The 72,089-nt window shown below is 33.8% G+C and overlaps 1 protein-coding gene across 1 annotated transcript; it reads left to right on the forward strand.

The window, feature by feature from the left end:
- Positions 1-10,173: 10,173 nt before the first annotated feature.
- On the forward strand, positions 10,174-12,219 carry LOC143052084 (uncharacterized). The gene is made up of 3 exons (XM_076225049.1): positions 10,174-10,254; positions 11,224-11,937; positions 12,205-12,219. Exons 1-3 carry the CDS (start codon positions 10,237-10,239, stop codon positions 12,217-12,219), a joined length of 747 nt encoding a protein of 248 aa, XP_076081164.1. The 5' UTR covers positions 10,174-10,236.
- The last annotated feature ends 59,870 nt before the right edge of the window (positions 12,220-72,089 follow it).

A 72,089-nucleotide genomic window follows, 5' to 3' on the forward strand; every position in this document is an offset into this window, starting at 1 on the left:
TGTGATGTTAATTCCTTGAAAAACAAACAGGGCTTCCCTATTTATCTAATATTTCATTCACTTTCTATGACCTTTTATACTATGATATATTAGGGCTTCCTTGTTCTATTTATTAATTGAGTGGTGTTGTTTTTGCTCTTCGTTTTAAGCTCACTTGGCCCGAAGGGCCAATGAGATTATGCCATCACTTGGCGTCCGTCGTCGTCTGTCGTCGTAAACTATTTCAAGAATATTCTCCTCTGAAACTACTAGGCCAAATACTTCCAAAGAAGTAGGTCCGGTAAGACCTCTTTTTTGGCCCCAAAATATAGCAGTTTTACAAAGTTGTTAAACAGTAAACTTTTAGTTATTTATTGGACAGTAGACAATACAGTGAACATATATCGTGTACTAGCACCATTTAGTCATGCTAAATCACTGAAATCTTCAAAATTCTAGCATTTTAGTTAAATTTTAGACTGTTTTCGTGTAAAACGAAAGTGGCCGCATTCGTGTTCATCCTTAATATTAAAATGTAAGTTGTATTTTATGATAATACATAACATATATAAAGGTTGAGGATGAACACGGATGCGGCCACTTTCATTTTTTACAAAAAAACATCTGAAAAGTGGCATTTTTCGGCATATTTTGTAGATTTTTCATATTTGATGTTGAATCGGATCGTTTTAATGACAAAATCAGTTAAAAAATTTTAACTAATAGAATCATATGGAATAGACTCTTGAGTGTTTAAAAAGTGGTCGGAATCTTGCGTCAGATGAACCTGAAATTTGAGGCCAAAATCGGTCCATACCGGACCTACGCCTTTTAACTGAATGTTCCTTAGGGTATCTAGTTTATAAACTGTATCCGAAGTTTTGATCTATCAATAAACATGGTCGCCATTGCTAAAAATAGAACATAGTTGTCAAATGCAGTTTTTGGCTTATATCTTAAAAACGAAAGCATTTAGAGCAAATCTGACAGGGGATAAAAATGTTCATTGGGTCAAGATCTATCAGCCCTGAAATTTTCATAGTTGGGTTGCTGCCACTTTATTGGTAATTTAAAGGAAATTTTGCATTTTTATACGTCGTATATTGCTATCACGTTGGCGTCGTCGTCGTCGTCGTCCGAATACTTTTAGATTTCGTACTCTAACTTTAGTAAAAGTGAATAGAAATCTATGAAATTTTAACACAGGGTTTATGACCACAAAAGGAAGGTTGGGATTGATTTTGGGAGTTTTGGTCCCAAAATTTTAGGAATTAGGGGCCAAAAAGGGCCCAAATAAGCATTTTCTTGGTTTTCGCACTATAACTTTAGTTTAAGTTAATAGAAATCTATGAAATTTTGACACAAGGTTTATGACCACAAATGGAATTTTTGGTATTGATTTTGGGAGTTTAGGTCCGAACAGTTTAGGAATTGGGGGCCAAAAAGGGATCCAAATAAGCATTTTTCTTAGTTTTCGCACCATAACTTTAGTATAAGTGAATAGAAATCTATGATCCAAACAGTTTAGGAATAAAGGGCCCAAAGGGTCCAAATTTAAACTTTGTTTGATTTCATCAAAAATTGAATAATTGGAGTTATTTGATATGCCGAATCTAACTGTATGTAGATTCTTTATTTTTGGTCCCGTTTTCAAATTGGTCTACATTAAGGTCCATAGGGTCCAAAATTAAACTTAGTTTGATTTTAACAAAAATTGAATCCTTGAGGTTCTTTGATATGCTGAATCTAAAAATGTACTTAGATTTTTTATTATTGGCCCAGTTTTCAAGTTGGTCAAAATCGGGGTCCAAAATTAACTTTTGTTTTATTTCATCAAAAATTTAATAATTGGGGCTATTTGATATGCTGAATATAACTGTGTATGTAGATTTTTTATTTTTGGTCCCGTTTTCAAATTGGTCTACATTAAAGTCCAAAGGGTCCAAAATTAAACTTAGTTTGATTTTAACAAAAATTGAATCCGTGAGGTTCTTTGATATGCTGAATCTAAAAATGTACTTAGATTTTTTATTATTGGCCCAGTTTTCAAGTTGGTCCAAATCGGGGTCCAAAATTAAACTTTGTTTGATTTCATCAAAAATTGATTAATTGGGGTTCTTTGATATGCATAATCTAACTGTGTATGTATATTCTTAATTTTTGGTCCCGTTTTAAAATTGGTCGACATTAAAGTCCAAAGGGTCAAAAATTAAACTAAGTTTGATTTTAACAAAAATTGAATTATTGGGCCTCTTTGATATGCAGAATCTAAACATGTACTTAGATTTTTGATTATGGGCCCAGTTTTCAAGTTGGTCCAAATCAGGATCCAAAATTATTATATTAATTATTGTGCAATAGCAAGAAATTTTCAATTGCACAGTATTCAGCAATAGCAAGAAATCTTCAATTGTACAGTATTGTGCAATAGCAAATATTTTCAATAACACAGTATTGCACATTAGCAAGAAATATCTAATTACATAATATTGTGCAATAGCAAGAAATTCCAATTGGATTTCAATTGGAGTTATCTTTCTTTGTCCAGAATAGTAGTTGAATCAACTTTCAATCATTGTTTTATACAATATACAGTGTATATTCACTTTTACTACCAACTGATAGATTAAAACAATCTTTCCCATTCAGTGATAACAAGCACTTTTTTTACATTTTAATATTTTATGATGTATTTAAATGAGTAGTTATCGTTGCAAACTTCATTAGCAATTTGAATTGAGATTAGTTTTGAAAGGGGGATGTGAAAAAAAAATTGGGGCGTCAATTTTTTTCATTTCAGATTTCATAAATAAAAAGAAAATTTCTTCAAACATTTTTTTGAGAGGATTAATTTTCAACAGCATAGTGAATTGCTCAAAGGCAACAAATTTTGTTAAGTTCATTAGACCACATTCATTCTGTGTCAGAAACCTATGCTGTGTCAAGTATTTAATCACAATCCAAATTTAGAGCTGAATCCAGCTTGAATGTTGTGTCCATACTCGCCCCAACCGTTCAGGGTTCAATCTCTGCGGTCGTATAAAGCTGCGCCCTGCGGAGCATCTGGTTGGTAATTATCTTGAATAATATTATATATAAAGATAAACTGTAAACAGCAAAAATGATCAGCAAAGTAAGATCTACAAATAAGTAAATATGACCAAAATTATCAATTGACCCCTTAAGGGGTTATTGTCCTTTAATGACAATTTTTCACAATTTGTTCATCATATTTGCTGACTTTAAAAAATCTTCTCCTCTAAAACTTCTCAACCAAATTCAACCAAACTTCAACTGGATGATCAGTAGGGTGTATTAAATAAAGTTTGTGTTTTATTTTTTATTTCGTCAAAACACATGACCGTCATGGCTAAAACTAGAACACAGGGTAAAATGCAGTTTTTTGCTTTTATCTCAAAAACTGCAGCATTTAGAGCAAATAAGACAAGAAGTTAAAGTATTTATCAGGTCAAGGTCTACCTGTCCTACAAATTTCAGTTGTAATGGTTTAAATGAAAGCTTGTCAGATTTGTGATTCAGAACACTAATAATAAACACATCTTACATCTATTTTGTTAAGAATAAACTGCATTTAAGACCCATTTTGGGGGTATTTGTCTGCGTACAGTGTCAGAAAAACACATTTCAAATGATTTTTTTGCGATTTTCTGATCGGCTTGATATCTGCAAAAGGGACTTTTTAAGAACGTTATATATTACTTTAACGAAAAATCGTAGCTTCTATATCATTGTATGTAACATATTATTTACAAACTAAATCGAATCTGCGTACAGGAGGTTCATGTCTTTCCTGTTACCGCTACTTAAATCAGCCGTTAAATTATTCTCCCTATGAATATTGAATCAGTCAGTGTTGATCTCAAAAGTACAAAGTAATCTTTACATTTAAAACGCCTCGTTTCTTGAACGACAGAGTAGAGAAAAGAAATTTCAAGACATTTAGTGAAAAAAATATAGCGTACTTTTTTTCATGTCTATGCTGTTACCACCAATTTTTATTAGATACACCAACAGTATACTTGTAAAAAGTGCAATAACGAGTTGGAAACCAAATTCACAATAGAAAAACTTAATCACTTCACCAAAGGGAGTAGTTATTTCACAACAGCAATCAAAAACGAAGAAATTTGTCTATCATGTTACTATGGTTGCTATGGTTACAGTAACAGGATAGACAATTGTAGACTAAAACGTCGTTAATTTTTTTATCTTAACATATAGGTGCAAAACGAATGAAATATTTCGTTGTTTGAAGTCATCTTAAGGTTATAACGTCTTAATATTCCCAATTAAGCATTCGCAGGTGCAATACTGATATCGGTAACAGGATAGACAAAAAGGTAACAGGATAGACTTTTATATAGTGATATATCATAAACGTACGTTCCTGTTACCAATGAAATATAGAGAAAAGTAAGCTAACTTATGATGGATTTACTTGATGTTGGGTTTATTTGAAAGGGTGAAAAAATGCCGAACAATATAAATTGCTATCTTAGACTTGCATTACTGGTGGTAATTTTTACAACCTTTGAAAACCAATTTTTAGAGGCATTTTTCAGTACAACCTGGAAAATTGGCAAATAATCTATCATATTACAGAATGAATATATATAGAAGTTTATTCTCTTGAAAACCATCTAATTGTCTACGTAAAACAAGCTTAACATTTTATCTAAACCTTTTCTTAATAACCCAAAATTTCTTTTGAAAATGGTAACAGGATAGACAAAATAATGTACCACCGATCAAAAAATGTTTCAATATATTCTTGTATGACATCATTAAGATTGCATCTTTTAATATGTTGTTCTTAAAGTACTGTTTGTTTTGATTTGCTTATGTAGAGGGTTGTTTGAATAAGTAACTTTTAATATTTTTTTCAATTTCAAAATTCGACATTTTTTGAAAATGACCCATATATATACTACAATGTACTACATTCAAGTCAAATGTTGTTGTTAAAATCTATTTTTTCACTCTTTTGGTCTTTCGGAAAATGTAGTTTGTGCTGTATTTAGACCCCTCTACAACCAAATTTGTTACTTGCACACATATAAAAATTAGAGTTTTTATATCAATAATTATAACATCTTGGATGTCAATGAAAGGCGTAGAAGAAAAAAATACAATAGCCTTTCAAGACGTCATAGATATTGTACTAATATAAACAGGTAAACCTACAGAAATGTAGTTTTTAATCAGGAATATGTTAGGGCTAAGCTTTTAGATACGCTTCTCTTTTTTTTGCATATTTAGACAGAAACATAAATTCAAGACTAAAAAAATAAACACTGATGTCTTCCATAGGTATTAGTTCTAACCTTTACACTCAAATTTCCAGACATATTGACATCATGAAAAAAAATTCCAGCATCTTCTTAGCAGTAAAATGATTTTAAATGCTAGAATTCCAGAAAATTTTGGCAATGGTGAAAATATTTCCATGGAACTTTTATTTCACAAATGATGTCTCTCATAAGGCTTATTTCTGGAATAGCATTGTTTTCTCAATAACAATACAATCACTAATCTGTCATTAATCAATCACTAATCCATCAGTAATCGGTCTTAAATCGATCAGTAATCAAATCGATCAAACTCCTGAGAGAGTTTGATCGATTACTGATCGATGACTTCAAGTCATCAATCGAGTACTGATCGAATCTGATTGATTAGTGTTCGATTACCGATCTGATCGATTAGTTAAGTCTGGATAATGATAAAATAAAATAGCTAAATCATCATGAAGAAAAAAAAAACGTCAAATATGTACATGCATTTTACAATTTGGTATAATTTAGGCACAACCGATTGCCAAGTTTAACAAAGAGCCAAAATTATTGATCTACAATTGAACTATAAAAAACAAACCAAAAATTGTTTTGTTTTTCCTGTATATATGTACATGTCTGTTTCCCTGTTTTCCATTCTCTACAAACCAATGTCTTCTCTTATTTTTCTTTTTGTTGCAATAAAGTCTACTAAAAAAAAAGAACTTAAGAAATCAAATGAAATAAGTTATATTTATTTCTAAAAAACTTAAAAACTGCCATATAGGCTTTAAAAGTCGATCCAAAAATTATAAATTTGTCCAACAGAGTATTTAATGACAATGAACTGAAATTGCTTAAAAGGGGTTTAAAATTTACACCAACTCCCTCTGTGGATCATGATGAACTTAAAGCAGACATGTTGAAATTTTGTCGAAGATTGAGACTCACTGAATATTTCGCGGATAAAGAAGTTGAGGAGGACGACTCGTTAGTAAGAAACAAATCTACCTTTATTCCAAATACCGGAAGAAACAAGTGTTTAGATGACTATATCGAAAATTTGTCCAACTACCCACTTACACCAATTAAAGTCAACCACAACTTAACTAAAGGCGAAAAGTCAGCACTCCAAAATCTAAGAAACGATAAAAGCATAGTAATTAAGCAGGCCGATAAAGGTGGGGCAATAGTAATAATGGATTCAGACTACTATAGAATTAAAGTTGAAGAACAACTCAATGATTCGACATTTTACTCAGAAATTCCTGATAATATAGATCATCTAGTCAAGAGAAGAATGAATACCGTACTGAACAAATACACAACGGCCACTACGGAAAAAGAGTATGATTACTTGAAAAATTTCGAAAGGAAAACGAGTAACTTTTATGGCCTTCCAAAAATCCATAAATCAAAGGAGATCCAATCGGCTATTAATTCTCAGCAAAACGAATACATAAAAGTGCAAAAACCGACGGATCTTAAACTTAGACCCATCATTGCAGGTCCAGCAAGTCCCACTCACAGATTAAGCAACTTTTTAGACATAATTTTGAAACCATTGTGTAAATATGTACCGAGCTATATAAGAGACGATATAGATTTTCTCTCACACCTGCCAAAAAATTTCGAAAGGAAAACGAGTAACTTTTATGGCCTTCCAAAAATCCATAAATCAAAGGAGATCCAATCGGCTATTAATTCTCAGCAAAACGAATACATAAAAGTGCAAAAACCGAAGCACCGGTTCACGCTCGTTTAGTAAGCTTCGATGTCACAAGCCTATATACGAACATTCCACACGATTTAGGAATAGAGGCAATACAATATTGGGTTGCAAAACATCGAGATGCAATACCAAATCGATTCACTGTTGACTTTATACTCGATTCTACTAAACTAATTCTTGAAAACAATTCTTTCTATTTCAATGGCAAGAAGTATTTGCAACATCGGGGGACAGCAATGGGAACAAAATTTGCACCAACCTATGCAACATTAGTCATGGGCTTCCTTGAACAAAGACTGTATCAAGAAGTTGAAAATAATTTTGGAGTTGAATTTGCAAGAGAATTCGAATTATCATGGAAAAGATACCTTGATGATTGCTTCATTATCTGGAACAAATCCGACGAAGAACTCCAACTATTTTCGGACATACTAAATAACCTTCATACCTCCATAAAATTTACGAAGGATGAAAATTTTAACCAATTACCGTTTCTAGACATTCTTGTTATTAAAGATGGCACTGAAATTAAAACCGATATTTTTTACAAAGGTACTGATACTCATCAGTATTTAGATTTTAATTCATGCCACCCATCTCATACCAAAAGGAATATCCCCTATTGTTTAGCAAGAAAAATATGTACAGTAGTCGAGGATGAACATTTGAGAGAAGACCGTCTAGAGGAACTACAATCATTTTTGATCAAGCAAAACTATCCAGAGACTTTAATAGAAAGGGGAATTCAAATGGCAAAACAGATCCCAACCAACCAACTACGCTCCACCTGCGAGGAGCAGAGTAATAACAACTATACAATACCGTTCGTTATTACACATAATCCCCGGAACTTTAAAATTATTCCCGTTGCAAAGGCAAATTTACCTATTCTTGATCAGGATGAAAAGATGCGCCGTTTAATTAATACAGAAACACTTCTACAAAGTAAACGGCAACCACAAAACCTTAAACGACTATTGACCCGAGCACGATTCGACCAACAAAGAACATTCAGTGTGTCAAAATGTCGAGATAGTCGTTGTGGAGCATGTCCGTATATCCATGTCGGCAAGGGAATGGACATACCTAATGGTCTATCACTTTTTACCAACGAAGACATTACCTGTAAATCCTAGAACTTAATTTATTGCATTAAATGTAATGGTTGCCAGGAAATTTATATCGGCCAAACAGGGAACAGTGTAACAGAAAGAGTGCGCATTCATAGACAACATATAAGGCAGCCACAATACAGAAAAATCCCCCTAAGCAAACATTTAGACGAATGTGGAGGGGGATTTTTTTAAAATATTCCCATTTTATAAAATGAATATGGGTTGTGACATTACACGAAAAGTAAAGGAAAAACATTTTATTTCAAAATTTAAATCACGATTGAATGCAAACTATGCATTTTCTATTGTGTAATAATGACGCTCCATACTTCTATATATAGACTAAGTGTAATACGATTTATCTCCCTTTATATACTCAACGACAACTATGACGTTACATACCTACCGTTACATAGTTACGTTAATCATGTATAGTTTCACCTGAAGATTGTTATTTAAACATGAAAGTACTAGTGAATTAAAACTTTTCATACCGGAAATGTTGGATTTTTTAGTAATCTATATATATTTCTATACACAAGAACATTTATTATAGTGATCTATATATAACAGTTTAGTTCTAAATACTTTAATTCGGAAACTGTTTAACCATGTATTTTCATCTGGTAAATATCCAATGCAGTGGTCATCAGTTTATTTATCTGCTGTTTTTAAGTCTGGTTATCCAAGTTAAACAGATAATTGTGGTGGCATTGCCATTAACTCTTGTGTTGGTAAATTGTTTAACTCTGTTTTGAATAACAGACTAGATAATGTTTTGGTAAAAGAATCAGTGATTTATCCATGTCAAATTGGATTTTCCAAAAAATGTAGACCATCTGATCATGTTTTTGTTTTAAAAACCATTATTGATAGATATATTTGTAAAAAGGGGGTAAACTATTTGCCTGTTTTGTAGATTTTAAACAGGCTTTTGATAAAGTGATCCATGAGGGTATGAGATATAAGCTTTTCTCTAATTCTATGGAAGTTTATCCCTTTCTGAACCCATTGTATAAAAAAAATAACGTGTGGTTGCTGGTGATCTCAAAAGATCATTAGATGATTTTAAGGGTCATGACGACCTTTTTAGCTAACTCGATGAATCAAAATATGATAACCGATGTTAATGAAATTGACAACTTCGTGCAATGTGAAAGGCACTCGAAGGGGATTTTCGGTTAACAAAAAAAGAAAATGTCTTTTTAATCATTAGAGAAACAGATTTTTACATAGTTAGTCGTGAATTATCGAATTTATCCAATCTTGATAATTTAAGTACCTCGATTGAAATACCAATTAATAGTTGAATTCATCTCTTGTTTTACAAGACTTTGCTCAATCAGTGATCTTGCGTTGATTGCTTGTTGTTTTATTTCACATGGAACTTCACCACTATCTTCAAGATGAACTGTCTTCCAAATATCCCCATTGCGATCTTTGATCTCATTGAATAGATTATTCAATTGAAGGGTTGTTGTTGGACATCCGATGTCATTGTATTCTTTAATTGACTTGTGAATTTTGTTTCCAGTGTTTTTCAATTGCCTGCAAAGTCTGATGGCAATACTTTGCCTCCCTGAAATAACAAAACAAGTACATGAGTATAAAAAAGCAAAAAATAATAAATTAATTAATTAAAAACATGAAATAAAAAGGGGATATTTATAATTATTATACCTTACATATAATACAATCAATTCTATTGGATAACACCTTATCACGTGATATGGAATAATTCATATAATTTTTAACCGGATTTTTGGGACAAAAATGTCGGTTATCGATTTGGGGATGAAACTTAGTACACATGTTCCTTATGATATAATCTTTCTAATTTTATTATATTATATGCCAAATTAGAGATTTTACCCCATTTTCACGGTCCACTGAACATAGAAAATGATAATGCAGATGGGGCGTCCGTGTACTTGGGACACATTCTTGTTCAACTTGTAAAAAACAGATTTATTTGACATATCCCCAAAAAGATAAAAAGGGGAGATACCAGATCAACATGAAGTTACACAAAATTTTTATTTTTCAGAGTGATGTAACAAAGACAAGAGGATTGAAGAATTTGAGTGAATGCAGTAGCATACTTTCTGAAAGTAGCATGGAATTTTTATCACAGGTATTATTTTGTATTTTCTTTTCTTTTCATAGTAAAACTAATGCTTGCTGCTTTACATTTGTAAGAATTCTATCCAAATTGATAGGAATTTTTCACATGTTTCAGCTATCAGACAGATTGTGAACTGTTATATCTTGTTAATCAACAGAGTTTATTGAATTATATAAGTTAACTTTTAATTTCCATAGACAAATGAACATAAAAGCATCAGATAAATGTTTCTCTATCAATATTATAAAATTTTATTTATTAAACGTTACAGCCCAACCCCACAAACTAGGATTTGCTTTTTTTTCAGAAAAGGGGAGGGGGAGGGGTTGAAGGGGTATATATTAATCATCCTGTCTTCTCCATTCGTTGGTCACAAATTATCTTCTAAACTCAACTGCTCTTAAAATGTAAAAGGTTTTCAATGCAACTTCACACAGTGTTAAACAGTGTTTCTACTTATATGAGGATGCACATGAAGAACTATATTACCATTAAGGGGAGATGATTGGAATTAACAGTTTGGTATTTTTTAGTGAAATATTAAGGTCATCAATGTTGGGCCAAATGCACAAATTATTTTGTCCGGTTCCAGTCAAAATCATTTAGGAATCTATACTTAGTAACAATTTAAATGTGAACAAGTACATAACATCAATTAGCCAAAATTATAGCAAAATTCTTGTTTGAATAAGAAATTTCTATGCAATAGGGAGAAACATGACTCCTAAGTTACATATAATTTCTCAAAGTCTTGGTACTTATTACATTTACTAGGCATTAAACAAGAAAATGGTAAAAAGATATAAAATAAAATGTACATAAAATTAGGTACTCAAAGGTTAACCATGCAGTGAAACAAAACTATGAAAATAACATGTTTTTTTTCAATTTAATAAGCATCAATCAAACCAAGTAAAAATTGCTTATGCTCCATCTTTAACTAACTTACTAAGTTTGTAAAATGAATATTTTTTTTAGGAATCATCCAGCAGTTTCCAGCTTATAAATGATTTCCACCATGTAAATGAATTTTTACAAGCAGTTGGGATGAGGTGTTTTTCAGAAGAAGAAAAGAGTTCCTGGAATATGTATTCAAAAAGTTCCAAATCTGTTTATTGCAATAGATTACTTGAGATAATGAAGAAAATTATTACAACTGTTTTTCCTCAAGATATAGAAGATGTCCTTCATTCAGTGACAAATTTATTGAGTTCTAATGACCAGGAACAGAAACCCCCAGTAATACCAACGGGTTCATTTGGCCCTTTAGTTGATTCGTTTAAAAAAGCTGAATCTTGGCGTCACAAAAGACAAATACTTTCATTCTTAACACAGACCATGTCATATAATCAAGTTTTTGAGATGCTTCCCGACGTCTCTGAGAATAAATACTATGCAGCAAAGAGCCATGCTACGATTGTTGGGCCAGGTCTACCACTAACTACATCTTCAACTAGGCAACGAATGGATCCTGTAAAGTTAGACAATTTCCTTGATTTTATCACTTCTTCACATGTTGTTCGTGATTTGCCATATGGAGAGAGAAAGATAAAAATGTCAGATGGATCTGTACATGAAATGCCAAATGTAGTACGTTGTATGGGTTCCAGTGATGTGATTCAACAGTATAAAGTCTATTGCTCTGAGAACAACTTATGTCCCTCAGGTAAAAAATTTAGAAAAACTTTATTGGTAATATTTGGTCAACTATAATAAGTCTATGGATCTCTATGAAATTGTACTACAATGCTCCATATAAAAAAAAGTTCTCATTAGATCTGTAGTTATGCGTTCGAAAACTTCATATAACACTTCGCGACCGAGTGTCGAAATATTCCTCTTAAAATTGTGGGATAATGTTTTCAACATATCCATGTATTTTTGGGCAATGTTCTCCGTGCTGTGACATTAGCATTTGTAATGAATTTTTATTGTGCGATACAACAATATTCTTTTCAGTATCATCAACAATGAAATCGTTAATTAAAATAAAAAAAGTGTATTGTCAGCCATGTTAGAGAGTTACTCGAGATCGAAAAATGCGTGCAAATGGAAAGCGCGCCTTTCATAATTTAGAATAGTATGATGTCATGGACCCGACTCGAAAGTTGCCAAAAAAAAACAACATCCAAACTATGCCTAAGTCTCCGGGTTTTTTTGTTCTCTAAACCAAGTATTGGTATCCACGGGGGAAATTTCCGCTGGTCTGTTTCCCACTGCCGTTCTTTTGCCGTTTAATTTGGTTCATTAAATCGTATTTCCTTGACAGAATCCAAACTAACTAGGGGAATGAAACTGTCTTCATTATCAATATCTGTGTCCCTGTTTGACCTCTCATCAGCTGTTATTTAACGATCGTCTACCACGGGATCTAGTGCTTAACAAGAATTTATTTAGTTCCCGATGCACTTTTACTGTTTTCTCTCAAAATCTCTTTTCATTTTGCACACCTTATCTAATTGATCAAGAGAAAAGATTTGCGTTTTGTTGCCATTGTCCGATACAGAAGCTGGAAATAATAGATACACCCTGAGCCTCGTTTTTAACTGATAAGAGAGATTTATTTTTTGACGGGTCTTGAAAACAGAAATTGTGAAACTCGTCTTTTATTGATTTTATACAGTATGACATGTCTATATATTCCTTGTATTTTATTTATCCCTCTTTGCCAAAATCTTTATCTCTAATTTTGTACGAAGATGCAGCGAGAGAAACACAGAAGCTACAATGTAGTAACCATGGAATACTTCAAAAAGAATGAAAAAAATTGTTATGTGGTATGAACTTTCTCATTATTGAAGACTGTACGGTGACCTATAGTTGTTTATTTGTCATTTTGGTCTCTAGTGGATAGTTGTCTCATTGGCAATCATACATATCTTCTTTTTTATAAGTAATATTTGGCCAAAAAAAAGAAATACCTCATGTATTTAATAGATCAGGAGTTTGTTCAGATGAGCTTCTAAATGTCAATATAGCCAAGTTTACAGAGAATGGCGACGATGTTGAAAACGCATTGTCGTCAGGTTCTTTTAAAGAAAATGTAAAACATCTGGGAGAGAATACATGCTAAAAAAGAATAAAAATACTAAAAATCTTCTTTGAACACCAACATTTGCCATGCACAGGTGTTAAAAACGTCAACACTACAGATAAAAATCAAACTAATTTCCCACTTGAGCTCATCAATATTAATCTCTTATGAGGGAGGGTAGCAAAATCCTTGGCTTTAAGGCAGCAACCATTTGATTTTCTGGGGGGGGGGGGGGGAGGGGGGGGGGTGCTATGGTTTTTTTTTCTGTACACACTTTTTTTCGCAACAAGTCGAAAACAATTTTTTTTCTTTCAATTTTAGCATTACATATAGTGGCAGCTGAGGGACTAGGTTATGAACTGACTTTTTCTGTATTGGTCCTGTTATAGAATCGTGCGATTCGTGGTTAGTTGTGTTTGGATTGGAGACTCCATGCATTGGAGCACTTAACAAATACTTTAATTAGTAACAATTACAAACATGTAGCAGGATAAGCAGAAACAATAACTTTTTATTAAATGTATATATTGAAACATTGGACTTCTGATAAAAATAAAACAAAAATAAATGGCCTTCTTGAAACTTCAGAACATAAGAAAGGTTTTGTACCCCTTTACATTTCAGACAAAATCAATAAGAAGAATTTACAAGAAATGATGAGAAGCAGTTCCCACTGATGGTAGCTAAGTTCTGTATCTCAAAAAAGTCTGGGAAGGTAGTAGAAAAAGGTATGATAAAAAGAAATGCAGATTGAGTCGAAGAGCTTTCCACCCGTTCCATAGTTAACTTAAGTACATCATAGTACATTGATTATGTGTATGACTTATGAACTTGTATTGCTTTAGTCAAGAGAAATCATGAAAATAAATTCAGCAAAAATTTATGAATACGTTTGATATTTTATTTAAAGCATTTTGTAAATTAATTATTTTTCCCGTTTGACAGATCACTAACAGTTTTTGTTAATATAAACGACATGAATGTCAAAGGTCATTGTTCACTGGCTATCAGGGTGTAAATCAGTTTATTGGTTACCTAAAACAAATAATAATATAAGGGTGTGATATCTTTCAGCCTGTCATATTAATACTCTATCCAATGAATGTCATATAAATTTTCCACTGTCTGTGTCACTAATTTAACTACAAATATAAGTTTTAGAGAAATCTCCAAGCCTAGAAACAGCAAAAAAACAGAGAAGAAAACAGAGACAGCTGATAACCAAAAAATTTCTAAATTTGACACATTGAAGGAACAGGCTAAATTAATGCCATTTGCTCAAAATCAGGTAACTTTTTAGCTCAACTTTGGATGCGAAATATGGGCCCCTGTCCGAAAGAGAAATATTCTCTTTTTTTTCCCAATGTATAGCTAAAAACATTCAAAATTGTATATAGACAAGTCTAAGACATTGTTGCAAGTTTTTGTTGATATCTTAATGGGGTATTTTATTTACAAATGTCTTGAATTTTGTTAACAATTTATGCAATAATAACTTCCACTTTCTCAGAATGCAGAATTTTGGCCCTTTTCAAAAAAATTCTCGGGGACCCCACCTCCATATTGCACATGTCTGGTGCTGTGTGCCAACGGTATAAATGAACTCATATATTTAACCCCAATCAAACATTTCATGAAATTTAATTCCCAATTGCATGGGCCCTTGGCCTCTTCCCCTAAACACCTTTAATATCACTGATTTAAAAATGTGTTCATTGACTCGCCTGCAACCTTGTTGGATTACATGTTTAAAATAAATAAGAGAAAGGAAATGGGAATGTGACAAAGTGACAACAACCCGACCATAGAGCAGACAACAGCCGAAGGCCACCAATGTAGCGAGAAACTCCCGCACATGGAGGCGTCCTTTAGCTGGCCCCTTAAAAAATATGTATACTAGTACAGTGATAATGGACGTCATACTAAACTCCGAATTATTCACAAGAAACTAAAATTAAAAATCTTACAAGACTATCAAAGGCCAGAGGCTCCTGACTTGGGACAGGCGCAGAATTGGGTTTCAACATGTTTATGAGATCTCAACCCCCTAATACCTCTAACCAATGTAGAAAAGTAAACGCATAACAATACGCACATTAAAGTTCAGTTCAAGAGAAGTCCTAGTCCGATGTCAGAAGATGTAACAAACAAAAATAAATAAAATGGCAATAATACACAAATAACAACAGACTAATAGCAGTTAACTGACGTGCCAGCTCCAGACCTCAGTTTTAGTTTGTTACCCCACTTTTTTTTGTCCATAGATTTACGTGTTTTGAACAGCGGTATACTACTGTTGCCTGTATTTAATGGCAGCAAACCTTCTCCCTTTTTCTGAAACAATAGCATAACATCACAACATAGAAAATCACACGATCAAATATCAATTGGCAGGCTGAACTCAATCAAAAAACGCAAATTAATACTCTATGAACGAATAAATTTGATCTGCGATATCTGAATGCACATGCACAGTTAATAAAATATTAGGGACAAACATTCAAGGCCAAAACACAAATAAACAAGTCCAAAAAAAAGCCATGGCAAGACACCACTGCGAAATATTTATCCCTAGACCTAGAATAATAATAATTTAAGTTTTTGTATTGTCATTGCAGGAACCAATTGATAAGATCCGGAAATACCAATACCAGGGACGCAGGAAACATTATAATAAACAAAGTTAACAATCAATTCTCCACTTTTTGATATACAGGCATTATTTACTTTTCATAAAACTGATTTTGTAAAACTTTCATGGATGGGTATTTGGCAAGAAATTTTGAGAAATGTATACTAAGATGAAATAAATTGAATATGAAAAAGAAGATGTGGTATGATTGCAAATGAGACTCTCTACACGAGATCAAACGGCACAGAAATTTACTATAGAGGTCACTGTACGGCCTTAAACATTGGACAAATCGCATATCATATAGGCACCAATTAAAGACGGGTTGAAAAATACATGGGCAACATCCCTCTTTAAAACTACCTCCGCCATAGATTACCTTAGCTTTATTTGGCAAAAACTTTTAGGAATTTTGGTCCTCAATGCTCCTCAACTTCGTACTTTATTTGGCCTTTTTAACTTTTTTAGATTCGAGCGTCACTGATGAGTCTTTTGTAGAATTTTAGATTTTTATGAGTCATTTCTAAGAGACAGCTTTGGTGAAGCTAACATAAACTACAACGACACAGTAAATGTTTTGATAAGAGGTAATCAGTTAACAAGAGAAAGATTTTCTGGGAGCAAATGTTTAAGAGGAACATCAGATGCACGTTTTGATCACTTGTCTACAATAACCTTTGAATTATTTCATTTCTGCATGAACTATGTTTAATTGATAATGAAACAACTTTTCAAAGATCAAAGTGTTAATGAAATGGGCACTTTGAAATGTGAGGCAAATCGTTTTTAAGAACCACTGCGAATGTCAATGTAAATGAACACTATGATGCTGACAAAGACTTCATAATATCCTTCACAGATGCATACATAACAAAAGCTGTTATGACTTTTTTTAAATGAAAAACCCTATTTCTGCCCCAACAATAAATTGACATGAACCAACTAGTCAGTTTACAAATGATAGTGAGAAGAAGGAATGGATTTAATCAATATTTGGTGATCTAGTTGACAAAATGGGATGGTGCAACGAAAGTGATACTTTAAAATATAAAATAATAAAAATGCTTCATTTAGTGCAGCCTGGTACTATATATAGCTACAGCAAGGGATAAACCCGGAATGTATGGGCATATTTGGATTGTGATAATAGTTATCAAATGTCAGTCTGAACCCAATCATAAAATGTATCATCTACTTAACTGACAATTGATTTTACGTGATTGTCTTAAAAATATAAAGCTTGATTGCAAGCTTCAACTTATCTTAACATGATCCAAGAAAGTATGTCAAGGTAAGGTAAACAAAACCAAAAATACATTGTACATGTACACTGTTCAATCATTCCATACATCAAATGAAGTTGACTTACACACCCCAAGGGTGACTGGGGTATAGAAATATGGTCACTTGGTCTTCTCCCGACCGGCAGTAAAACGCTTGCCGAAGCGGGGCGTCCGTTTGGCTGTTCGGGATGTACCAAGTTCGCAGTCACGTCCGGTCAGAAGGGGGACGTTAAATCCGATGCCTCGTGTAAAGAGATTACCACGCTCTTTGCACGTTAAGAACCCTTGCAACAACTCTTTGAGGGGTCCGTAGGTGGCCTGTTGCAAGGCAAAATTTCTGCCCCTATCCAAGATACCCTCATTTTCCAGTGGTAATCCAAATTACCCCGATCATCATCCCGGATGGCCTCTATCGTATCAACCTACCAATTGTATTTATTGTGAACTTGTTATCGTCCTGAATATGCATGAAATATTGGCCACTGGACGTTAAGCAAACAAAAATCAATCAATAATTGACTTACATGTTATGCTTAAAACTTATCAAACACACAAACTTTATATTTAGCAATGAACAATGAAAATGAGATCAGGTTTAAATAAAACCTATGAAATTGACATTTACATTGTAAAACAATTCTAGGAATACATTGTATTACCAGGGATAGTGAAAAATACCAAAACTCAACTTTGAACAATTACACCTTAAAAAAAATATATTAACCAAATAAAGTAGCCCTACATGTATCTCTTTTAGGATCTGAGATATTTTACACAGAATCCAAATAGAGAATACTTCAATCAATCTCAAAATAAATATCAAAGTCTTGGTTAAAAAAGTTCAGTCTACTTAATTGTAATGTTTGTTCTAGGTCTTCATTGTAGTTGTGTCGAATTAACGGAAACCTCACAACTGGTGAAAACAAAGGGTATCTGCCGAGGTCCAGAATCCCATTAGTGCACTGATCTGTGATTTTTCAATTGCAGTGTAGAATGTTCAATGCAATTTTTGGCACGTTCCTCAAGTAAGTTCAGTATTGGTTCTTCTGAGTGGTTGTAACGTATTATGTTGATTATCTTATCTGCAGTTAGATGGTATTGTCCTACAAATTTCACAATAACTGTCTCTGATGCACCCTGCTTAAGCAAGAGATAGCAGTCCGTTCCTTTCAATAAGAAATAAAATACAGGGGAGCAGCAATCAGTGTGGTCCTTGCTATGTCTGTAATGACCCTTTTAAAGTTGGCTGTTGTTGTTAGCTTCCTTTCACCATGTGATAATACCAAGTTGAATGTTTTTCTTGGACATTTACTTAGTTAGTAGCTGATATCACATGTTTTATCAAGTTGTTTTCTGCATCATTCACATGTTGCATGGATGATGTTAACGCAAGTAAAATCGAGAAAGGAAATGGGGAATGTGTTAAAGCGACAACAGCCCGATCATAGAGCAGACAACAGCCGAAGGAACCAATGGGTCTTCAAGGTAGCGATAATTCATCTAAAACACATTCTTTATAGATCCGTGGTGTTAAATCGATTTACCGAGTGAACCATCACAAAAAAGTCATCCTAATGCACATGTGGAGCTTAACTTAAATATATATGGTTCAATGTTATATAGCAGGGTTCAACAATGTTTTTAAAATCTTCTTCTGTCAGCCTCATTCTATATATCTTTAAGACTGTGAGGTACTCTAGGTTGGTAGCAATTTAAGAAAACATAGTGACGAAGGTGAACGTTGAGATAAGTTCAATTCTGTTAATCTGCTCGATCTTCTTAGTCCTACAGCAAAGTTGTAATCAAGGCGGACTATATCACCACAGAATGTTGCATATGCGAACTCAAATTATTTTAACTGCTGTGAAAATCCAACTAGAGGCTCTCAAAAGCATGTATCGCTCACCTGATTCTACTTGGGTTTTTGAAATCATATAAAAAAATATAAAATTTGGCTAAAAGTGACAACACAACCTCATTTATAAGGAAAGGAACATGTTTAATTTCATTCAAAAGTCCCCCACTGGCGGCCATCTTGGATGACGGATCGGCTACAAAGTAACAACACTTGGTCAGCACCTCATAAGGAACATTCATGCCATGTTTGGTTTTATTCCATTCAGTGGTTCTCTAAAAGAAGTCATTTGTATGCATTTCCCATAGGGTCCTATGTTAAAATAAGTCCCCTGCTGGCGGCCATCTTGGATGATGGATCGGCTACAAAGTAACAACACTTGGTCAGCACCTCATAAGGAACATTCATGCAATGTTTGGTTTTATTCCATTCAGTGGTTCTCTAAAAGAAGTCATTTGTATGCATTTCCCATAGGGTCCTATGTTAAACTAAGTCCCCCGCTGGCGGCAATCTTGGATAATGGATCGGCTACAAAGTAACAACACTTGGTCAGCACCACATTAGGAACATTCATGCCATGTTTGATTTCATTCCATTCAGTGGTTCTCTTAAAGAAGTCATTTGTATGCATTTCCCATAGGGTCCTATGTTAAACTAAGTCCCATGCTTGCGGCCATCTTGGATGATGGATCGGCTACAAAGTAACAACACTTGGTCAGCACCACATAAGGAACATTCATGCCATGTTTGGTTTCATTCCATTCAGTGGTTCACTAGAAGAAGTGATTTGTATGCATTTCCAATAGGGTCCTATGTTAAACTAAGTCCCCCGCTGGCGGCCATCTTGGATAATGGATCAGCTACAAAGTAACAACACTTGGTCAGCACTCCATAAGGAACATTCATGCTATGTTTGGTTTAATTCCATTTAGTGGTTCTCTAGAAGAAGTCATTTGTATGCATTTCCCATAGGGTCCTATGTTAAACTAAGTCCCCCACTGGCGGCCATCTTGGATGATGGATCGGCTACAAAGTAACAACACTTGGTCAGCACCCCATAAGGAACATTCATGCTATGTTTGGTTTTATTCCATTCAGTGGTTCTCTAAAAGAAGTCATTTGTATGCATTTCCCATAGGGTCCTATGTTAAACTAAGTCCCGGCTGGTGGCCATCTTGGATGATGGATCAGCAACAAAGTAACAACACTTGGTCAGCACCTCATAAGGAACATTCATGCCATGTTTGGTTTCATTCCATTCAGTGGTTCTCTAAAAGAAGTCATTTGTATGCATTTCCCATAGGGTCCTATGTTAAACTAAGTCCCCCGCTGACGGCCATCTTGGATGATGGATCGGCTACAAAGTAACAACACTTGGTCAGCATCCCATAAGGAACATTCATGCTATGTTTGGTTTTATTCCATTCAGTGGTTCTCTAAAAGAAGTCATTTGTATGCATTTCCCATAGGGTCCTATGTTAAACTAAGTCCCCGGCTGGCGGCCATCTTGGATGATGGATCGGCAACAAAGTAACAACACTTGGTCAGCACCTCATAAGGAACATTCATGCCATGTTTGGTTTCATTCCATTCAGTGGTTCTCTAAAAGAAGTCATTTGTATGCATTTCTCATAGCGTCCTATGTTAAACTAAGTCCCCCGCTGGCGGCCATCTTGGATGATGGATCGGCTACAAAGTAACAACACTTGGTCAGCACCTCATAAGGAACATTCATGCCATGTTTGGTTCCATTCCATTCAGTGGTTCTCTAGAAGAAGTTCAAAATGTAAATTGTTAACGACGACGACGACGGACGACGACGGACGACGGACGACGACGACGGACGACGGACGCCAAGTGGTGAGAAAAGCTCACTTGGCCCTTCGGGCCAGGTGAGCTAAAAATGTACTCTAGGTCTTTTTCCTCTACATTAATTGGACTAAAGAAGTTGAGAATCCTTGATAGACTAAGTGTATTTTAATAATATTATAAAGCCTTTTCAACGTCCTATCAACGTAGCATAGGAGGTTTTCTAATTCAATATAGGAAAGACTGTGTATTTAAGGCAGATCAGGCAGCTGTAAACTGAACTAGAGGCTCTAAAGAGCCTGTGTCGCTCACCTTGGTCTATGTGCATATTAAACAAAGGACACAAATGGATTCATGACAAAATTGTATTTTGGTGATGGTGATGTGTTTGAAGTTCTTACTTTACTGAACGATTTTGCTTCTTACAATTATATCTATCATGAACTTTGCCCATTAGTAACAGAGAACTATATTTGGTAAAAATTTACATAAATTTACTAAATTAATGAAAATTGTTAAAAATTGACTATAAAGGGCAATAACTCCTTAAGGGGTCAATTGACCATTTAGGTCATGTTGACTTATTTGTAGATCTTACTTTGCTGAACATTATTGCTGTTTACAGTTTATCGCTATCTATAATAGTATTCAAGATAACCAAAAACGGCAAAATTTCTTTAAAAATTACCAATTGGAGGGCAGCAACCCAACAACCAGTTGTCCAATTCATCTGAAAAATTCAGGGCAGATAGATATTGACTTGATTAACAATTTAACTTCTTGTCAGATTTGCTCTAGATGCTTTGGTTTCATAGTTATAAGCAAAAAACTGCATTTTACCCCTATGTTCTATTTTTAGCCGTGGCGGCCATCTTGGTTGAATGGCCAGGTCATCGGACACATTTTTCAAACTAGATACCCCAAAGATGATTGTGGCCTAGTAGTTTCAGTGGAGATTTTGTAAAAGATTACTTAGATTTATGAAAAATGGTTAAAGATTGACTATAAAGGGCAATAACTCCTAAAGGGGTCAACTGACCATTTTGGTCATGTTGACTTATTTGTAGATCTTACTTTGCTGAACATTATTGCTGTTTACAATTTATCTCTATCTATAATAATATTCAAGATAATAACCAAAAACAGCAAAATTTCCTCAAAATTACCAATTCAGGGCAGCAACCCAACAACCGATTGACCGAATCATCTGAAAATTTCAGGGCAGATAGTTCTTGACCTGATAAACATTTTTATCCCATGTCAGATTTCCTCAAAATGCTTTGGTTTTTGAGTTATAAGCCAAAAACTGCATTTTACCCCTATGTTCTATTTTTAGCGGTGGCGGCCATCTTGGTTGGTTGACCAGGTCACGCCACACATTTTTTAAACAAGATACCCCAAAGATGATTGTGGCCAAGTTTGGATTAATTTGGCCAAGTAGTTTCAGAGGAGAAGATTTTTGTAAAAGATTACTTTAATTTACGAAAAATGGTTAAAAATTGACTATAAAGGGCAATAACTCCTAAACGGGTCAACTTTCCATTTTGGTCATGTTGACTTATTTGTAGATCTTACTTTGCTGAACATTATTGCTGTTTACAGTTTATCTCTATCTATAATAATATTCAAGATAATAACCAAAAACAGCAAAATTTCCTCAAAATTACCAATTCAGGGGCAGCAACCCAACAACCGATTGACCGATTCATCTGAAAATTTTAGGGCAGATAGATCTTGACCTGATAAACATTTTATCCCATGTCAGATTTCCTCAAAATGCTTTGGTTTATGAGTTATAAGCCAAAAACTGCATTTTACCCCTTTGTTCTATTTTTAGCCGTGACGGCCATCTTGGTTGGTTGACCAGGTCACGCCACACATTTTTTAAACTAAATACCCCAAAAATGATTGTGGCCAAGTTTGGATTAATTTGGCCAAGTAGTTTCAGAGGAGAAGATTTTTGTAAAAGATTACTTTAATTAACGAAAAATGGTTAAAAATTGACTATAAAGGGCAATAACTCCTAAACGGGTCAAATGACCATTTTGGTCATGTTGACTTATTTGTAGATCTTACTTTGCTGAACATTATTGCTGTTTACAGTTTATCTCTAACTATAATAATATTCAAGATAATAACCAAAAACAGCAAAATTTCTTCAAAATTACCAATTCAGGGGCAGCAACCCAACAACCGATTGACCGATTCATCTGAAAATTTCAGGGCAGATAGATCTTGACCTGATAAACATTTTTACCCCATGTCAGATTTGCTCTAAATGCTTTGGTTTTTGAGTTATAAGCAAAAAACTGCATTTTACCCCTATGTTCTATTTTTAGCCGTGGCGGCCATCTTGGTTGGTTGACCGGGTCACGCCACACATTTTTTAAACTAGATACCCGAATGATGATTGTGGCCAAGTTTGGTTTGATTTGGCCCAGTAGTTTCAGAGGAGAAGATTTTTGTAAAAGTTAACGACGACGATGACGGACGACGACGGACGCCAAGTGATGAGAAAAGCTCACTTGGCCCTTCGGGCCAGGTGAGCTAAAAAATGTAAACTTTTACTATCCAAAATGAAATCAGAAAAGTAACTTTATATTTAGAGGAAAACGTTTGAGGTGTGTCAGCAGATTCTGTAAGTTCTGGATTTCTAGCTGCAATACACAATGCAGGTGCCTCAAACAGTATGTATTTTTCTTTTCAATGTATGTGTATGTCATGATTAGAAATTATATAATAAGCACATAGTCAGATTCTGATCAGAATTATAATGTACTATCTCCATCATGTATGGCTTTTATATCAGAAATAGTCGGGATTTATTTGTCATTTGCAAAAAAAAAATGGATAGACTAGGTGAAAGTGTAAGCATGAATCTATAAAATTCAAGCCGTTGGACATGAAAATAAAATACACAGGTATATATAAACACAAGCTTAAACAGTCAAATTAATAATTGATCGATTGATGGTTGCTTAACGTCTGGTGGCAAATAGTTCGTGCATGTTCAGGGCGAGAACAAGGGTATTTGGATAGGGACAGAATTTTGCATTGCATTAGGCCATCTACGGACCTCTCGAAGAGTTGTTTCAAGGGTTCTTGGCGTGCAACTCTTTACACGAGGCATCGGACTTAACGTCACCATTCTGACCGGACGTGACTTCGACTTCATACATCCCACACAGGCAGACGGGCGCCCCACTTTTTCAAGCGTTTGTACGACGCTAGATTGAAAACTGACGTGGAAATGTAACACCCGGCCACTGAAAGCATATTTTGTTATGAAGCCCAGGTGGACGTGTTGTCTGTTGAGCCGTTAACTCGTCTAAACATCAACCCAGCAATGTTAGATCTGTAAAATTGCTTTCGCAAATTTTTTGTTCTTCCCTCGCCGGGATTCGAACCTATGCTGAGATATCGTGACACCAAGTCTAGTGTGCTGTGAAAATAAATAATGTCATGAATGCTGTTCAGCTAAAAAAGGTAATATATAATTGTAGTAAAATATATGTTATTTTTTTCTGGAATCCTCTCAAATAAGTTTTAAGTATTATGAATATCTTCTCGTAACTTTAAATGCCGTGTTGCAATGCATCTCCACAATATTCCTGTCAATTCAACGAATTGACTTCTCTCCTTTACACATTTTGTATTTCGAAGTATTGACTATAAGGAAAGGCACAATTAATGGGTAGCACAGACCAGTGTTAAGTCAAACATTTTTCATAAATCTCCACATTATCATTTATCCTCAAAATGCCGGGAACAGAATCATTTCCTACAATTCTTTATTCTGTCTCTAATAAAAATGTAATGGTTAAATGGAAAATTGTAATCATCTAAGCTATTTCAAAAAGAAAGAACATGTTGATTCAAAAAGTTTCATATCTATTCACCGACATATAACCATTCTCTGTCTTGACTATGCGATCACGTTCAAGTTATGATTAAACTATATACACCTTTTTTGTTCCATTTTTCAAGGACTTTTTCATGACTTTTCAAGGATGTTTTATGAAATTTCAATACCAAGAAAAACAGGAAACCAAAGGAAAAATGATTTGTAGCTATATTCAGGGCCCAGTATATTTCCGCTTTCATTACTTCCTCTGTAGAAACAGTGTCATCCAAAGTTTTCGATAGCCGTTTGGATACACTACCAGTAACTGGAGACCAACTTTGAAACCATTCAGGTATGTTCAAACTTTTTAATTTAGTTGAGAGCTTGATGTGTTTGGAGCTCTTACAGTGGCTTTTCAATGCAGATTCTCCCATGTTTGAAACGTCAAACTCTTTCAGACAAAGGCTGCATTTAGCCTTTGAATCGTTACTCCCCCTCACAAGCCATATGTTGTACTCTGGTTTTTTCAACCATTTTAACTAAAAATGGCTGTTACCTGGCATTTTTCTCGTATCAACTGATCAAATCAAGCCATTTTTTAATAAAATTACCAAAAAGATAAAAAAAACTATATCATTTCAAATTGTTTCCAGTTTGCTGAGAAGGGAGTAAAAGGACTTAGTTAAGGGGTTAATGCTGCCCACATTAAATTTTATCAATGACATGTGTTTGGATTACATGCATGCTAGTGGGGTCTTTCTAAACTGTTTTCAAAATTATTTCATGTTTTAAGAAACATCGGTATATTGAATGTCTTCCTGAGCAGTGGAGTACTTGTATTTAAAAACATGTCGCTGCTTTACCAGTAAAATATGCAATAACATGACGAAATCTACAAAGAATGGGATGCCGTGGGGTAGATGGGTTACAAGTTCTAGGATGGCTTCGGTGGCAAAAAACGACTGACTAGGTGTAAGGGATGTCCTGTTTGTTTTTGTTTGCAAACGCACAATAAAATTAAAACCTGTCAAAAACTCAACTTATTGAATTTTATAAACGATAGAAAATACAAAATATTACAAGTACAAAAAACCACACAGATGCAACTGCAAAAATATATGCAACTGGCAAGCAGTATATTCGGACTTATCAAAGGATGCACAGAAACTGCCTGACAGAGTCAAATCATTGTATACTGATGCTAAATTTGACAGGAGGAAAATGTCGGACCAAATATCAAGACTTGTGACAAAGGATCCTGCTTATTATTTACACCGAATGACTTCAAAGCCAACACTAGACAGAAACGTAAGCAGAAAGAGAGAAGGTCAAAATATCCCACATAAAAGAAGACCAAGAAGTCGTGTCTTAATGTTTTTCGTTTTGCCTTTCATATACCCGGCAAGTGTTATCGCTTGGATCTGAGTGCAATAACGTCAGAAATGTCATTAATTTGCTCACCTTTTGTAGAATTTTGAACCAAACACGGCGGCGGGCAGCTGAACGGTTAGCAGAAGTTGAATGTTTTAAAGACTACAAGTATGAAATTTAACTCAGTTGAGGTATAAGCCATACACTATAATTTAAATATATTTTATTTGGCACATAAACTATGTCTAACAATAGTTAGGTCTACGCTCGTTTAGCTGGTATCCGTTGAGTTTAAATTTGCATTTTGTGTTGTCATCTTCTGTTACAAATAATTTCCCTCGTGATAATATTTATACATCTTCCTAGTCTCCATTACAGCTGTTCCCATGTTCATGGCGGGGTCTGTCCTCAATTGTAACACTCCCCCAAATGTAGGTGTGAATACGTTTTCACAGTCTCGCCCATGTAACTCTGAGGGATATAATTTAACTGCTTTGTAATCTCCATCAGTCCCTCGTTTACAAGTTGATGTTGTGAAGTGCATGGATTCTGAATAAAAGATTATAAGTCTAAAAAAACATTTAAAAGAATTTATATAGTAATTATCTAGATTGACCGAAAAGTATAACTTTAGATTTTAAGAAAAATAACACTTCGGGATAAATATTTCCTCCTTTGAGTTGGATTTATAGTTTATTTCTTTAAGTTAAAAATTGAAATAATGTAAAATATCAACAATGCATCGTTGTCATTATTTTTTATCCTATTGCATATTTTTAATAAAACCGAACAGGTGTGAATATTACAGAATGAAGTTCCAGTCTGTTATGACTGTCTGCATTAATTTATAAATGAGACCCAATACATATATATCCTTAATACTGTTGACACATTATTATCCTCATGATTTTGACCATGACATTGTTGACAGCTTCAATTCCAAGCCTAAACAAAATAATACTTACCAATGTCAGTGAAAAAAGATGTCCACCAGCCATCTTTGGCACAACCATTTTGTTTGTTCACTTTATTAATATCTGATTTCAGACGATCAACATCGATTTGGTCGTCATTCATGCATAAAGAATGGACATGTGTTTGGAATAGCCTTCAGTATATTTTTTTCAGAACCATTATACTCAAGCCAAACCTAAGTAATAAACAGTTTATAAATCAAACAATTGCAAAATTTAATATAAATTAAAAAAAAATTATGTTTGGTCTCTTTGTGGACAAATGTCTCATTGGCAATCATACCACATCTTCTTTTTTATACTTGCAAGTGTGGTATTTCCTCTGATGTTGGTTTTTCCTCGGGTGTTGGTATTTTAATTTGTTTTGGTGTCTCAAATGTCCCTTTCACGTCTAATTCTAGAACACATTATGATGGGCCTTTATTTACATTCTGTTTCAATGTAGCTTTCCTCTTCTCTTCCTTCTCAGTGACAGTGGATAATTTTGTTTTTTCTTCAGATATGTTGTTCTAAATTCCTTTCTTACAGAGAGTCCTTCCTCCAGTGGTAGCATTTTCTTAGTCTGGTTGTAGGTCCACTACGGTTTCTTCAAATAATATCTCAGAGTCAATCCATTTCAAGTTGTTCTGTATGTCTTTAATTAAATGATTGCATCTGGTAATGTAGCATTTACAGGTTGGCTCACATCAGGCTCTGACCATATTTCTATACCCGGCACCCTTGGGGGATAGACTTTATGAAACCTTGTCCTATCTGCAAATTTAGACCTAAACAACTTGCCTGTGATGGAACAAAAGTTGGTATTGGATTCAGACTTGCTTCTTTTGAGGATATAAGTAAACCAGATAATTCTGACTATATACTGCCTACATTACATCGTGGAATGGCCAGATGCTTCCTTTTTGACAGAGTTGGAGATAAAGAACAACTTACCATCGCTAAACACCAGATGAACTACTTAGCAAAATTAAATCTTGATAAAATTCCACCTCAAGAAATATTGTCTGGTGAAGATTCTCAGCAGAGAGACAACATACTACTAGAAATATAAGATAACTCTGTAAGGCCTTCTTTCGGAAGCTTTAAATTAACAAATTGATTTAAAAAAGAAAGGAGTTGCTATTATTACCCAATCAGAACCATAATGTAGCATTTATAGAGTGTCAATAGTACACAGATGCTAAACTTGCTCTAGCATATTCTATGTTTAGTATATTCATCAAAAATCTAATTTGGCATCCCTTTCGATAATGTTAAAATAAATTTTGATTGTCTGAAACAGTTGCTTTCAATCAACCTTTATTTTTTTTTTAATTAGGAATATATATTTACAAATTTAACAAGCAAAGTCGAGTCAGTGGAAGGACCTACTTGCGCCGCGTTTGTCGTGCAAAAGAAGGTTGCTGAAGACCAACATTTCTATCAATACTCCGAGGTCAGCCAAAATACTGAGAGGTATAGTTAAGGAAAAGGTAGTCTGGTGAAATTAACATTGGAAAAAAAATAGCTCCAAAAACCTTCATAACAACAACGATAAATAAGGAAGGAAACCTTATTGAAAAAACCAAAACCGTCTAGCCTATGGTAGAAAAATTCCATTAAAACAAATATTGGAAAAAGAAAACCATAGGTTACATGCAGCTCGGGTTCTTAGAGTGAATACTGATGAGTATTATGTCAAATTAACACAGCCAAAGCTAGACAAGTGTCTGATCAACTTGCAAGAGAATCATCACAGCAACACAGACACAAAACGAACCATCTTAAAGGCAATTCAAAGACCAGGAAACATTAAAGTCTGGCATGACCACTCTGATATACTTAGCCATACCTACATCAATTTCATGATAAATTATATGTACGACTCTGCAATTTTGTAACAAGCAAAGAGTATCTTGAAAGAAAATTTGACCAAAAACATCGACCGCCATCTTCGGATATATGTAACTGCAGTTGCGGAGATCACATTTACCCCAGTGATTAAGAGATAATGTCTAAAGTAGAATTTAGAAAAAAAAATTCTTCATTTTTTCAAATAGATAGTTGAGTAAAAGTTTTTTAAACATCTACAAATGTTGTTAAAATTTCATGGAATTAATTGAATCTTCCACAAAAGCTTTTCAAGATCAATTAATCGCATCTGAAAAAATGAACATTAAAACCTCTACATTGGTTAGAGGTATAGGGGGAGGGTTGAGATCTCACAAACATGTTTAACCCCGCCGCATTTTTGCGCCTGTCCCAAGTCAGGAGCCTCTGGCCTTTGTTAGTCTTGTATTATTTTAATTTTAGTTTCTTGTGTACAATTTGGAAATTAGTATGGCGTTCTTTATCACTGGACTAGTATATATTTGTTTAGGGGCCAGCTGAAGGACGCCTCCGGGTGCGAGAATTTCTCGCTACATTGAAGACCTGTTGGTGACCCTCTGCTGTTGTTTTTAATTTGGTCGGGTTGTTGTCTCTTTGACACATTCCCCATTTCCATTCTCAATTTTATTAAAACAATTTCCGTATTTGAATGCAAATTAACTAAGTTTTCTGACAACAGTAATCATTTACCATTTGTATGCCCCACCTACGATAGTAGAGGGGTATTATGTTTTCTGGTATGTGCTTTCGTCCGTCCGTCCGTTCGTCCCGCTTCAGGTTAAAGTTTTTGATGAAGCTGAAGTCCAATCAACTTGAAACTTAGCAAATTGTTGCTTATGATAGGAGCTTTCTAATTTTAAAGCCAAATTAGACTTTTGACCCCGATTTCACGGTCCACTGAACATAGAAAATGAAAGTGGAGTTTAAAATTAAAGTTTTTGGTCAAGGTAGTTTTTTATGAAGTTCAAGTCCAATCAACTTGAAACTTAGTACACATGTTCCCTATGGTCATGATGGTATAATCTTTCTACTTTAAATGCCAAAGTAGATTTTTTACCCAATTTCACGATCCATTGAACAGGAAAACTGATAGTGCGAGTGGGGCATCCGTGTACTTGGACACATTCTTATGGACACATTCTTATTTTTGTTTAGATTTAAGCATAAATAAGATTTATATTTTGGAGCTTTTTGGTTACATCATTGTGCTGACAATATATTAGAATGCGATACTCACAAGTAAACAGAGTAGAGACGATTCGTGGATGTAAAAACACATGAAAATAAATACAATAAGAATCATAGTGAATTATACAATTAAACACCAGGTTATATTTTTTATATCAGCCAACAAATATATTTATTCTTTCCTTTTTTTCCCCAGCTGTTTGGAATTAAAAAAAAACGAATTGGCAGAAGTAGCTCGTCATATGGGGCACGAATTGGCCGTTCATAGGCTGCAAGATGATGTTATATAATTAGCTAAAGGGTCAAAGCTTCTGTTAGCGGTATAACGTGGAAAAGCAAACTCATTTAGGGGGATGTCGATAACGACATAGATATTGATGGTATATAATGTAACATAATGTTTTTGTAATGCCTTCACATAATAATATTAGTTGTTTTCAGGTAGACATAAATAATTTCATTTAAAAAAAAAATTAATAAATGCAAAAAGATTTTCAGTACTAGTTAATAAGGCTCATCCTTCAGTGGGATTTTCCATTGGACATAATGACTTGTTTTAACTTTGAATTACTGGTCCTTCATGAAACCAGTTGGTCTGTTTAAATAGATTTAACAGCTGGAATTAGAAAAATTGGCAGGCACAAAGAGCATGCTATATTATAAATTTTACTGACCATATTATAGATTTTTCTGCTTTGGTCTGACAGGTAGATGGGGGCCTCAATGGCCAAGTGGTCTAAGTTGTTCATCAGCAGTTATCACTAGCCTGCCACCACTGGGGTTGTGAGTTAAAACCCTGCTTGTGGCAGGTACTTTTGACTCGTATCTTAATCAACCAGGATTGCTAGTTTTCCTGCTGAAATGTGGCTTTAAATACCAACTATATATCAATCAACCTGACAGGCACATGATTCTTTCACACTCTGCTAGCCAACATTTGATTTTCAGATAACTAGTCAACAACATAACAAAAGGTGTGCCATAACATTTTAAATAAAATTGAGAATGGAAATGGGGAATATGTAAAAGAGACAACAACCTGACCATAGAAAAAAAACAACAGCCAAAGGCTACCAATGGGTTTTCAACGAAGCGAGAAAATATCGCACCCGTAGGTACAATTTCAGTGAAAATGGACGTCACACTAAACTCCAAAATTAAATGACCATACAAGACTAATAAAGGCCAGAGACTCCGGACAGGCACTAAAATGTGGCAAAGTTTTTTTTTCACTAGTTACAAAAGGCTGGAAATAGGAATTGATTTTCCAGTGGTAGCAACAATGTCAGTATTAACTTTTATTCAAACATGAATATTTCAGCTACCATTTCACTAAGGACTACCTTATTTGGTACAAAATAACTTATGATCTGACAATTACATTTTTTTTTATATCAGATTGCGAGTACTCTTTATTACAATACTCACACAGTCAAATTATTCGCAATAAAAAAAAACTTGCAGAAATTTCTAAATTTACAGTGTACATATATGACTTCAGTATTGAAACACCATTAACTATGTTTGTAATTACAATAAAGTAGTTCATTTGAGTAAGAACTAAAGGAAAAATATAAAATCTTATAGCACTTGTAGGAGGAAAATATGGGATGGGAGGCATATTATATTTGTTTACCTTATATGTTTTTGTTTCAGGTCTGCCCAATGTTGATGATTATGAAGAAATAGAGAGTACATTTGGTATGATAAATTTTATAGGGTATTCACCATTTAAGTTCAAATATTTTATTAAGGGAAAATCGCCATTCAGGTCAAGATGAAAAAGAGTAATAAAAACACTGTTCCTTTGATGTAACGGTTATTTCAGAATATTTCATGCGATTTTTTGGCAGAATATGACTGCATAACATGCAGTAAGCCACGCCGGATAGGTGACCGCAAGTACAAACAAGGTAGTCTGAGCTTCCGATGCAATCAGAATAAAAACCATGAATACTCAGAATTCACATATTCTTACTTCAGCAAATCACGTGCAGACAGTCGGGATATTTTACAATTTGGAAAGGGGAGGGTGTAAAAAAGAAATAGTAGTGGTCGTCACTCATTCGTGAGAAGGCTTCGCAGCAAATTCGGGACAACACCATTTCGCAGATATTTTGCTCTACCATCCAGGACATTGCAGCACTATTTCAATCCATGACAACAAGCGCCACAATGTTGCCATAAAGCAGGATTTGGTTACCCTTCTGGAGTACCTGAGTTCATCTCCAGATTTTGGTGGGGTTCACATTATGCTTAGTCTTAAGTCTTCTACAGTTTGTCTGTTGGCGTTGTCGGTTTATTTTCATCTATGAGGTTCACTGTCCCTCTGTTATCTTTCGTCCCTCTTTTGCTATTGTAGCATTGAAAGCCCGTACTTATTTTTAATGAATAGTTATGGCATATGCCCACTTCTTCGATGCTTTATAGCCGGTTTTAGTTGATGGGTTATGTATATGTAAACATTTACAATGTACCCACCAACTGCAACCCTTCCTAATACGCGGAACCCAGTGAGGATCAAAGTCTACCTCTGAGTCGTAAACGACTCTATATATCAAGCACTGTCTTTTTTTTCTAATCGCGTTTCTTTGAGCAGGTGTTTCAATTGTCTTCAGAGGTGTGCGGACAGGTCTCTTATACTGGACTGGGAACGGGGACACTTTGTTTCCTCGTCATGGTTGACATTTTCACCATACTTGACCTCTTCCAACTCAGGAAATTCAGCATTCTGCCTTGCCAGAAAAAAGTATATGTATAAATTTAAATGTCATAAGCTGTAATATAACATCCCATCCCCTAAAAAAATCCACCTGGTAATGCTTTTCTACTTACAAGTCCAATGACGGAATAAAGCAAAAGAGAGATATTAAAAAAAATGACTGTTTCGATGTAAATTATATCGGAGAATGCAAGTACACCAGTCAAGTAAAAAATGCAACACAATTATATATAGCTTATCAACAAAAGAGGCGTTTTAAGGTACATGCATGTCATCCTCTGTTTTAAAATCAGAAAAACAAATGTATACCCTTGATTTACCATCATGCCAGGTTGGAATGATGATGGTCTGCACATGAGCCCCAGTAATGCTGTACAAATATCTGCTGCCCTTTACAAAGCTGGTTGAGCGAATGATATACATCAGCCCTTGCCTTTCCCTCTCACCCAATGCTAGTATCAATCCCTTCCTCTGGCATGAAATGAACCTAGGGTTTGGATCTGAATGATGTTTGAGATGGTCCCGTTGTCATGTTTGAAATTAAACCTTCAGGAATTAAAACTTCATTAGGCATAAATGCGGAGATTCTGGCAGAAAGTGGGACAACTACTAATTTCGGTCCTATTTTTTTGACACAAACAACGATAATCATTACTCTTAGAGGTGCTTTCGATGTTTAACTTCACTGATGGTGGACTCGATAATGTCTCAGGTGTGTTTGTTACTGTCAGTGACCTTTGGCAAAACTGATCTGTGATGGCTTCAATATTTGTTGTAGATAGTGTTTTCTCTTTAGCATTATAATGATGATGCAATTTATTACACAAAATGTCACTCGGTAATGCGTCTAGCATGAATTTCCCTTTTACAATTTTCTTTACCTCTGATGATGTGCATTTTTTTCTGTCATTTGGTTTTGTTTTATTTCTGCTTAAACAACAAGGATACGCTTCTGGGGCAATGCCCGCATTCTAAAAAAAAATGGGACACGACTACAGGAAAGAATATACGTATACACAACATCATAAAGCACTGCAAGTTGACAGAAGCAAAATAACTACACAGATACACTGACAAACTGACCGACAGACGTTTTTATATTTGCGTAGGTTTCCACGATAAGTTTGCGTGACTATTGCATATATTCTATTGTCTTTGTAAAAATTGATTTCAATAATTTCAATTAGGATCTAAGAAGAGATTGTGAAGTCTTTGTTTTGGGCAGGACCCTCTCCTCCCCCTAAAAACAGATCCCTTTGGTTAATAATGTAAAAAAAAGGTTTCTTTAAACACTATAATATTTTTGTCAAATTGATTTTGAACTTAAATCATTTAAAATCAAAAACTTTATCTGGTGAAAAACCAGTCTGTCAAAAATAAATTTATATTCGAGCGACGCTCTAACCAATAAGCTATGACAACTTTAAAGTAAGTGGTAAAATATAATATTATATAAAAAGTGTTTTTAAAAAATCGATAATGCTGTAACTTCGCGCTGTTTCTCAAAAACGATTCCGAGTATTGTTTTAAACTTCACACAATTCTTAATCATATTAATCCAAAGTTTTGTATACTTTTTGGTGCTAATTCAAAATTTTATTTTAGAGTTCTTGAGTTTTTTGTAAAAAAGGGGGGTGTTTTTAACATGTCGCACCATATCTCATAAAGTATTTACGATTATTGCTTTAAATTTAGCACACTTCTTAGTTATATTAATATAAAGATCTGAGTACTTTTAGGTGATGATTAAAAAAAAAAATTGGGAGTTATTTGAGTTGCGCCTTATCTCAGAAACTTTATGATTGTTGAATAAAACTTCTCACACAAGACGGAGGGCGAATCATGCGCTCATGAAAGCATCTATTTTTGAAATTGCTCAAATAGAAATTTTTATATAAATCTGTTAGAAGTTTAAAATCACTGGTAATTTCCTTTGAATTTCTCACAGCTGGACATCATTATTCAAGAGATTTTTTCACATAATAAAGCGTCATGTAAAGAATCGACAAATATTTTGAAGGTGGGAAAAAATCCACAAGAAGGGTATGATAATGATAGTGCTTTCAATAAATCTCTCTAAATATCCTTGGCAAATAATCTGTCGCCTCCATTCATTATATCATGAAATATAAATTATCAAAACCAATATGCTACTCTCTTGATTTTCTGCTTTAAATAAATTAAACACCTTCTCTTGATAGCATTACGGTTCTATGTCATTGGCAACTTTCTGCAAGTGTTGGGAGATACTGGTGGAGTAGATAAGGGAACTGCATCTCGAGTCGGAGAAAGGTATTCCTTGCCTTGTCAGAGCTCCTCCAAGTTAATGTAAAATGGCCTTCTGAAGACGAGAAGAGAGAAATAAAGAATGATTTCTATAAAATGGCTGGATTTACTAAAGTTATTTGCTGGATCGATTGGACACATGTTCATATACAGCGCCCGTCTGAAAATGAACCAGTCTTTATAAACAGAAAAGGGTATCCTTCAATCAATGTACAGGCTGTTTGTGACAATAAATCTTTCTCTCAAATGAAGAGTGCATGACATTCAATCGCTTGACACTGTACTAAAAACACGCGTGGTTGGTAACCAAATCACAATTCAAGTCGAAACTGAAGACTTAATACTGTAGTCTGACCTAAAAAAAATAAATACTACAAACCCCGCATTATGTGATCTAGATCGTTAATCATAAGCCTCAGAAACACTGTAATATCTCGAATACATGTGGAAACGACTCTGTTACAATTTTAAACCCCTTCCCTTTTAAAAAAAAAAGAAGTAAAAACATTGCATTGTGTTGGCACTGTATTTGTAACTTCGCTAGTGAGCGCTGCAAAGGATCTTGTATTTGGGTAGAAGTTCAAAGGCGTTGATCCCTTCTTCTTTGACTCTGCACTCCCTGGCATCGGTAAAGACGGGAAATTTCTGGGTTCCACCAAGCTGTGAACGAGGTTTTGGGTGTGTGCTGGGGGTTATGACTACTGAATGTAGTGACGATGTTCTTGTTTGTATGTATAAGAAACTCCAGGATACTGATCACTTGTTCCTCTGTGTAGTATGTTTTACCCTTTTGTTCTTTTTTAACAACATATGCCTTATGGTATCCCAAAGTGATAAATTTATAGCGTATGCTACCATTTTTATGATGAACCTTGGGGTTTGGACAGTGATGTCGAATTTGATAAAGTCGTAATGTTGACAAAACTAATGAGTGTTGTGCCTGTGGATATCAAATATTCACTGGTTAATCATCTTCAGTATATTTTCTGGAAGATTTAGTGTGATTCTTCACAAAATATAAATTATTGTAACCCAAAACAAGAAATTTGTATCTACGATTCCCATTTTTATAGAAAAAGCTCTGCTTTATGAGATGGTGAAGTCGATCTTTCAACTAAGCATGGGGAATAGTAGTATATAGCGTAGAAAAATCAAGTTTTTATGTTGCTGCAAAATTGCAAAGATTGTGATCGAAGGTTAAGCAGTAGATCTTTCGAATTTGCTTTAGTACGTTAGTTTACTTGACTGAAAAATCGACTTGGAAAAGTTTTGAGGTCTAAATGGTAAAAGAACATTCATGATATGATTTCTGGTATTTTATTCATTGCTGTGTACATTTTATTATTTTGGACAGGTTATTACCTGTACAAAAGCTTTGTAAGAGTAAGTATGATGCCATCATACACGTTATTACTTGTACAAATATAATTGTGCAAGTAATTACCTGTACATATTAAAATAATAACGTGTACAACTCGCTATCTTTTAGTTTTATTTGTTGCTTCCTTTTATTTGCTTTATAAGTAATAACACCAGTAAAAATGACACCTTGAGCATATTGGGTTGAACAACTAAGTGCCACTAAAATACGGACTACTGGTGCAAGTTGTCAAAATCATTGAAAGGAATAATAAAATGAATATCTTCTTCCAAATATTTTGATTTATTATTTTTTCAATGGAGGGGCATATTCAATTGTACTTTTCTCGCTTTGCTTGAAAACTTCACACTACACTTCATTGCATATTAGAAAGTAACCATCACCGGAAGTACAACCCAAAGTTTACACTGTTATCTACTGGTCACCTGTTTTTGTAACGTTAACTTTCCAAAATATTTTACAAGATCATCAAATAAAAAAAAACAATGATGCTTTCATACACCCAACATACAAGTTTATGACTCATTTATGAAAAAATTTAGCGCATTGAAATGCAGGGTTAATTTTCTACAACTGTCAAATTCAAGGGAACATTTTTAAGACCTACTTTCGTACTCAAATGGATGTGACGTACCATGATTTGGTGGTATTACACCTTAAGTAACAGGAATACAACACAATTTGTTTTGGTTGACAAGTATGGAAAAACATGTTACCACGATGAAGTCAACGACCTAAACATCATAAATTAAAAGGTAAATAGAACTAATGTGAAATGTTCATTGTTGTACATACTTATTCAGATTTAGAAACAGTACATTATACTTCTCCAATACCTGCCACTCTGACCTACTTTCGTGCTGGAATAACTTAATTGTAAGTATGTGTTCTTGTCTGTCATGTAATTCTTTAGTTGCACAAGTTTGAATACTATTTCTGAAAAATATGGAAATGGGCATCTTGGGCAACAAAATTTGTATTTCTAACATTTGTCTCTTTCATTGATGAGGATTTCACTTATATAACTTCATTGCAAAAAACATGAAACCCTCACGGGTTAAACTCAATAAATTATTACTTCGCATTTAAGGTGGTTGCAAAAGGGCAAACAAAATCGAACATATGGCAAAAAAGATAAAAGTGTAAGTTCGGCTTGGTACCAAGCCGTGGAATTGAGACTGACTGCATCAAGATTTGGGGAATGATGCCGGGCAACATGTAGAAAAACATCTCTAAAGAGGAACACTTTTTCAACCCAAGCAACACTTTAACGGTATAATTATGAAATGTAGGCTTTAAATGCTTTTCAATCTGCATGTGGTTTGATTGTATACGTTGAATATACTATTTTAGGTACAATACCTGATGCCACCGTGGATGATGGTGGATTGGTAGAAAAAAATCAAATTTCCATTTGAAAGTAGGAATGAACAAATTAAGCAGGGGAAATGTTTTCACTTTTTTAAATATGACAAAAGCAATACAGTGCTTACAGAACCAAGCAACTATGTGATCATATTCAGGATAATTGTATGTTTCTATACTGCTCTATTATTTTGTTGTGTATACAAGAGGGAAGGAAAATACCAAAGAGACAGTCAAACTCATAAATAAAAAATAAGCTGACAACGCCATGGGTAAAAATGAAAAAGACAAACAATAGTAGACATGACACAAAATAGAAAACTAAAGAATAAGCAACACGAACCCCACCAAAAACTAGGGGTGATATTGCGTTCTCCGGAAGGGTAGGCAAATTCTGCTCCAAATTTGGCACCCGTCGTTTTGATTATGTGATGATTCCAAGGGTGACTGGGGTATAGAAATATGGTCACTTGGTCTTCTCCCGACCGGCAGTTAAACGCTTGCCGAAGTGGGCGTCCGTTTGGCTGTGCGGGATGTATCAAGTTCGCAGTCACGTCCGGTCAGAAGGGGGACGCCTCTTGTAAAGGGAGTGCCACGCTCTTTGCACGTTAAGAACCCTTGCAACAACTCTTTGAGGGGTCCGTAGGTGGCCTGTTGCAAGGCAAAATGTTTGTCTTTATCTAATATACCCTCATTTTCCAGTGGCAGTCCAAATTTCCCCGACCATCATCCTAGATGGCCTCCATTACAACAACCTACCTAATGTATTTATAGTTAACTTGTTCTGAATATGCATGAAATATTTGCCACTGGACGTTAAGCAACCAACAATCAATCAATCAATTGATTATGTAATGACAAATCCGGTAACTAGTCTAATTCGGTAAGTCAAATTCATGAAAGGGAAGGGGATTGAAATTACGACGTAAGGAACATATCCGATATCATTTGTGAAACGGTAATTCCATAACGGTCAATGTTTGCCATATCATTACAAACGGAACATTGCGTTACAAAATCAGATATTGAAATTAATATTTTATTGCTCCTAAATAGGTCCTTTACACAGGATAAAATGCACTATACGTTTGTTCACATTATAATTGTTAGACGAATTTTGTCGTTGATTATTGTAAATTCATTTGTGAAAACATAAACAATCGAGGGGGGGGGGGGGAGACTGCCACAAGGAAATGTGGGTGTATTGGTAAGAGTCAAATTTAACCTTTAAGGCGGTTTCCCGCGGAAGTGAGCAACATATATGGGTCACATATATCAACATCCTCACTTTGTGTTTGTTGTCATGAATGTTTACAAAAATCCGCTCTGCAATTACTGAGGCAAATTTTACCATACTTGGCTACAATAATCTGACGATTATGTGTCGCCAGGTCAACAAAATTTGTGACAATAAAACTACCGTACTGCAAATATTCAAATGCAATACATTTATCTGTTAATTCAACCTCACTAAAAACTAGTTTATGGTAGTGATACAAATTATTATTTACAAATTGTTGTTTCATATTTTATTGATAATTGTATGTAGATATACGTCTTTTTTCATTACTTATCCTTTAAAAGCCTTTCAAAAAGCTTTTCATTTTAGGCAACCTGTTGTTTTTCAATAATTCGAATGAAGTCAATTGTAGCTTTTCGATCACCATTAGCATATTTTAAAAGATACCCCTGTGTTAATCTGCAATGACCAAAAAATGTCTAGAAATGACATTAGTATCTCTTGTATGTATGTAGATGAACTGGTTCAGCTTCGTTATGAAAAAAAGATAAACACAATTAGTTTACACATATCTATAATATAAAAATAACGAGGTCCAATTTGTTAGCCGTCATGGGGTAAAACGACAAATCAAAGAATTCTGCACAACACCATTTTATAATACCTAATTCTTTTGGCATGACTCATATTTTCCTGTATTTTCGCAGAGATCTGTAAAGTTATGATACTGTCAAGTTTTATATCATTATATACGTTCTTGTATTTGGATATTTAGATTTTGCGTCATAGACTCAATGTTTCTTTCTAAATAATTCCGATCTCCGATCTAATTAAAATTTAATATTTGCACTAACTCATTTTGTATGCTTGGTCGCTCACGCGAGTGCGGAGATTTTAAATAGATTGAAGGAATCTAGTCCAGCTCTCTCTAATGTCATCTTTTGTGTAAGCTTATAATCTTAGCAAATTACGTCTGTAAAATTATTTCCAGTTTTCTTTTCAATGTATGGGATAATTGTTTTTACTACTACAATCATTTTTAGCTCACCTGACGTCGTCGTCCTGCGTTAACTTTTACAAAAATCTCCTCTGAAACTACTGGGCCAAATTTAACCAAACTTGGCCACAATCATCATTGGGGTATCTAGATTAAAAAATGTGTCCGATGACCCGGCCAACCAACCAAGATGGCCGCCATGGATAAAAATAGAACATAGGGGTAAAATGCAGTTTTTGGCTTATAACTCAAAAACCAAAGCATTTAGAGCAAATCTGACAAGGGGGTAATATTGTTCATCAGGTCAAGATCTATCTGCCCTGAAATTTTCAGATGAATCGGACATTTCGTTGTTGGGTTGCTGCCCCTGAAATGGTAATTTTAAGGAAATTTTGCTGTTTTTGGTTATTATCTTGAATATTATTATAGATAGAGATAAACTGTAAACAGCAATAATGTTCAGCAAAGTAAGATCTACAAATAAGTCAACATGACCAAAAGGTCAGTTGACCACTTTAGGAGTTATTGCCCTTTAGTCAATTTTTAACCATTTTTCGTAAATCTTGGTAATCTTTTAGAAAAATCTTCTCTGAAACTACTGGGCCAAATTTAACCAAACTTGGCCATAATCATCATTGGGGTATCTAGTTTAAAAAATGTGTCCAGTAACCCGGCCAACCAACCAAGAGATTAAATCGTCAAAATCATACATAGAAAAACGTTACTGGACCAAGAAAAGATGCAGTATTTGTGGCAGTTATTGAAAGGTAGTCGAAGACAAGAAACAAAGACCAAATTATGTATTTAAGTGTTTATAGCATTGGTATAGCGACGAAATATCGTTATAATGAACTGAAAATGTATTTCCTTTTAATTCGTATTTTGTCAAATTGCTTTCTCAAAGGTTTGATATAGTACATATATAAAGTAGTTAGTCATATAGCTATTTCCGTTGATCAAGTATATGTACACATGTTGAGTTTGAGTGTTTCCTTGATAGACAAAAACGCTAAGAACTCACAAAATGCTTCTAGGGAGGAATATTTCAACCGTTTTTGCTTATGATACAAATATCGACCTTAAAAATGTATGGGCTTTGTTAATAACTGCAGGTCATACGGTGATCGGTAGTTATAAATTATATTGGTTTAATTTTGTTTCAATAGTCGCTTTATTTAGTCTATCGAGTATATTTTCTTGTGGTCAGAACAAGCTTGACCAGTTCTACTGGTCTAAAGAAGCTTGGCCAATCCTAATCGTCAAAACAAGCTTGACAAGTTCTTATTCCTGTTTTTCTAATTTACAAGTATTCAGAATCCTCTGGTTTTATCCATGAAGTACTATTTAAAAAAAAAATCTTCGTTCATGTCTACTTTTCTTTTACATAAAGTTTGAAGAGCCATATTTGAAAATCCTATAAAATCCTTATCATTTTTTTCATTTTCATATTTCAGTTTTAATGAAAAAAGGTGCCAATGTTAAATGTATGAAAAGTGAAGAGAAAATTATTTCGAGTGAAATCTTCAGTGGCTTGTTTATCGAAAACAAGCACACTTGTCATTTGTCCTTGCTTATTTTAGTTCCCTCATTTATATACTATACATTTATATATAACAGTCTAAGACAATATGTTACTTTGAAACAGAGGAGCGGACAGTCTTTAGTATCTTTAATTTGATATATATTGTAGTTAAAACAGACAAAACATCGACAAAATTAGTGACCTTTATTTTGCCTCAAACTACCTTGTTAACCAAAAAGTTTGTGTTGGTGTAAATTATAGAGAATAGAAAATTATTTTAATCAATTTCAACGAAACTGATTTGTCTATTAAGAAAACATACAGATAAAAGAAGCAGGTAAATTCGTACCATTCAATACAAATTTAGTATGGAATGCGTGTAGTAAATATGTATTCATTCAAACAATGAACTGTACATCTAGAGTCACGTGTACTTTAAAAAAAATTCTGATAGTGTGTGATGATAACATTTTGTGAGGGGATTTGATATTTGATATACCACAGTTGATTTCAATGCACTGATGACATTACTACTGCACCAATAAGAATGATTCTTTATGGTTGTGTGTGTGTGGGGAGGGGGTGCAATATTTTAAGAGATGGTTTTACGTTGCTTTGTAAAGTTTTATAAAGTCAATAATAGTGTATAGAATAATAAGCAAATAAAGATTTTTTTTTATGCACGTTTATTGATTAAATCAAAATTAACATGTTTGAATGTGTACAAGAACTTAAAGGACTAGCTACTTGACAGTAAAAGTGCTGTTGTTATAAGTAACTCAACTTATTGAATTTTATAAACGATAGAAAATACAAAATATTACAAGTACAAAAAACCACACAGATGCAACTGCAAAAATATATGCAACTGGCAAGCAGTATATTCGGACTTATCAAAGGATGCACAGAAACTGCCTGACAGAGTCAAATCATTGTATACTGATGCTAAATTTGACAGGAGGAAAATGTCGGACCAAATATCAAGACTTGTGACAAAGGATCCTGCTTATTATTTACACCGAATGACTTCAAAGCCAACACTAGACAGAAACGTAAGCAGAAAGAGAGAAGGTCAAAATATCCCACATAAAAGAAGACCAAGAAGTCGTGTCTTAATGTTTTTCGTTTTGCCTTTCATATACCCGGCAAGTGTTATCGCTTGGATCTGAGTGCAATAACGTCAGAAATGTCATTAATTTGCTCACCTTTTGTAGAATTTTGAACCAAACACGGCGGCGGGCAGCTGAACGGTTAGCAGAAGTTGAATGTTTTAAAGACTACAAGTATGAAATTTAACTCAGTTGAGGTATAAGCCATACACTATAATTTAAATATATTTTATTTGGCACATAAACTATGTCTAACAATAGTTAGGTCTACGCTCGTTTAGCTGGTATCCGTTGAGTTTAAATTTGCATTTTGTGTTGTCATCTTCTGTTACAAATAATTTCCCTCGTGATAATATTTATACATCTTCCTAGTCTCCATTACAGCTGTTCCCATGTTCATGGCGGGGTCTGTCCTCAATTGTAACACTCCCCCAAATGTAGGTGTGAATACGTTTTCACAGTCTCGCCCATGTAACTCTGAGGGATATAATTTAACTGCTTTGTAATCTCCATCAGTCCCTCGTTTACAAGTTGATGTTGTGAAGTGCATGGATTCTGAATAAAAGATTATAAGTCTAAAAGAACATTTAAAAGAATTTATATAGTAATTATCTAGATTGACCGAAAAGTATAACTTTAGATTTTAAGAAAAATAACACTTCGGGATAAATATTTCCTCCTTTGAGTTGGATTTATAGTTTATTTCTTTAAGTTAAAAATTGAAATAATGTAAAATATCAACAATGCATCGTTGTCATTATTTTTTATCCTATTGCATATTTTTAATAATACCGAACAGGTGTGAATATTACAGAATGAAGTTCCAGTCTGTTATGACTGTCTGCATTAATTTATAAATGAGACCCAATACATATATATCCTTAATACTGTTGACACATTATTATCCTCATGATTTTGACCATGACATTGTTGACAGCTTCAATTCCGAGCCTAAACAAAATAATACTTACCAATGTCAGTGAAAAAAGATGTCCACCAGCCATCTTTGGCACAACCATTTTGTTTGTTCACTTTATTAATATCTGATTTCAGACGATCAACATCGATTTGGTCGTCATTCATGCATAAAGAATGGACATGTGTTTGGAATAGCCTTCAGTATATTTTTTTCAGAACCATTATACTCAAGCCAAACCTAAGTAATAAACAGTTTATAAATCAAACAATTGCAAAATTTAATATAAATTAAAAAAAAATTATGTTTGGTCTCTTTGTGGACAAATGTCTCATTGGCAATCATACCACATCTTCTTTTTTATACTTGCAAGTGTGGTATTTCCTCTGATGTTGGTTTTTCCTCGGGTGTTGGTATTTTAATTTGTTTTGGTGTCTCAAATGTCCCTTTCACGTCTAATTCTAGAACACATTATGATGGGCCTTTATTTACATTCTGTTTCAATGTAGCTTTCCTCTTCTCTTCCTTCTCAGTGACAGTGGATAATTTTGTTTTTTCTTCAGATATGTTGTTCTAAATTCCTTTCTTACAGAGAGTCCTTCCTCCAGTGGTAGCATTTTCTTAGTCTGGTTGTAGGTCCACTACGGTTTCTTCAAATAATATCTCAGAGTCAATCCATTTCAAGTTGTTCTGTATGTCTTTAATTAAATGATTGCATCTGGTAATGTAGCATTTACAGGTTGGCTCACATCAGGCTCTGACCATATTTCTATACCCGGCACCCTTGGGGGATAGACTTTATGAAACCTTGTCCTATCTGCAAATTTAGACCTAAACAACTTGCCTGTGATGGAACAAAAGTTGGTATTGGATTCAGACTTGCTTCTTTTGAGGATATAAGTAAACCAGATAATTCTGACTATATACTGCCTACATTACATCGTGGAATGGCCAGATGCTTCCTTTTTGACAGAGTTGGAGATAAAGAACAACTTACCATCGCTAAACACCAGATGAACTACTTAGCAAAATTAAATCTTGATAAAATTCCACCTCAAGAAATATTGTCTGGTGAAGATTCTCAGCAGAGAGACAACATACTACTAGAAATATAAGATAACTCTGTAAGGCCTTCTTTCGGAAGCTTTAAATTAACAAATTGATTTAAAAAAGAAAGGAGTTGCTATTATTACCCAATCAGAACCATAATGTAGCATTTATAGAGTGTCAATAGTACACAGATGCTAAACTTGCTCTAGCATATTCTATGTTTAGTATATTCATCAAAAATCTAATTTGGCATCCCTTTCGATAATGTTAAAATAAATTTTGATTGTCTGAAACAGTTGCTTTCAATCAACCTTTATTTTTTTTTTAATTAGGAATATATATTTACAAATTTAACAAGCAAAGTCGAGTCAGTGGAAGGACCTACTTGCGCCGCGTTTGTCGTGCAAAAGAAGGTTGCTGAAGACCAACATTTCTATCAATACTCCGAGGTCAGCCAAAATACTGAGAGGTATAGTTAAGGAAAAGGTAGTCTGGTGAAATTAACATTGGAAAAAAAATAGCTCCAAAAACCTTCATAACAACAACGATAAATAAGGAAGGAAACCTTATTGAAAAAACCAAAACCGTCTAGCCTATGGTAGAAAAATTCCATTAAAACAAATATTGGAAAAAGAAAACCATAGGTTACATGCAGCTCGGGTTCTTAGAGTGAATACTGATGAGTATTATGTCAAATTAACACAGCCAAAGCTAGACAAGTGTCTGATCAACTTGCAAGAGAATCATCACAGCAACACAGACACAAAACGAACCATCTTAAAGGCAATTCAAAGACCAGGAAACATTAAAGTCTGGCATGACCACTCTGATATACTTAGCCATACCTACATCAATTTCATGATAAATTATATGTACGACTCTGCAATTTTGTAACAAGCAAAGAGTATCTTGAAAGAAAATTTGACCAAAAACATCGACCGCCATCTTCGGATATATGTAACTGCAGTTGCGGAGATCACATTTACCCCAGTGATTAAGAGATAATGTCTAAAGTAGAATTTAGAAAAAAAAATTCTTCATTTTTTCAAATAGATAGTTGAGTAAAAGTTTTTTAAACATCTACAAATGTTGTTAAAATTTCATGGAATTAATTGAATCTTCCACAAAAGCTTTTCAAGATCAATTAATCGCATCTGAAAAAATGAACATTAAAACCTCTACATTGGTTAGAGGTATAGGGGGAGGGTTGAGATCTCACAAACATGTTTAACCCCGCCGCATTTTTGCGCCTGTCCCAAGTCAGGAGCCTCTGGCCTTTGTTAGTCTTGTATTATTTTAATTTTAGTTTCTTGTGTACAATTTGGAAATTAGTATGGCGTTCTTTATCACTGGACTAGTATATATTTGTTTAGGGGCCAGCTGAAGGACGCCTCCGGGTGCGAGAATTTCTCGCTACATTGAAGACCTGTTGGTGACCCTCTGCTGTTGTTTTTAATTTGGTCGGGTTGTTGTCTCTTTGACACATTCCCCATTTCCATTCTGGACTCTTTTTGGTTTTGGCTTAGCCTCCGCTTCCTGTCTTGGAGCTGTACTCCCAAGGACTTGGAAACCAGGCCAGTGTAAAAATTGTAAATAGTAGACTAGTGTTAGACATTTTTACTTATCGCCATATTGAAGAACGGTATTGGTGTATACATTTTTTTATGGTCATGGTTTTCACTTTTTGTTCCATGCTGGAACTGGTGCTTAATTTGTAAGGGGGATTTAGTAGAATAGCAGGTAGTTTAGATTAATTGGAAATTCAAGGGGAGCTTAATGAACTGACAGAAATAGAGATCTTTGTAAATTTTTGATTATTTGTAGTAGATTTAGTTTTTGTGTATTTTAGAGATATGTGATTCAGAATTAGGACAATTCTGAGTTGTGGCTCCGACTAACGGATGTGAAAATTTTTTTTTTTTTTTTTTTTTTTCTCCTTGTTTTAGGCAAATAGTTCAGTGATTTATTTTTTTTAAATGCCATGTTTTTAGGGAAAAGATAAAATTTAGATAGAGACCCAATAGCCAGGGAACAGGGGGGTGGATTTTAGAAATAACCCATTCGTTGGTTACTGTAGGTAAATTAACTTAGTATTTTGAATTTAAGGCATAAGGGGCGTCTTCAGTTGTCAGGCCTTTGTCGGAACTTATAGTTCCTCCTTTTTAGGAAGGAGGGGGGTGTTGTATCTTTACCCTAAGCCCGGGTTCTCCCTATTAGGAGTAGACAACTGATACCATTCTCCCTGCCAGGAGTAGACGATGGACACCAATGGGCCTCTGGTTGGATACAGCGGATGTCAGAGCCTGCGCACGCCTGCAGCGCCCTCTTCAGCCAATGGTCAACTACAAGCTAGACGCATACGAAGATACAGTTTACAACGCCCGAGTAATAGGTAATTACACAGTACTTAAGCCTAAGTCCTTCTTATATGCATACAGTCCAGGTCGGGTCTGTTGTTATAGTAATTAAATTTTCACACCTAGCAATGCCAGGTGATAGGTAAAAAGACACATGTAACATCATTTACCTGTAGTTTTATTTACCTTAAATTTTAATTACATTTAAAATCCTACATTTTGAATATAAAATATATTGATTTATAAATGTTGAAATAATCTGTAATTTTTTATACATGTAGATATCTTTAGTATACATGTTATACAATATCATAATTCATAATTACTAAATTTTAAATCAGTAGGAATAAGTGTTATAAATGAATAAAAAATATCAAATTCATTAATTTTATAAGCTGACACATGCATTAAGTTAAAGTGTAAGTATACTTGACTATTTATCAAGTTTTTACTTCAATTAATAGTGAAAATAACCATGAAAATTTCAATCGCCCTGTATTTGCCAGTATTTACCACTTGGGGAGTATTGTCCAGGGCGGTAAATACCGGGGTGGTATTACCGCCCAACCTTGCCATTGACCCTATATAAAGTTCATCAATATAAAAATTGTCTCGTCATTCTTAAAGGGCGCGAAGTAAAATTTTGTGATGCCTAATTTACGGTTTGTTTCATTGCTGTTGATGGTTCTTATTTTTTTCACGTCTGTGTTAAGTGGTTGTTTCGGGATGCAGAAATAACCCATTTATTGGAATTATTTCTGAATTATGCAAAACAGCTCATTCACCACAACAAGGCTCAATTTCAGACATAAATTTCTACGTTCGCAGTCACGTCCGGTCAGAATGGGGACGTTAAATCTGAAAATAATACATTTTGACAGGGGTCACCTTCAGTATTTTCCATAAAATTTAAAAAACAATTAAAAGATATTGCACCCAGTACCATTATCATAGGACTCAGCCCAGTCATGTCAAATTCATGTAATTACTATTACTTACAAAATAGAACTAGCTGCTGTTTTACATGTCCTGATTAAATTGTTTTCTGTAGTGCTATGCCTATAAGCATTACTAACAGCATGCTGGAAAATAAAAAATAAAAAGTTCATGAACTATCATGACTATTTTGATTGAATAAATTAACAGATGATCTTAAATGAGGAATTTATATGTTTTCAAACTGGTCTATTGCATATATATTTGCAAAACTGGGTCTATGCAAAGGGAAGGTTGGACAGTGAGTCCATGATTCCTTATACTTGAAATGTACACTTCCCACAGTCCACTGCTTGGCTATTTGAAACATTATGATTGCATGTATAAATGTTCCCAGACAGTTGAATTTACATATAATATGTATAAGGTATATTTGCAGAATTAAAGCAGGCTGACTATGGGGTATGGGCTTTGCTAGATGTTAAACAGTGTCTTATAGTTAAGTGCTGTGTCATTTGGTCTGTTTTGGAGAGTTGTCTCGTTGATAATCTTCTTCTTTTTTAACCACCCCAAGGGTGACTGGGGTATAGAAATATGGTCACTTGGTCTTCTCCCGACCGGCAGTAAAACGCTTGCCGAAGTGGGGCGTCCGTTTGGCTGTGCGGGATGTATCAAGTTCGCAGTCACGTCCGTCAGAAGGGGACGTTAAATCCGATGCCTCGTGTGGAGAGAGTGCCACGCTCTTTGCACGTTAAGAACCCTTGCAACAACTCTTTGAGGGGTCCGTAGGTGGCCTGTTGCAAGGCAAAATTTCTGTCCCTATCCAATATGCCCTCATTTTCCGGTGGCAGTCCAAATTTCCCCGACCATCATCCTAGATGGCCTCTGTTGCAACAACCTACCTATTGTATTTATTGTGAACTTGTTCTCGTCCTGAATATGCATGAAATATTTGCCACTGGACGTTAAGCAACCAACAATCAATCAATCTTTTTTATAAGCAAGCATATAAGCTGATAAAACAAAAAGACATATATGTTCCTAAATCAATGTTCTATCTATTATGTCAGAGCCGTGGTGTAGTGGTTAGTGAATCGGACTACTAACACAAAAGTTCCTGGTTCGATTACCGTTTGGGATGAAAATTTCAGGAAATTAATTTTCGGCTTTCCCTCGACACCATTTGTGAGTATGGTCTTGAGGAAACGATGATAGTCCGTCGGAAGAGGACGATAAATGGCTGCCCCGCGTTAAGAGAGAGCCATATCTCTTGCTCGTAAAAGACACCCTTGTAGATTTCGAAAAAGAGTAGGCTAATGCCGCTACAAGGCAGAACTCGCACTCGCAAAATGGAAAGGGATTAATATAAATTTTAAATCTTGTTTCCCAATCCCCTATAAATAGATATGTTTAAACTAATGTTCTATCAATGGCGAGTCTTAAGTGAATTGCATGCCTTACATTTAAAGTATATCATTTGATAGATTTTTTTTAATTATCAAATCAGATAATGTAGACAAGACATTTATTTTCACAAATATATACGTGTATACACATGTTACACATGTACAGCTGTATATATACCGTACCTTAATATGATCAGGAACATGGACAGCTCTTTTATTTCCTTTTTTCTGAGCTCCTACATGTAAATCAATTCTCTGTAACAATTGATGTAATTCTTCAATTTTTTCCCCTTGATCTGTCAAAGTCTTCATCCATCATTCTCTTCATTAGTTGAATAAATAAATGTTTTTGAGAGATTGTAAATATACATTTTATGTAGTAGTCTAAAATTTTGTCAAATCAATACCTTTTTAACTTTGATTTACTGTTAATATTAGTGTTGTCAAAATGACCAATTTGGTTTAGAATATAATCAATATATCCCAAAAAGAAGAAAAAAGTGTCACCTTTGACGATAGCATGGTTTTGTTTAGAAGGTGCAAATATTGCTGGTCAGATGTATCATGTTTATACCGATAATTTTATATTTCATATCTATAAAAAATAACTTGTGTAATAATCGCTCTTTTTTTAATTAACAACGTATCTGTGGTTCCATGTATTATAACATTGAAAAAGAGAAGTCATTGAAGTTCGTCGATTGATTTTTCATCAGTACAAAATTAAAACTATTATTGATTTTAGTAAAGTATAAATCAGGATCTCTTCTTTGAAGCAAATTTACACGTCCTACAGATGAGGGAAGTATTGAATTATGTCATCTTTCTTTTTCATGATCCATTTTACTTTTCTCCCTTCAATACACATATGTTATTGACAAAACAGATTCATTAACAATAAGAGGCTGTAAGAACGACAGCAAACCGGATTTATTAACATTTATTAGTGTCCTGCCCATATCAAAAGAACCATAACTGACGAACGGTGAAAATGACCGGCAGTAAAACGCTTGCCGAAGTGGGGCGTCCGTGTGGCTGTGCGGGATGTATCAAGTTCGCAGTCACGTCCGGTCAAAAGGAGGACGTTAAATCCGATGCCTCGTGTAAAGAGAGTGCCACGCTCTTTGCACGGTAAGAACCCTAATTTATAGATAATTTCCAGAAAAAATAAAGTAAAATATTCAACGAGTGACCAAACTATTACTTAGAGCTTATTACTTGAGATAATTGTCAGTCTTTGACTGTTGTTCGGTCATGTTTTGAACAGTATTCAACATTTGAGTACTTTGATTTCTTATTCTTTGTTATTACATTGGAAAATAGATTTTTTATGAAATTAAAGTAAAAAATCTAATTCTACACATTCACAATTTGTTTTGATTTCTTGACAACAGCTCTTGTATTAAATCAGAAAAGTGAAATGAATTTCACATGTGAGATAATAGTGGGTTTTTTTTCACTGATGTAAACCATTGCTACCTTTTCCATATTTCCTCATATTCATATCGCTCTGTTTGAAATTGATGACTATGTCTAAGTACATGATGTCCCCTAAATTACAGTGAAATTTATCCCGCTCCCCCCACCCCTTTTGATATGGACCTGTTAAAATGCATACTTGAAGTTTGTAGGAAATCTATTTCATTACTGTCATCTTGTGCAGACTTCCTTGTGTAACTGTTGATCTGTAGGAAAAAGTAATAAATAAAACTTCTAAAAAAATTATGGGAAATTAAAAAAATAATTGTCAGTCTGAGGAATATTTAAATTGCAATAATTTTATACATAGGCAGTTACTCTCAAAATTAAGACTAAGTGATCATTCCCTAGGCATTGCAATAGGAAGGTACAAAAGCATTTCAAGAGCACAAAGATTATGTAAAAAATGTGAAGTCCTAGATGATTAATTTCATTTCTTTTTGTATTGTGACATTAACATATCTTTGCGTTCTAATCTTTTTGCTTATCTAAAAGACTATGTACCATAATTTCAACATCTTGATGCATTCAATAAACTTAAACACATTCTAAACCCCATCCCTGAACTTGTTTGTCATATTGGAGTCTTCATTAAACAGTCTTCAGAACTGAGGAAGTCAGACCTGTGTCAGGCAAGGTTATGATAGTGTGTTTTACATACATTTATAATTGAACTCTAATGTTCTATTATTCCATATATTGTATTGTATTATTTTGTATTACATTGTATTTCATTGTATTGCATTGTATATTATAAAATTATTGTTTGATTGTATTGCTTGACCCTAATGGGTGTACTTTTGCAATAAAGATATACTTATAATAACTGTAACCAACAATGCCATTTTTCTTAGAATTCCATACAGCTGGATTTGCTGACATAATAAAAGAAAAGGTTGCAAGATGACATTATATGATAAAAGTTATGTGAAAGTTTCATCAAAATAATTGGAAGAACAAATATACGTTAATGTGACTAACCAGACTATTAAAGCGAACCCTAAATCTGACTCCACACTAGCATTTTATCAAGGAACACGGTTTTATTCGTTTTCCCTATCCGCATACAATATACATTAAGATTCGAGAGTTATATTGATATAAAAGTTATTCAGTGCGCACCAGTTTTTTTATGGTATGTCTTTATAGGCAGAAAAACATATTACAGTCACTCCTTTAATACTGTAAATTCAGAAATTATTACGTGCATTTATTATTGCGATTTTGTCATTTTAGACTTAAATGCGATTTATTTTTTACGATTTTGAGAAAAATCCTGTTAAATTCATTTTATGTTATTTTGAAAAGACAGAACAAGAGTGCACACGGTGAACCGAACCCTTAATCTGAGTAATGATTTTAAATATTGTTTTAACCTATTTTGCCCTAAAAATGGTTTAAGGATGTACTTAGGTGAGGTTCTGGAATTTGTGTCAAATGTTCGAACTCCTTGGTGTTTTTTCATACAATACAATGTAAAATATTTTGCCCCATAACACCCATTTATTTTTTCATATAAGACTTAATAGCTCATGACAGGTCATTTACCAAAATTTTAGAAGATTCTTAATTGTCTTTCTTTTGTTTTGAAACCTAATAATACCAATAGTCCGGCCGATCGGTGAAAAAAATGCTCAAATAATGAGGAAAGCACCAAATTTTGCATGATGGTACATTTTTGTGTACTAAGCAATATTAGCTATGGACCCACCCTCAACATTCAATATGGCGGCTTATTTCAAGATGGCTGCCATACATTCTAAAATATTTTCCAGTATTGCAAAAACCACAGTGGATTTGATGCTGGAAGCACAAAAATCAACAAATTTGAATGTTTTGGTGTATTTAGCACGATTTTGTTTTGATCTATCTTTGAAATTCAAAATGGCGGCTATTTTCAAAATGTCCGCCTTGAAAAATAAGCAAATATTCATCATTGTTCATTATTGACCTGAATTTAGGCATTTTATTGATGTATAATATCATTAAGTCTTTGTCCCAGTTCTGCCCTTTTTGATATTTCCTGGCTTGTCATTTCATATACAAAGTAGTAGCTTTTATAAAAAGCTGCTGTAGTAGCTTTCATTAAAAGCTGCACTATTTGTTGTCTTGATTCACACATACAAGCTGTGATTTGGGATTAATCTGCCCCAAAAAATATTCAGTGCCTATTTTATTTCTTAGGTCGCAATGATTTGCAATTTGAGATATTAAACTGTGAATTGAGAATCATTTAAAGTTTAACACATATCAGTGAAATGGCAAGAGTTGAGGACAACAAGGACAAGAACATTGAAATGCCAGAAACTGATTCACTTTAGGATATTTACAAACCCACTACTGAAGACGCTTTAACAGAAGACAACTAAGAAGTGACTATTAGGAAATATAATGTTTAAAGAACAGCTGAGATTAACTGCAATATAAAACAGAGCGAAGCGCCAATTAATAAAATATGTGTTTATCTCCTTACGATGCAAGCTAAACAGAAAGAGGCAATGAATATTAATAACGAACAGCAATATTTCAGCAACGTCAGCAGTCTGTAGACAGGATAGACCACAAGGCTAGTGGTAATTGCTAGGCGGAATTGATGATCAGACCAATAAGATAGTCAATGTTGTGGTGAGACGGATGGACAAGCTGACAACAACTGAGGAAGGAGACACGGTTCAATTCCAAAGTGCATTTAAACAGCAGGGTAACTTCAAACAACTAGCATCTCCAATGCTGACTGCAGTGCCTACTTACGGTATCATCCCCGTCGAGTCAATGGCAAATCCTCCTCCCAAATTTATCACTGCACTTATAACAACCTCGTCAGCTTCTGGAGCTCTAACAGACTTTCCATAACAGCAAGCTGACTCCACTGACCGATCCAGGAAAGGGCAGATGAAACCAAAAGAGTGTGGCAACAGCTCTTCTTCAGACTTCTCATTCGAGAGAGAATATACTCGATGGCAAGAAATCTCGGTGCAAGAGACCGGAACCGAAGCCTACAGCTCCCAAAAATGTAAATACTCAATTGAAGAGGATCCAAATTGAATTGGAAGGCGTTCATTTACCAATTTGAACGAACTGCCGGTAGATGACAATGGGAAAACAGGAACAATGTGTGTAGGCTCCCAGATTGTCAGGCCGATGTTGGCTTTGAGTACGCTCACAAGGTAAACACAGATGATGATTCCAAGGCCTAAAGAAAAATATTGGAGCAGAGCAGCGCTTCAACAAGGAAGACGATCAAACCAGATTGGAACCGAAGCATTCCTTCGAAGATGTAATTTAAAAGACAAAGAGTCTGCAAGCCATGTAATAGAGAGAAACCTAGAAATATTGAACAAGGCGTTAAAACAATTGAAAACCTCAAAAGCCAACCAGATGGCGATATATGGATCAAAAAGTGCCAATTATGGTGATCGGCAAGTCTACTTTACTGATGGCGCAGTATCACCAACCGATAAAGGAAATATGAGAAATCCTTTGGAAAATGAGGTGCATTAACTAAAACAAGTTGTCACAAAACTAGCTGATGTTATGCTTTCAACTAATCAGCATAACCTGGATTGGCTGATCAATATAACCTTGTTCCTTCTGATCAAATAATTTTGGAAGATCACCTGATCAATATACACGTGGTAAATCTCCTGAGCAATACAATCGCGGTAGATCGCCAGATAGAAATACACCAAAGTTTAATGCACATCGACCAACAACACCCCACTAAGACAGAGATAATAAAGTCCTCAAGGACAACGGTTAGCATCTCCACGGACAAATTCCAAAAATCCCGGTTATTTCAGACAACGGTCAATTAACTTCACCAGGATACTGATTAGATAAAAGCGCAACCCCTCCTATATTGTCATCAGACGAACCATTTGAAAGAGCTTAGCAGTACGAGGTACTATACATGACCAGAAATTGAGCATGATTGTGGACACTGCTGCAATGATAACATTAGTAAATGAGAAATTAATTCCGGCAGATAATGGAGATTTGGAGACCGTTACGCTACATGGCTATGGTGAACAGCTTGTTATTGGGAAGATTATAAAGAACGACACTCGACAGTGATAGAGTAAACATACAATTGGATGTGTGTTAAGAGCCATTAACAGACGATCTTATGCTAGATATTTTGAACAAACTGAGCGCAGTGATAAATCTGAGTACTCCCACACTCAACATCAACAATAAAGTGATAAATGCGACATTTGTTAACAGTGGAAACGAGATTTAAACTCAGCAAATTTGCATAAAACGAACCATCACTCAGAAATGACTGTTACCGTTTAAACTAATAAAAGTTCTAACCAGGAGTGCATTTTAGGACCATACTCGCTGACTAGTTGCGAATTGGTTTCGCACGTAGTCGGAAAAGGAAATAGTTGCCCCTTAACTATTTTAAATGATGGCAATCGTCTAATGCGCCTGAAGAAAGGTACGCCTATTGATTAAATAGAATAGTTTGACGATGTAGTGGGGACGGCAGATTAAAACGCGATAAGTGACGTAAGACGTGGCATTGAAGAGACACGAGACAAGGTGCCCTTGGCACTGCCTCAAAGTTCAGATAAGTTACCTAATATTCCAACACATTTAACCTACCTATATTAACGTTCAATCGACTCGCTTCAATATATTTCATTCCAACCATTAAAACTGAAAGCGTTTAAAGAACAATTACAATAACATGTAACATATTGAATAACATTTTGAATTTCACTTTTTGTTTTTGTATATGCAGCCATATTTGCAAATGTATGCGTTATAGAATTAACCAAATTATTTTTTCTATATTTCAAAATTAATTGATAACAAATTCAAAAACATGAAGATCATTTTAAAAGAATCATTACTTTCATTTCCGAAACTATATAGAATACCTTACGGATATTCTTGCTATTTTTAACGTTTTTCCGCCATCTTGAATATGGCAGTAATATTGGATTTTTCAGAGTGGGTCCATAGCTGAAATCAAAGGGTATATGACCAAGAACTACTGTGCAAAGTGTCATGCTTTCCTCATCAAGTGAGCAATTCTGCCCTATATCTGCACCAATCGGCCGGACTACAATGCAAATATAAGGTAAAAGTCAGAGTCAGCCTTTTCCCGCCATATTTTAAATCTCAAATATCTCGAAAAGGAGGTCCATGACATATTTTTAATTTATTTCTATCCTAAATTGATGCTCTACCAGCTTATAGTATTAATTTTAACTTCTTAATTTATAAATTTTCACCTAACCTCACCTAAGTACATCCTTAACTCAGACTTCTTGAAATTTGAAATACATTTCAAAATGATGAGAATTCAGTCAAATGGTGAACATGAATAAGGGATCTAATTCTTATTCTTTGTTTTACTTCAAACAATTGGAAACAATCTTCTCTCATTTCATTTTTCATGCTATTTTTCTGGGTCCTTTTTACTCATTTTAGAAATAACGTATTAATGAATTAAAAAGTAAACTCACAAAAATACTGAACTCGATCAATGAGAAAGTCCATAATACATGGCAAAATCAAATAACAAAACGCATCAAAAACGAATGGAAAAGAACTGTCATATTCCTCATATTCTAATATATGCTTGGATATAACGTGCTATTGAAAAATAACTGTGGGTGAACTAAGACATCAACTTACCATTCATCTATTCTATAAAATGTAAATAACTTACTTCCTTAATCACAAGGAATTCAGAAAACTTAAAACTTAGGCGTTGTCAAGCCATCAGTTTTTCATAAAAGATTTTGGATGAGAACTGGCACTCAAGTAAGATACCGTTCAGTCATCTGACAGGATCAAATGGAAAGCAAGACGTAGATGATTTGTTGAAGATGGCACATATCGTATAGTAACACAGTATAGTCCGTTTGACTTCTATAAATCTTCAAAAAATAATTCTTAAAAATTCATTTTTAAAGATAAATATTTTTTTTCTTCATGTATGTTAATGTATGATATATACGAACTCTGACTATGAATATCATAATTTTAAACCTATAATCAAGAAAGTTACTCATTAGGTCTCTATGTTACTTCAATTTATTTTAATATGAAATACTCAATGGAGTACGTATGAGTAGTGTAACAGCCTTCCATTCAAAACAAAAACATTAGACATGTGCTCTAAACCTGTTGTATTGTACCATGTGACTTTACTCATTTAAATAACTCTGGTCATGTGATTACTGAGCTTTCTGTATTCAATGAGAAATACAAAAGCATGCACACATGACCAGAGTTATTTAAATGAGTAAAGTCACATGGTACAATGAAACAGGTTTAGAGCACATGTCTAATGTTTTTGTTTTGAATGGAAGGCTGTTACACTACTCATACGTACTCCATTAAGTATTTTATATTAAAATAAATTGAAGTAACATAGAGACCTAATGAGTAACTTTCTTGATTATAGGTTTAAAATTATGATATTCATAGTCAGAGTTCGTATATATCATACATTAACATACATGAAGAAAAAAAATATTTATCTTTAAAAATGAATTTTTAAGAATTATTTTTTGAAGATTTATAGAAGTCAAACGGACTATAACAGTTACTGAAATTTCTTATCTTGCAGCCTGCAATAAAAAAGTTTATTTTATTGAAAATATAATTGAACTTCTTGATTAAAATATGTGTAAAGAAATTGTAAATCTCGAATATATAAAATGTAAAAAAAATACCATTAGAATCAAAACTGATAATAAAAAAAAGTATTTCCATACCTACCAACACACACCTGCGGCTTGCCAGGGACGGGATTTGGAAAACAAAATAATATATTATTTAAGGCCTGGTTTTGTTTCAGTCAAACCAAACAGCAATGTATTAAGGGGCCAACATATGACAACTGTAATAATATTCAAATTGTATTACATTTCAACTCGACCTTTTAATAAAAGCGTACTTATATCTTAATGTGTTAGTAATAATTGAAAACCGCACCAAAAACAATATCTTATTTGAAATCTATTTTAATCTATAAATTCGTGGGTCTTTGTTTTGTCTTATGTTTATTTAACACAAATAAATTGTTTTAATATTAAAAGACAATAATGTTATTGGTAAATGAATGTATTTGATTGACAGATTGATTGTTGGTTGCTTAACGTCCAGTGGCAAATATTTCATGCATATTCAGGACGAACACCAGTTCACATTACATACAATAGGTAGGTTGATACAATAGAGGCCATCTGGGATGATGGCCGGGAAAATTTGGACTGCCACTAGAAAATTAGGGTATATTAGATAGGGACTGAAATTTTGCCTTGCAACAGGCCACCTGAGGACCCCTCAAAGAGTTGTTGCTAGGGTTCTTAACGTTCAAAGAGCAATCTTTTTATTTATACAATTCAAAAGGTAATGAAAATAAAATACAAAAGGTTGCAAATGCTCATTTTTTTTTACCCAAAATTAGAAAAAAATAGTGAAATTTAATTTTTTATTTCCGATAAATGTATAATTACTCTTCAAAATGAAGACCCTCCACTTTATTTGCTTTATCCAAAATAATTGTGGAGTATTTAGATATAATAGCTGAAACATCTTTACTATTGGATACATTTCTTGACCCTACAATATCTTTAATTGATATTTCTGTTTTATCAAGTTGATCTTCACTCTCCTTTGTCTTTTTGCAGTACTGTAGTAGGTTATCCAGAACATAATCTGGTGTTTTCATGTCTGAAATATAAAACAAATTTTAATAAGCACAATTTATCTGCAAAATTGTAATAAAAAAATTGAAATAATTAAATATTTCCTTTAATATTGCAGTGGTGCATGGGACAACCAAATATATACCTGAAAAAATAGTCTTCCAAAACCTCTTATTTAGTGCCCTAACAAGGAATTTTCAGGTTTGCACTCTGTCTGTCCGTCTTACAATCTCTCCATCTGGCAAATCAGCTTTCCACAATCTTTTTTCATGCTTTAAGATATCAGTTTAATATGTGTTGTGTAGTATTACCAAATTAATTTAAAACTTTAAGTTCTTATATGTTCCGGTCTGACGTTTATATTTGGCAGACTTATTAACCTTGCAAGGACTTATAAAAATCACATAAGTAATCTATTTTTCAACTTTTATTTTGTTATGCTTGAAGGTATAGACTTTATATTTTGTTAAAACGTGACAAGTTATAGATACCATTTGATTTTGTTCCAGTCTAATAATTTGTTTGCAAAGTTATGGTCCTTGTCCTGGTTAAACTATAAGCCAAATATAAAGCAAAATAAACAAGCTTCTTTCTGAGTTTGGTAAAAATCCAGCATGGTTTAGGAAAGTTATTAGGTAAGTTAACTTAAGTTGTTTATGCTATAACTATTCTCTCTCTGATTGATTGTCCAACTTTTTTTAATTATTAAATTTTTTACTCTACTTTTTCTATCAGCTTATATAATTAGATTACCGTTGAACTCATTAAATTTTTTGGAATGATTAGGGTATTTTTCAACAGCTGCATTCCATGATTCTTTCCCAGTTTGTTCTGCGAAAAATCTCTCTATTAATGCTTGTTCTTTTTTTATTGAGTAACTTTCAACTGTTTTTTATAGGCTTGTGTTGTCTGCTGCCTTCTGCAGAAAATGGGCCCTGGTAACATTGGAATCTGCCTGCAGAAATCGAAATAGCTGTAAAAAAATGAATGTTAAATACTACAGCTAACAGTTAAAAGTTAAATTAACATGATAGCTTGGTAACTATAATCTTGGATCTTGAAAGCTGTGATCTGTATTTTTGGGCTAGAAACATAACTGTTTGGAAAATCCCATTGCAATCAATATAAAACTGTTAAACACCCCAAATAATATTGTACCAGCAAGCAGATACAAAACCCTGAAAAAGCAAATCACTGTCATAAATTTCAAAAGACATAAAAATTACAGGATGATTTCACAGTGAAAATGAGGTGAATGATATCACATATGTTTAACCTACATTATTTCAGTCCGTTATATTCTTTTCAGAGGTAATGTTGAATTTTGATTTTTGGTTGGGGAAAGGTCAGTTTGTGTTACTGCATTTTTGACGGTAATTGGAATGCCACTGTCAACTTATTACACAATAAGAAAAAGATACAAGTGTAAGTTTATAAGGTTAACAATTTAATGGTATAAAAATAACTAAAAAGGAAACATATTATTCAATGGGTCTCCAAAAGAAGCCTGTTTAATAAGAATAAATATTAATAAAATGATTACATAGTTAGTGAAAATTTAATTGGGCTGCAAGGCAAGAGAAAGGATCAGCAGATGCCGGCAACCCAGGAGCAACCATCAGATAATATAAGTAAAATATAACCTTTGATGAATTTAGAGTAATACTTCGGAAAATTGAACGAAAACATATAGTAGATAGCTCATCATTGAAAACCAATACTTAAAACATATGTAAGAAAACAGCACAAATTGAAGATGAGGAAACAGAGCCAAATTTGACAGTACTGGTACAGCAGATAAACAATAGTTTAGAAAAGATGGAGAAAGGTGCTCCGGAGAACTCAGATGTTCAAGGATACTCCGGGATACACAGGTGCTCCAAGATTTAATAATCCGTCGGGATATTCTCATGCTAGAGGTAGTCATCCATATAGAGGATCATAAAGAGGCAATAATAGAGGGTTTCAACAATCCGAACTTTACACCAAATATAAATTACAACAAGGATATACCTCTTATATGCAGGATATGTAAGATGCCAAACCACATTGCAATATTTTGCAGGGCAACACATGATAAAGACGGCAATCTGTTAAACCGGTATTAGCCTTTGATGCGAGGCCGATTACAGACTTCAACAACAAAGGCCCAACAACTGAAAACAACATAGATTTTACTGTAAAAAAGATTCTACCACCTGGACTTTCAGGTAAACCAACAGCATCAGAGGCAAGTATAGAAGATATCAACGTTAAGGCACTTTTGGATACAGGATCAACCGTTTTAACTATTTGTAGATCATCTGATTTTTATATATAAAATTGAGAATGGAAATGGGGAATGTGTCAAAGAGACAACAACCCGACCAAATAAAAAAACAACAGCAGAAGGTCACCAACAGGTCTTCAATGTAGCGAGAAATTCCCGCACCCGGAGGATGTATATATATTTGTTTAAATGAACACAATGATTTACCTTTGCCATGTTCTCAGGCATGTAGTCGTGCCTGGCCAATGCAGAATGTACTTAATCCAGGAATCATGTCCTGCAGTTCTTTCTTGGTGTATTTTTGGCAAATCATTGACAGAAGTTGTCTTTTTGTGTGCCCATTTAATGATTTATGGAAAAGATGGACTGTCAACTAAACAATATGGGTACACCTGGTTTCCTGATCATTACTTTCACCTGGCTGGATTAATTAAAGCAGCTTTCTCTCTTTACCTGGAGCTATGTAGCTAAATACAGCATTTACATCAGCATGTGTTTTTTGCTTCAAAGCCCTCTTAGATGACTCTTAATTTCTGTTCATAATCTGTTCTTGGTTGATACTTCAATGGGGTTATGCAAAAGTCTGATTTGCATTACTGTTTATCCTTTGTTCATTGTTGTAAACGGCTTTGTACTAACTGTCAGTAACTGCTAGTGCTCTCAGATCAATATATACTTGTCTTTTTTATGTTGGGATAATACAAGAACCTGACCAATTCCACTCTGTGTTTGAAAAGATGTTTTTCTATTTGCATCTTTCTGACGAGGTCTTATGTCATACTGTTATGCCACTGTCCCAGCTGAAGAGGGAGGGGTGTGATCCCGCTGAACATGTTTAACCCTGTCCCCCCCCCCCCCCCCCCACATTCTGTATGTGTATGTCTGTCCCAAGTCATGAGCCTGTAACCCAGTGTTTGTCTTTTGTTGATTTGTTACATTTATTTGTTTTTCACTCTTTTTTTGGTACATAAATAAGGCCAATAGTTTTCTTGTTTGACATTTAAGGGCCTTTTATAGCGGACTACACAATATGGGTTATGCTCATTGTTAAAGGTCATACAGTGACATATATTTTATGTGTCATTTGATCTCTTGATGAGAGTTGTCTCATTGGCAGTTATACCGCATCTTCTTTTCTATAAATTAAAGTAAGAGAACGAATGGAAACATGGTCTGTATTTAGTGATATTAAGCAGTGTTTTTTTTTTTTAAGTTTTAAAAACATTGACTGAAGCAAATTTAACCTATGAGAGTTGGTTTAAATGGGTACATGTACTACTTTTTTTTCTGGACTGTCATACATTCTTGGTTTTATACATTATATGATGTATGTAATATGTTTACTAAATAAATCTGTGCTTACTGAAGCTAAATTTAGTCCTGATTCAAAAATTGAACTGTTAGGTTTTCTTTCTCGAAAGCTATAAAACTGATAAAATTATAATTGCAGAAAATTAATTTGCGTATTTGTTCAATATTTTGGAATAAAAATAAAGTTAAGATTTACCAGGGGGTTTTTGTTTTTTATTTTTCAATTAACTTTTATATGTGTATTTTTTTATTTTATTTTTTCCTTGCCGCGATATTGCCCTTTTGTGCTAATGCGGCGTAAAACAACCAACAATCAATCAATAATATGTATATTTAAGGATATGACTGGGTTAAATTAGTTAGATCTTTCAATAAAAAACAGTTGTAGCTTTGTTGGAATTTATTTAAAACAAAATCATATTTAGTTTGATTTTAATTAATTATTAACTCTCATTGCCAAAGTTTGAAAACTGTAATAGGATAATTATAGGTGGTGCATGTTAAGGAAAAAAGTTGTTTTTCTTGACAGGCAAATAAACAATTGTAAATATCTTGTTTTCTGTTTTAATCTATATAATAATATACCTCAGACTGTACATTCAGTGAAGCAGGTGGTTCAATATCAGAGTAACTGGTTTCTGAAAATATAAATAACATACTTTTTAACATCCCAGATAGCAAGCATGTGTTGGGCCAATATTGGCATTCCGTTGGCAACATTGTTGGGCAAACGCAGGAAAACTATGTCGGGCTAACTTCATTTTGCTCATCGGCCCAACACGTTGGGGCTTTATTGGCCAAACAACAATATGCCAACAAAGTTTACTATTTGCCAAAGTATGAAGGTTAGAAAATGTGTTGGGCCAACGTTGGCCCAACAGACGTTTGCTAATGAATTCTACAGACTGCCAATCATGCGCCAATATCAATATTTTAGTGAATTTTTCCTTTGAACCAACAATCTGGCTTCAGTGTGCCAACATGTTTTTTAATTAGGAAATAAGATTTATTACCTACATCCATCAAATAAAAATAGAACCAGATAAATTGTCTCACGGAAATTTGTTCATTTTCTAGATAAGAAAATTCAGGTACTAAGTCAGGAATATGATATGTTTGAGTTTTAATTCAACATTTGACAAAGGACATTCCGAGTGCGGTATTTTCGCTTTTTAACTTTCTTCCCAGTATATGATTGTGAAAATTTGTTAAATGCTAGCTAGGATGGTAGTTTAAACCGCATTATTTTCATTTATGTGTGATTTATATATTTTTTTTGTCATGTACTGTGGATTCATTTATTTTCGTGGGTACCAATTTTCGTGGATTAAAAAAATCTTGCATGTTCGTTGATATTTAATTTCGTGGTTTTGCCGAGTCTGTAAATATGAGCCTATTTAAAAGTTTGTATTCGTTGAACATTTAATATCGTGGTTTTGCTGTAACCACAAAATCCACGAAAATTGGTATCCAACGAATAATAATGAATCCACAGTATATTGATTTTTTCCCCGTATAAAATATATGTCCTCTGAATTTCTTACATTTGATCATGAATACTGTGTTATATTTGTAAATTAAATGTATAATTGATACTCTTACAATTTTGACTCCATCACAAAATCACAAGACAAATATATTTGAAATACTGACACAGAATAATTTATTGTTATTAAAATCTACAAGTCAAGTTATTAAAAGATCTGATCTGAAAGTTAATTGTCAACTGCTGTCTGTTCTGTTTACTGCTGCTGTGCCTGCTTTTTCTTATCTGCCCTCCTCTTCCTGTCCCCTTCTCTGTCTTTGGATTATCGGAACCAATCCTTAATTACACTATCAATATCATTGTCACTTGCATTCGTGGACAATCTAATTTTTCTCACTGTCCCTGAAAAAAAAGTTGAAACTGTAAATTGGCTATATTTTAAAACAATGGTTTACTTTTTAAATTGTTATTTGGATGGAGAGTTGTCTCATTGGCACTCATACCACATCTTCCTATATCTATTAAATATGGAATATTTCCATCAGTTTAATGGTAAATGTTCCAAGCTGATACAAGCAAAACTATTTTAAGGTGTATGAGCCCTTCTGTAGCCATTTTTGTCAGAACTTTTCAAACCTAAATTGTATCAAAACTACAATTTATTATGAATAGTAGAGTTGTCCAATTTTGTACATATTTCAAGTGGAAACTTGAGGCAAAGTTTTTTTTTTCTGTTTCATTGCATTTAATAGAAAATTAGGACTTTGTAGCAAATAAATCAAGATTTTTATAACTGCTAGTAGTCTATTGATATATATGTATTATTATTATACCTCACGTAAAAATGCCATATCTTGATTGGCTGATACAAGGGTCTTAATCTACTCTATCATATGGCTGAGGATGACATTTTCTAAATCAATCAAATCGACAGTTTTACTGTGGTGACTGAATCGTTTTGCTATGGTGACCTGACTGACTAGTTTTAGTGTGGTGACTTGACTGACTAGTTTTACTGTGGTGACTTGACTGACTAGTTTTGCTATGGTGACTTGACTGACTAGTTTTGCTATGGTGACTTGACTGACTAGCTTGACTATGGTGACTTAACTGACTTGTTTTACTATCGGGTCTGTCCTGAGTCAATTGGTTTAATTTAGCTGTCCTTTCGTCGATAAATTTTAGTCCGTATCTTACTTTATGTTCTGTAGCTTGATTCACAACTTTGAATGCATAAAGTTCATTGATACTGTCTGTAGTTGTTTGCATTAATAAATATTCTCTGAATTCCTTTGATTGTTCATGATATTTCTCTAACCCTTCTACCAAGACCTATCTCACTTCTTTCAAAACTTCAGCATTTTCAGAATATTGATCTAAGTATTTCAAACTTCCATCTATAATACTAGTTCTGATTTCTGAGAGTACTTTATAATATCCAGAGACGTTTTCCTCAAAAATATTCTTAGCTTTTGGAGTGTACTTCCGTATTCTTCCAGATACCAATGGTTCATCTGATTCTTCCTGTTTGACTATGTCGCAGACTTTCTACTGTAGTGTTCTGGGGTTCTATAACTATATATGAAAGCCTAATGTTCTATAAATGTTCTTTATTTCCATACATTACATACTCCCCAGGGGAAGGTTGAAAGCTGAAATTAATCAAATGTAATTTCTATAATTTAAAATATTATCAATTCTAATTTTATGGTCAGTTTTGGTTTCACAATTTTATTGATACTGCTACTTAATTGACAGTTTATATAATTACACACCTTTTACAAAATTTTTTGTTGGGTTGCTGCCCTTTAATTGGTAATTTTAAGGAAATTTTGCTGATTTTTTATCTTGAATATCATTATAGATAGAGATAAACTGTAAACAGCAATAATGTTCAGCTAAGTAAGATTTACAAACAAGTCAACATAACCGAAATGGTTAGTTGACCCCTTTAGCAGTTATTGCCCTTTATAGTAGATTTTTAAGCATTTTTCGTAAATTTTAATTATCTTTTACAAAAATCTTCTCTGAAACTACTGGCCCAAATTAATCCAAACTTGGTCACAATCTTCTTTGGGGTATCTTGTTTAAAAAATGTCTGGAGTCCGGCCTTCAAATAAAGATGGGCACCACAGCTAAAAATAGAACATGGGGGTAAAATGCAGTTTTTGGCTTATAACTAAAAAAAAAAGCATTTAGAGCAAATCTGACGTGAGTAAAACTGTTTATCTGGTCAAGATCTATCTTTACTGACATTTTCAGATGAATCAGACAACCCAGGGTTGCTGCCCCTGAATTGGTAATTTTAAGGAAATTTTGCTGTTTTTGGTTATTATCTTAAATATTATTCTAAAAAACGATAAACTGTAAACAGCAATTATGTTCAGCAAAGCAAGATTTACAAATAAGTCAAGATGACCGAAATGGTAAATTGACCCCCTAAGGAGTAATTGTCCTTAGTAGTCAATTTTTAACAATTTTTATAAAATTTGTAAATTTTTATTAACATTTTCCACCGAGTCTACTGGGCCAAGTTCATTATAGATAGAGATAATTGTAAGCAGCAAGACTGTTTAGTAAAGTAAGATGTACAAACACATTACCATCACCAAAACACAATTTTGTCATGAATCCATCTGATTCCTTTGTTTAATATTCACATAGACCAAGGTGAGCGACACAAGCTCTTTAGAGCCTCTAGTTCTAGACAATCCAAGTCACTTGGTCTTCTCCAGACCGGCAGTAAAACGCTTGCCGAAGTAAGGCGTCCGTTTGGCTGTGCGGGATGTATCAAGTTCGCAGTCACGTCCGGTCAGAAAGGGGACGTTAAATCCGATGCCTCGTGTAAAGAGAGTGCCACGCTCTTTGCACGTTAAGAACCCTTGCAACAACTCTTTGAGGGGTCCGTAGGTGGCCTGTTGCAAGGCACAATTTCTGTCCCTATCCAATATACCCTCTTTTCCAGTGGCAGTCCAAATTTCCCTGACCATCCTAGATGACCATCTATTACAACAACCTACCTATTGTATTTATTGTTAACTTGTTCTCGTCCTGAATATGCATGAAATATTTGCCACTGGACGTTAAGCAACCAACAATCAATCAATCTAGACAATCCAGATCCTGCAAAATACTTAACTAAAAATTGTTATGTTTATAATTGTTGTTGCACACTGAAAGAAAAACCAAGGGAACTTTCAAAAGTTGTTGGGTATCTATGTAACAAGTCTTACTATCTTTATGTCCATTATGTTTTCTGGTCTCTCTGTCCGTCTTGCTTCAAGTTGTTAAAGTTTATGGTCAAGGTATTTTTTTTATGAAGTTGAAATCCAATCAACTTAAAACACATGTGTTCCTTATGATATGATCTTTCTAATTTTACTGCCAAACTAAAGATATACCTAATTTTCACAGTCCTGAAAAAAGAAAATGATTGTACGGATGGGAAATCAATACACTTATGACACATTCTTGTTTGAAGAAGAAAAAAAAACGACATCATAACGATAATGGAGCAAAGGAGCCTGTGTGAGTGGGGCTGCTTTTATGGTAATTCAAGTTACCCTTTATTCACCTTCTTCCGCCTCAGATCAATCAGCTCCTTGACTTATATCTGTTAAGAGTCGTATACTAAACTTTATTTTTATATCAATAAATTTATATTGTGTAATTTAAGAACTTGTATTTTGCCAAAGGATGCATAAATGAAATTGGTGCAATTCATTTTGCTTTGACATATAGATTTGAATTACAATTGTAAATTATATTGTAATGCATGTTGGCTTTAGATGAATTTGGCTATTTATTTTAGGTATTTTTGACATAAAGCTCTTCAACGATTTTCGGTACTTATACATCTTCGGATTTCAAATGTTTGGCTTTGAGCGTTCCTGATGAAGGTAAATCCAGAAAAGCGCTTCGGACGCAATAAATTATAAAACGTGTTGTTTTCCATTTTTTAAAATAAGGAAATGTGGTATATACATGATATTTAGTGAGTTTATCAAACTGACGTGCATAAGAAATGGGTATAAGCAGTTACAGGTACTTCTGTACAATCTCCAACACTCATACCGTAAAGAGAATTTCATAGATTTACAAGTAAGTTTTGTTTTTGCTTTGCATCATTTTCTTCTATTGTAATGATTGTCTTAATTGCAAATATGGGAAGTGGTTAAAATGCTAATGAGACAGCTGTTATAAATGACCACCAGGTGTCATTGTTTTCTTAATCAAAAACTAATTTTTCAATCATACCGGTAAATTACTTTATCATGTTTATACTAAAATATAATTTTGCTTTGAGTTGAAAAATATGGTCATCAAAATAGTTGACATGCTACTACATGTACTATGTACATTTATCATTATGTTACTTGATGTTCTTGCAATACACACGGTACGGTCACTAGTCAATCTTTGTGAACTTCTTTTCATAGGATGGAAGTCATTGAATATGCGTATATAATCAATAATTAAAAGACGTCTATTTATGTTAATAAGGAAAAGTTCTTCTAGGTCTGAAAAATGCGAGGTACAGAAAATATAGGTGAACTAGGTACAAGAGAACTCTTAATCTTAAATACTACAAACCACCTCTGTACTATGGAAGATAATGATATAACTGGACTTGAAATACACACAACCTGTAATTAACTGCCTTTACAGCGCTTTCGCGCTTTGATTTTTCTAGAGTTAATCTACTCATAGGTATGGCGTGTTTGATATTAATTTGAGCATCGGTATGACAATGAAAATTGAAACCTGGTATCTATGAGGAGTTGATTTTCAGATTGATGTACTCGTTCATAGCCTGAGATCCTGAAATGTTATATTTCAAAGTGCTACTTATTTCTCTTGAAATTATTCACGAAATGTATTCTGATTTCTTGTTGTTTTTAAACTCATCATGTCTGGTATACAATAAAATATCTTCTTGTCTGTCTATATACTCTCATTTTTCAGTGATAGTCCAAAATTTCCCAGACCATCAATCCCTAAAGCCTCTACTATTACAAGACATATCTTTTGTCCTGAATATGCATGAAATATTTGCCACTGGACGTTAATCAACCAACAATCAATCAATCTAGTCTCTTTTTGTTCAAAGATGAATGGTGGTACTATAACATGGTGTGTCTGTATTACATGATGCTAATTACTTTCTAATTTATAATACTATCCATTTACTATAACTTTAACAGCTGAGTCTAAAAAAACAAAACAAAAACTATTGGCGATCACAATATCAGAGATAATTTGTAGCACATATGAACCAGTGGAGGTCATGTAGTAGTTTATCACAAGTCAGAAATATGGCCATTGTTAAATTATAGTTTGCTTCTGTGTGTGTTACATTTTCACTTTGTGTTGTTTGTTTCCTCCGATATTTGAGTGTGAATTTACTATTAGACGTGCCACGGTACTTTTCTGTCCCAATTTCATGTATTTATTTTTGATGTTATATTTGTTTTTCTCATCGGATTTTGTCTATTGCTTAGTTGGTTTAAGTGTGTGTTAGATTTTAATGGTGTGTCGGTTGTTCTCCTCTTATATCAAATGAGTTTCCCTTAGTTTTAGCTTGTAACCTGGATTTGTTTTTTTTCTATCGATCTATGAGTTTCGAGCAGCAGTATACTGCTGTTGACTATTTAACACAATTTTGAATTTCCCTTTCATGAATGTGCCCCTCCGAATTAGACTTTTCACCGGATTTATTATAACATAGGCAACACGACGGCTGCCACATGTGGAGCAGGATCTGCCTATCCTTCCTTTACGAGTTAGACTGTCCCTCTGGGATCTTTTGTAAAAAAAAAAGAGGGAGGTTTGGCATGCCACAAACCAAGTTTTAACCCGCCATTTTTTCCCTTAAAACTGTCCTGTATCAAGTCAAGAATATGGCCATTGTTTTATTAGGGTTCGTTTCTGTGGGTTTTACATTTTAACGTTGTGTCGTTTGTTTTCTCTAATTTTGGAGAGTGAATGCACATTACTATACGACGTGTCACGGTACTTATCTATCCCAAATTCATGTATTTGGTTTTTGTGTTATATTTGTTATTCGCATAGGATTTTGCCTAATGCTAACTCCGTTTCTGTGTGTGTTACAACTGTCAGAGGCCATTATTAATACCAAGGGCATGTTACAGGGCCAATATGAAAAAGTCCATATTATGATACATTTATTGACCAACTTCTTTCAAGAACAGTCAGAGTTCAAAATCAATATTAAGAATATATGTATATAGAAATGTGCACTTTCATACTTCTGTTGACAAATTGTATAAGAAATATGTGTTTGTTCATAAAACATGGCATTATTTTTTAGATGGAATTGGTTTTAGTGTGTGTGCACTAGTACTATTGCTTTGAGTTTTATTGTTGAGAACTAGAAAAAATCGTATATCAATATCATTTTTTGTATTGAATATTAATGGTTGTCTGTTGTGTATGAATTCCCAATGCTGGAAGCCTTGTAGTGAGCTCTAAATGTAAAATAATGTATTGGCTTACTGTTAGAATATAAGGAAGGGAAATATCATGAATGGCAATTTTGATATAATGGATTCCATTTATTCTTGTGAACTATCTAGCTCATAATGCTTCCTTTCCAGGGTAAATATTCAAGTTTATAACACCATCTGTGATTGTTTTCCAACACAATACACTAAAAGGATTGCCTTCTTTTCTTGTAGCTATTGATATCATTTTCGAATTCATACTACTGCTTTGTGAAAATATTGAATTTGGTATGTTCTCTTTTTCAAAAACAGATTCTAATTCATTGTTTGTGTTATCAGTATTGCAGTCATTGTTCCGATTTATTTACTATAACTGTGTCAAAGCTGTGGTCAGGTTAATTCATTTGAACTTTCTGGAATGGTGATTTCAGATAAGATAGGAATGTTATACATATTTGTTACGTTTGGAGGACGTGTTTTTCAACAGACTGTTGGCATCCCAATGAGAACAAAATGAGCCTCTCTACTTTCCGATATGTTTCTTTATGATTATGAGGCTGACTTCATGCAGGAACTTCTTAGGAAGAAAGATAAGAAGTTAGCAATATCCTTTAACTCTACTTTCCGCTGTATAGATGACAATCTTTCACTAAACAATTCAAAATTTGATGACTGTGGAAGCATCTATCCCACAGAATTGGAGATAAAGGATACTACAGATACAGTTAAGTCGGCTTCATATCTTGACTTACATCTAGAATATCAATGTATATTGTAGTAAAAAAAAAGACGTATCTTTAACATAGAGAAAGGAGTTTAAGAACACATGTCTTTAGATATTTTATCAAATTACACATGTTACACTTTACTTGTCTTTACCTTCTTTTAAAAAGGTGAATAAATTAAGGCTTTTAAAAGATCTCCATAATAAGCTTTATTGAGAGGATGAAAAGTTTTTAAAAAAACTTTGATATAGCAATATTCAATGTAGGTAATCTAAAGTAATCATGATTACAATAAAGAAAAGTAATCTAATGTTATCGATTACATATGAAATAAGGTGTAATTGTAATGTAATCGATTACATTCTATTAGCAAAGTAATTGTAATGAAATCGATTACATTTTAAAGTAATCGACCCAATCCCTGTTCAGATTTAAGCTATATTGAAAATTTTTGAACATTTTACTGTAAATTAGTAATTTTTTTTGATAACTTATTTAATGTTACCATAAATTGGTCATGTGATGAAGATAATTTTCTAATTTTTATTGACAATTGTATAAGGAATAAAATTGAACAAACAACAGCTTTACTGAAAAAAAATACACATGTTTCAATTAATTTAGCCACTTTCTGATTTATTGCATTAGATGAAACCTTAAATAAACCAATTTTTTTAAATATTTGCAACATTTTCCAAGTAAAATTTTTTAACTGTAAATTTGACAACTTTTTTGATAATTGTTTATGATGTTACCTTAAATTGGTCATTTGATAAATACAATTTTTTAATTGTATAAGAAGAAAAATTGAATCTACCACTGTTTTATTTAAAATTGCAACATTTTCTCAGTAAACCTTTCTACTTTTTTTTATATTCATTCAGATATAAACTTTATCGATAATTTTTCAAAATTTTACTGTAAATTTGACATATTTTGATAATTGTATATGATGTTACCTTAAATCGGTCATTTGATTAAGACATTCTTCTAATATGTGTTGACAATTGTTTTAGACGTAAAGTTAAACCAACTCAGCTTCATTATTTTTTTAATATTTTTTGTTAGTTAATTTAGCCACTTTTTGGATTATTGTATTAAATGAAACCTTAAATTGACCATTTTTTTGAAATATTTATATAGAATATGTAAACTAAACCCCCTATGGGTGTATATATAATATTTCAACATTTTACTGTAAATTAGAGAATTTTTTTTGATAATTGTATATGATGTTTCCTTTAATCGGTCATTTGATAAAGAATATTTTCTAATATGAATTGACAGTTGT

The sequence above is a fragment of the Mytilus galloprovincialis genome, chromosome 11 (genome assembly GCF_965363235.1).
Source record: "Mytilus galloprovincialis chromosome 11, xbMytGall1.hap1.1, whole genome shotgun sequence".
Taxonomy (NCBI): Eukaryota; Metazoa; Mollusca; class Bivalvia; order Mytilida; family Mytilidae; genus Mytilus; species Mytilus galloprovincialis.